This window comes from Hibiscus syriacus, unplaced genomic scaffold (genome assembly GCF_006381635.1).
Source record: "Hibiscus syriacus cultivar Baekdansim isolate YM2019G1 unplaced genomic scaffold, ASM638163v2 tig00110328_pilon, whole genome shotgun sequence".
NCBI classification, from domain to species: Eukaryota; Viridiplantae; Streptophyta; class Magnoliopsida; order Malvales; family Malvaceae; genus Hibiscus; species Hibiscus syriacus.
In genome coordinates, this window is record NW_024062685.1 from 2,918,289 (window position 1) to 2,990,377 (window position 72,089).

The window sequence follows — 72,089 nt, forward strand, 5'->3', positions numbered from 1 at the left end:
TGAATAATGTTCTCGAGAATCGATATTCTCTACTTCTGGCAGTTTAATTTCCTTAGGAAGTTTCACGTAAATGTTAGTATCCAGTGGGCCATACAAATAAGCTGTTACTTTATCCATTAGGAGTAAATCAATACCTTCTCTTATAGCCAGACTTATAAAAAATCTAAATGTAGTTGAATCCACCACAGGAGAATATGTCTCCTAATAATCAATTTTAGGACTTTGAGAAAATCTTATGCAACCAAACATGTTTTATATCTTATAATTTCTCTTTTTTTCATTTCTTTTACGCACAAAGACCCATTTGTATCCCACTGGTTTCACACCTGCAGGTGTACGAATGACTGGTCCAAACATTTCTCTTTTCACTAGTGATTTCAATTCAGTTTTTTCCATTTTTTCCAATCATCTCTTTGTCTACATTCCTCAAATGATTTTGGTTCATGATCCTCTTTTTAATTCATAACATTTAATGCTACATTTCATGCAAAAACATCATCGAAGTCGATTTGATTTCGGTTCCATTTAATACCACTCATGACACAATCAATAAGGATCTCTTCATTTTCAGGTATTTGAGTTTCTTCTGAAACTATTTTCCTAGTCATGTTTAAATTTTCTTCTGGAGATCTTAGTAAAACCATTGTTTCCTCGATTTGACCATCATTATTCTTTGCTCCTTTTCTTTTTCGAGGATTCTTATCTTTGGAACCAATTGGTCTACCACACTTCAAGTGTGCATTAGACCCATTAGTAACTAGAAGTTGTCCTTCTGGGACGTCATGTTTTATTAGAGCATTCACAGCTGGTATATGTGACTTAGTCACTCTCTTTGGGTCAATAAATGCGTCTGGAAATTTATTAGCTAAACTATGCAAAAGAATAATCTTTTGAACTTCTAATTCACATTACCTAGTACAAGGATCAAGATGAGACAATGATAGTTCTTTCCAACTTATTTCTTTTACCAGCTGTTTGATCTCTCCCCCTAATGCTGGAAAAACTGACTCATCAAAATGACAATCGGCAAAACGAGCAGTAAATAAATCCCCAATAGATGATCCTAGATATTTAATTATAGAATTAAATCCAACAAATATACCCAATCTTCTTTGAGAATCCATCTTAGTTCTGTATGGTGGAGCAACTGGAAAATATACGGCACATCCAAAAGATCTTAGATGGGATATATTTGATTCCTGACCATGAGCCATTTACAATGGTAAGATTTTATGATAACTTGTTGGTCTAATACGAATTAATAGCGTTGTATATAAAATTTCATGCCACAAGCAATGATTGAGAGTTTAGACTTCATGAGTAATGGTTTTGCTATCAATTGAAGTCGCTTAATTAAAGATTCTGCTATACCATTTTGTGTATGAACATTAAACACTTATTCCTATGGACATGCAATAGTCATTAAAAGATTGAGAAGTAAATTCTCCAGCATTGTCAATACACATTGTCTTAATAGGAAAATTTGGAAAATGGGCTAACAATAGATTCAATTGAGCATATCCTCGCATGCCAGATTGTGAGTTGATAACAAAGATACATGGGACAATCTAGTCGATGCATCGATTAAAACCACAAAGTACCTAAATAGTCCGCATAGGGGATGTATAGGTCTACATATATGCTTTTTGTAACACCCTAAACTAATACGACATATAATCACCCGATCCGGATGCCACACGAAACCACTGGAGTGGTTGACCAACTTTTTCTCTTCTACTTCTCTAACTTTAAGGAAACCATTTTAATAAAACCAACCATAAAATAATATAATAAAAACTTGTTACATCAGAGAGCTCTTAAAATAAATAAATAAATACTTTTCAAAAATATACAAACTCGCTCATAACTGACTTTACAACTTAATACATTACAACTGGGTTTATGAATATACATGCACTTTAAGAAACTAGATGATGTGCTTTGCTCTGCAATAGATCTGGACCTCAGTCACTCTAATTCTTCTCGAACTAGCTGATCTAATAAGCTGCCAACGAAAACATATGAAGGCTGGGCTAACTAGCTTATTGCCACACTAACAACTATATCATACTAATTGTACATCACTAAAATGCCCAAGCTATCAAGTTTGCTGCTATCTGGTCTACTGATCTGTTCTATTCTGCTTAGCTTTAGTGAGTATACTCGTATACTCACTCTCTGCTCTATGGTATACATCATGGTGTAGCTGAGAGTTCTTCATCTCGGAGCTCACATACCCCTCTAATCTACCAAGAATGTGGCCCCGAAATCTCTACATCAAACACCACACTCTCAACTAGCCCACTCCTTGAGTGTTGGACCTTGAGCCCAAACTAGTCAGCTTAAAGTGCCTTGCGCACTACCTAAGGATATTCGGACTGAATCTATACTTTCGACTCTGCTATTTTTTCTAAAGGAACTCAGGTGTCCTGGTCATTTCCCAAGCGTTTAAACAAGGCTTGTCTTATTTGATCCTACTTTATTTTCGTTTTTATGTTTGAATTAAACAATACTACTATTCTCACTTATAGTCTTATTTAAGAGTAATTATAAACTTTTGGGAAACCACATTTACTTCTATATTTTCTCTTAACTTAAAGCTCATTTCCTATCATTGGTATCGATACCGGCATTGCAATATTGATACATTCGCTTGCCTCTACACTTACTCATGCTTTAAAGCTCAAACCATACCCTTGGTATAGATACCGACCTTACATTATCAATGTAAAACCTAAAAACCTTGTAATTATACCTATACAGATTTTAGATGTCACCTGAATTTCATTAAATATTTTCCCATTCAAAATGATTTAAAGATTTATTTTCTTAAAATGGTAACTGATAATATAAAAATATTGTATCACATCAAACTATCACATACTATTTAAAACATATATTAGTATGGATTTATGCTATCCATACTGTAATAAAGTAAAACAGTTTAGTTTAGTCATTATAAACCAGTTCCAAAATAGTTCAACAGAGCAACTAGGACATTGATAAGTATATACCACTAACTGAATCAAAATCACATCATAGGATATCTTACAGATATGTAAATATATTCCTCGATGCTTGATGTTGCTCTGAACTCTTTACTCTACTATTGGCTTTACACCTACGCGTGAAAATCATCACACGCAAAGTATATACTTAGTGAGGCAATTAAAACAATAAATAGTGCAATACAACTCATGCATGAAATTTAATGTCATATTCAAAATGTCATAAGATCACATTACCTGCATGTCCAATATTTTACCGTAATCAAAACAATATGATATAAATATTAACAATTTTACCAATAGCTATAGCCCACAAGTAAACTTATGAAGACCCTAGGTATTCGAGTAAAATATATGCACCGTAGTGCTAAACCTGCACTAAGCTTACACTATAGTGCTAATCTGGATATGATACATAAGGTCGTACCCACCACCTACACTAGGTTTACACTCTAGTGCTAATCCGGATATAAACATGCACTTAGTGTCCTTACACACTAGTGCTAATATAAACCTGCAGCTACTATACTCTATGACATGCCAATTATACCTTGTCCTTCAACGACTTACTTGGGCATATAGTCTAATTCATTCATCCATGGTATCATATAACCATATATTTCATATTAGGGCATTTTATACCCAAAATAACATTCATGGTAAAATATTACATGATTCATGATCAATGCATCATAATTTCACACTGTGACATATCAATGTCATATCGAAGTTATAAAAATGACATAATATCATGTTGATATAAACAAGGTCGACTTATTGCGAGTATTCCATATGATGTATAAAACATCTATGTACAATGTCATGCATGTATTGCACTCACCTTGACACTTTATATACCCAAAAGATGTGCCTCACTACGATCTACAATAAACCCTTTTATATTTGACTTGCTTCGATCACAAATCAATCATAATCTGTAGAAATCACAAATTCATAACAATACATATATTAGTATTGTACTAACATAAACACATCCCCAAAACAAAATCCATAACATAATTAAAACTCATTTTCTACCAAAATACTTAACACTTAATAATTCCTTTTAACATTGGCACCAACTTTTCTAATTTATACAAAATGGTCCTTCACTATTTTATCATTTAGATTCTTAATACAAAATTTCAGAATAGAAATTATTACCATTCAAATGCTTTTACAAAGGCATAATTACATTTAAGCACCCCAACTATGCGAATGTTGAACTTAAATCACCAATCTTTTCAAACTTCCAAAATGGTCACATTTCACATCTAAACACTCATTTCAATTCCAAAATAGTAATTTCCAATCTTTTCAAACAACCCATGGCTGAATGCTTTAAACTTAGAAACTAAGTTTTCATGATTTTGCTCAATTTTGATTCGATTCAAGCATGAAATCAACTTCTAATCAACATTACAACATATCTATAATAAAATCCCTAATCAACTCTCATCAAAACACCAAGTTCTATAATTTCTTCATTTGACCGAAAATTATAGAATCATTTCTAAGAAGTTTGAACATGTTTTAATCATAATTCATGCTTGAAAATGAATCTAGAACCTCAAAAACATCAATATTCATCATCAATTTCATGAATCCTAGTATGAAAATAAACCCTAAAATTTGGGATCTTTAAAATTAAGCAAGTTGAGCAAGTATAATTGGTACCAAAAGATAGCGTTTCTCGACTAGATCACTTTCCTATTTCACGGTATAACTTGAATTTCATAGGAAATGGCTTAAAAATGGAAAACAAAAATTTTTCCTTACCTTAAGCAAACTCACGGCAATGGAGAAGATGATGAACAACTTTGGCATGAAATTTAGATATTTTCATGCTAAATTTACCTTTAATTTACCTTAAATTCATTAAATTAGGAAAATTCAAATTTACCCTTAATGAAACTTCATAATTACCATTAAACCAAGACACCTAACCTTATCATCTTCCAAACCAAAACAACTAAACCTTATCATCTTCCATAAGTCAAAGATGAACAAATAAGATCTTTGTTTACCGATTTGCCGTTGTTTTTTCCCAAAAAATACAATCTTGCCACTTTATTCCAACTGTCCAAAATAAACATAGAATTAAACCCTTAAATCTAAAGATTTATATTATTTTCCAACATTTAAAAATGTGAAAATAATATTTTTAGGTTTAATTTATCATCCTTCAAATTTTCCTGAATTTTCTATTCGATCCGATTTACCGAATTTTTCCTCAACTTCTTTGCTCTATAACTTTTATTACAAATATCATATTAAAATTATGATTCCCATAGAAACGATATTCTTAAAATAAACTATTTATTTGCAAGGCCAAAATGTCACTTTTTAAAATTACAATTATGGTCCCTAAACTTTTTTAAAGTTTATACTTTAGTCATTAAACTTTTAAAATTTTTATTTTGGTCAGTATCTAAATTTTGGGGTATTACAATCAATACCCTACCTAAGGTATCAATACCCCTACAACTATTTCATCCATTTTAACCCAACTTTAAACACCTTCTATAGTACTTATTCTAGTGTTTTATACATATACGATTCCATTTCTGGTCATACTATGGGTCTAGGGCCTCCCGGGTAACGTTTTGGCTAAAACATACGGAAAATATCGATACTAGCCCAAGAGTATGGATACTCGCATAAAAGTTTCAATACTTTATATAAGTACCTATACTTTTAAACATTATGTTCTGCCCAGTTTCAGAACTTCCTGGGAGTTTCGAAACTATGACTTAAAGTTTCGATACTTTTGCCTAAAAACTCATGAATTTTCCCAAAACAAAGAACAAGTATCGATACTATCTCTATAGTATCGATACTCTACCGGAAGAAGTCATAAAACACAAATGAAAATGTTATATTTCAATCCCAAATACCCTAGTGAGGTCCCCAAACATTCTTTAAAGTCTTATATGAGTACAAGGAGCATAAATAAGGCTTTATATCATGCTTATAACATAAATCATGTAATCTACCATTAAACTATACTCAACAAGCTTTAACCATAATTCTAAAGCTAAAATCTTAACTGTTTAGCTAAAGCTCATTTCTAATGATCTACAACTGATATGAGGAAGTTGTAAGTGTGTTATATGCCTTATTGGTTGCTAAACTCCTCTTGAATCAACTAGGATTCACCTTATCTTCATCATTTGCTTTAAAACTCTTTTTCACCTCTTTAACTAAACTAAGTAAGGAAATGTATTACTACTCAAACAGGGGTTAGATTAATCTTAAATACAGATCTTACAACTCAAATCGTCCCAAAAACAAGCTTAAAACACTAGATTTCTCTCAACTCCCAAAACCCCATTTTCTAAAATCTTACCCAAAACTAAATATTAAGGGCTTGAAATGAAGCTTAAGGGATGAGGAATATGATTCTTACCTTGGTTTCTTCAAACTATGTTTGGGATTCAATAAACTTCCATCTTTTTATTTTCTCTTGGAAATGAAAAAGAAAGGAGAAAAGAAGAGGAAAGATATGAGATATTTTTGGTGGAAAGTTCCCGTGAAATCTAGCTAAATAAGGGGTTTATAACCTTTAAACTCAACTATGGGTAAACTACATTTCTAGTCCCTCTCCTTTTTATCCCTACTTAAAACCATCACTTACCCTTAACTCTTGGGCCTTACTTAAGCCCAATACCTATATAAATTGGTCAAACTATCTTGGGAAGTCTAATTTACTTGACTTAAATGTATCGAGTTGACCCAAACTACTGAACCAAGTTTTGGGGCATTACACCCTTGAATTCATTCCAGAAAAGTAATTAATTCATAATTTATCTTAGTAGGTGATGACCTAATTATCAACTTGCCTAGGGAACATTGGGCACATGAGAAATTATTTTAAAGAATCTGTTGGCTCTTCAATGAATGTCCACATGAACTTTCGATTATTTTTTGCATCATAATTAAACTGGGATGGCCTAACTGGTCATGCCAAACAATAAAGTTATCAGTAAACTTCTGTTTTACTATAGGGTTTATGTTGAATTGATCTTTGAGTAGTACAAACCAATAGAGAATGTAGGCAACTTTTCAAGAACTAGTTTATTGCCTTGAGTAATTCTCTTAATTTGAAGAAATCCATGATTTCCTTCACTTATAGTCTAAATATGATAACCATTTTGGCAAATATCTTTAAAACTCAATAAATTTCTTTGAGACTTAGGGGAATATAATGCATCAATGATTTCAAACTTTGTTCCCCTTGGCAATATTATATTTGCTCTTCCAGAGCCTTCTACAATGTTTGTATTACCAGATATAGTGCTCACACTTCCTTCTTTTATTATTAAGTAAGAAAAATATCTCTTATCTTTGAGTATGGTGTGAGTAGTTACATAGTCTGCTAGGCATAAATCTTCCTCATTCAATGTTAATTGCCTTTGAGATGTATTCATAATTTTCTTAAAATAAATAAAAAAATAACCACAAAAACAATTATAATGTTCAAAACATATATCCAAATCCAAATAGTACAATAAAATGTATCATAAAAGTAATAACAAATTGTCTCTCGAAACATAAAACATAGTAATAAAGTCTATAAATTATAACCTAGATAATTAAAAATAAACATAAGCTAATAGAGTTTAGTGCTCATGTATTTGTGCTAATAACGTCTTTTAAAATAAAGGAGTGGTATGGGAGAGAAAATAGAGATAAATGTATTATACTTATTTCTATATTTGATGAATACATAAACCCTAAATATATAGGGGCAAGGAATGATCTCTAAAAATTATGATACATGTGAATAGTCAAGTCCTTTGACATTTCATCTTCTCAATTAATTGAAGAATGCTAAAAGCCACATTAACTAATAGGGGTAATAATGAGATCCATATAATATATTCATAACATAAAAATATTTATAATAAAATTTTATTTGTATATTTTTTTGTTACACAAATGACCTCTCGATTATAGGATGTTACTTTATTAAGTTCATCGACTATTAAAATTACAAAATGATCCCAACTATAAGATGTTGCTTTTTTGAGTTCTTCAACTATTAAAAGTTACAAAATGGTCACCCGACTATTTGTAACCCCTATACCAGGTCTAGACGTTAATGTCGAACCTTGAAAGTCACATTGATTACCAGAATGATCAAAATATCATTTCAAAAATTTTAATGAACATGAAATCTGATTTTCAAATAAATTATTTATTTATCAAGTCTTTATCAAAAAATAATTTAACAAAATGTAATTAAAAATCTGAGACTCTCTAACATCTTGAAATATATGAAATGGAGAAAGAAGTGGATGAACTATATAACTCAATGCGGTTAAAATGCGCTAATAAACATAATATTTAAAAAATCAAACAAGAAAACACATCCAATTCAGAAATATAAATAAACCAGAATGAAGAGACGAGTTAGTAAGCTCCTAACTACCCAATTATCCACTAAAGTTCATAGGTCGAGTTTCCCAAAACCCATATTCAATCGAACACCAAACATGATGTGATGAATCGCATAAAAAGGAATGGCGACCACTAAAATTTAGAAAAATAGTTTGTGAGAATCATGTCATAAATACACCACCGGGGGCATTAAATTGCTAAAATAGGATTGATGGACCACTAAGCTTCCTCCTTCACATCCCAACCCATGAAACTACAAATGTGACATATTACATGACTATGCACAAATACGAATAGTCACATTTCAAAAAACATTTACGGTTATTTTATAAACATATTGTTCAAACATCTCTCGGATTATTCAGAAATACATGGTTCGGACAACTCACAGGCAATTCAAAAACAAGTATAATAACAAAATTAATAAATTATGCAGTTTAGAACGTGCGGGGTTTCTAAAGGCTTTGCAATGTGGCAGAGGATATAATTTTTAGGGTAAACTATGCATTTATCATTTAAATTATCAGTTTTAGTCTGTTTTAATACTTAAAATTTTAATTTTTTAAAAACATATCTAACGTTTGATTTTTGTTTCATTTTAGTACCCCTCCGTTAAAAACTTAGCGTTTAGTACGTAAACTATCAGTTTCAGTCCGTTTTAGTACCTAAACCTTCAAAAAAAAAAACAAAACCTAACATTAAATTTTGAACGGTATACTAAAATGAAACAAAAACTAAACTTTATGTATGGTTTTGAAAAAATTAAAAGTATAGATACTAAAACATACAAAAATTGATAGTTTAAGTACTAGATGTATAATTAACCCTAATTTTTAAGATATCTAGGTTTCTATAAGTATTTTAAATATAAGTATAAATAAAACAATAAATTAAAACCCTATATGATAATAATGAAGAGATAAGAATTTTATTTCAAATCAAATTTTAAAACCGGTGCTATTGATGAAAAAAATTCATTTAAACTAAATTGGTGAAACTATAAAGCAAGTCACTCAACTTTCTATGGATTTAAAAAAATATTCTTAAACTTCACATTGCATCAATTTAATGCAAAATTTAAAATTAAAGAAAAGATTATTGAAATTGAAAATTTTAAAATTTTCACTCAAACAATTAACCCATAATTTGAGGTGTGACACTATTCATATGTTTCAAACTCATCTTTTTCTGTTAAAAATTGATGGCCGTGTGAGTTAGACGTTAATCTATTGTCTAGGATATGATAAAATATGATCCCATAATCATTTGAGTTGTATAGTAATTTGAGATTCCAATATCAGATTTTATCATATCCTAGTCAGCAAATTAATGTCCAGTTCATAATGTCATCAAGTTTTAACATAAGAGAATGAGTTTGGAATATATGAAGAGTCAAGTGACTATTTGTTACTTTTAATAGTTGAGAGACTTAACACAACAACGCCCTATAGTTAGGGACAATTTTATAACTTTTAATAGTCTGGACTTAATAAAGTAACACCATATAATTATATAATCATTTTGTAACTTTTAATAGTCGAGAGACTCAACGAATTATTACCTTATAATTGGGGGACCATTTGTATGCTTTACCCTTAATTTTTTTTATATATAAAATACCTTAAGTATTAAACTTTTTAGAATGTTCATAGTCTTTTACAATATAAATGTTTCTTGGGTCAAGCCTAGCGTAATATATGGTGAAACCATTCTCTTTACTTATAGGATTAAAATGGTTTGAGACTTTTTTTCGAATATATATTTATTTTATATTTATTCTAGATTAATACAATAAATCGCATAATTTGGTGGAAGTAAACAAATTGAGTTAATTGATTTTTCGAATATAGTAATATCCATATTGCATGTTTTTATAATTATTTATTTGTAATATCATTAATTTTATTTTATAATATTTTTAAACTCATAAAATTTCAATATCTTATTTTTAAAAAAATAATTATTTATCTAAATAAAATAATCACACATTTCAAAATGCCAGCATTTATAAAAGCTTGAAAATTTTAAAAATTTTCATCTAAACATACCATTAGACAAAAAAGTAAAGCAATTTGTAATGAACGAAGGAAAACCATTCGTTTTTTAATTATATTATAAAAATCGAATGACAATAAAAATGGGTGAACTACTCCAAATACCACTCACCTTTATGTGTTGACTCGAAAATACCATTGACGTTTCAATTTTGCCAATTTAATAACTGAAGTTTATGTTTTCCTCCAATGTAGCCACCTCGTCGTTAATCCGTTAACGGATTGCTGACAAGGCATGGATGGACCGTAACGATGATGACATGGACGACGTAGTTTTTATAATGATTGTTGGTATTCAAAAAACGTTGTAGTTTTAACTGTGACTTTTATACTTCCTAAAACCAAATAACCCATTCAATAATCAACCATTATTCCCTAAAAATTAAACTGTTCCCACCCAAACATTAAAAATCTTCAAACAAACGGACGAAAATCTCTTTGTGATTTTGATTTTTGATTTTTCACTGCAAATGGAGAAACGATTCTTGCGATCCAAAGGAAAGATGAGCATGAAATATGGTAAGGATGTTATTTTTTTCCTTTGATTTGAAATCATTTTAGGGTTTTATCTGAAATAAAATATTTCATTTTTTTGTTTTCATTGGGTTTTAAACACACAAAAATCAATTTTGTTTATATTAAATAAGGTTATACATGAAAAATGTAACTCTTTCATTTGTTATTTTCCTTGGTTAATACTCAACCCGAAATATGTTTTTTAGGAATATTTGTTGTTGCATGTTGTTGCATATGAAATAGGGTTTTCATTTGGTAATTTTTGTTGTTGCATGTTGTTGTATATGAAATAGGGTTTTTGTTTTGGGTAATACTCTTTTTATATGTATTGTGATTGTTGCTGCTAAAAAGGTAGTGGTCCAAGTTTTATTTTTTCGAGTTTTTTAATGTGAATGGTGGCCCATGAGTTGGAAAATGATGCTACAAGTTGGGTAAGGGGACCATTACTTTGTCTCGGAGAGAATAACTTATTTTTTTAATTTTTTTACAGGTACAAAATCTGAATAGTTTACCATTGTAAATTCATCTAGTGTGAAGTACACTGGCAAGAATGTAAGTTTTTTATATGTGCTATGTGGATAGTATGTCAATGTTTGAGAAGTATGATATTGTGAAAGAATTAGGTTATTATGGTTTGTGAAAATTGTTTTGGAAACAACCTGGGGGATATTAAGTGTTAAGCCTTTAAGAATTGATTGTGATATTATTAACATGTTAGAACATATGCCCAGGAATAGATAAATACATTTGTACTTGGAAGAATAAACTCCAAACTTTAGGGCATAAACCAATGAGACATTTGTAACTGAAACTCATGAAACTGTTGTAACTAAAACACATGAGACATTTAGGACTGAGATTAACTCTGAAGAAGATACAAAAATATAGCTAATGAAAGTAAATCTTCTAATAGTGGTTTTTAGTATAGTGAAGATGATGTCAGTAATGAAGAAAGGCAAGTACATGATGTACATGTGGGAGTAGCGTTTGAAAAATGGTTTAATAGGTTACACAATAGAGATTAGACAAACAAGATTGTACATGATGATAATGAGACTGATGGAGTAGAGTCATTACATAGTGAAACTCAAAGTGAATTTGAATATGAATAAAATGGTATATTTGGAAAATGTATATGTCCTAAGTTTAACATTGAAACTGATATGGAAAACCCACAGTTTAAAGTTAGGATGATTTTTTGTCATAAGTTGAAGTTGAAAGAGGCTGTCAGGTAGTATGGTATTAATAATAGGGCTGATCTCAAATTCAAAAGAAGTGACAATGTAAGAGTGCATGTTGTTTGCAAGGAAGGGTGTCCATGGTATATTTAGGCATCAAGGGTTGATCGAAGAGAAGATATAAACACCTCATGACAGATTAAGTCTTATGTAGGAGAGCACAATTGTCTGATGAGTTTTAAAAATAACAATGCGACCTATAAGTAGATGGTTATAACATATCTTGAAAAATTTAAGGTTGATCCTAATTACCTGATTGGAGCTTTAACACAAGATGTGTTAGAAGATCATGTGTATGAAGTGTCTTTGAGTAAATGTCTGAGAGCTATGCACTTAGCTCTTGATATGATCCTTCGAAGTTACAAGGCTCAAAGCTTTATAACTATGTTGGAGAAATTAGAGCTTCTAATCCTGGTAGCACAACCATTCTTAAATTGAACAATATGATATTCGAAAGAGTGTACATATGTTTATAAGCATACAAAGAAGGGTTTAAAGTTTGTAGCCCTATAATTAGTATTGATGGTTGTCACCTTAAGGGTTATTATGGAGGTACTCTTTTGGTTGATGTTGGTATTAATGGTAATGACAACATCTATCTAATTGTTTATGTTGTTGTTGAAAGTGATTCTTCATCATCTTGGTATTGGTTTATTTTACTGTTAGCAATTGATTTAGAGATTGCAGCCTCCCATAATATCACATTTATGTCAGACAAGTAAAAGGTAATTATAATTTGCCCCTTACATAATTTTCAAGTTTTTTTTATAGTTTGACTAATACTTTGCTTACTACTTTTTAAGGATTGGTTGAGGTAATGCAACATGTTTTACCATGTGATGAGCATAGGACTTGTGTGAGACATTTGTACTCTAATTTTAGGAATAATGCTCAATTCAAAGGGAAAAATTTAAAGGATACATTGTGGAGGTAGCTCGAGCAACACACAAAAAAAAGTTTGAGGATGCAATGGCTAAACTGAAAGCATTATCACAAGCAACCTTTGATTGGTTGAATGCAAAGGATCCTACCCAATGGTCGAAATCTCATTTCAACTAAAGAAGAAAATATGACATGCTGCTCAACGATTTTTCTGAGTCCTTTAACAAGGTAAAATGATAAAAATAGGAGTAGTTAAATAATTACTTTACTAGATACTAATTGTCAAATTTTGTTTCTATACAAGATGATTCTGGAAGCTTAAGATAAACCAATCATAACTTTACTAGAGATGATCAGGACCAAGATAATGGGGAAAATAGCCATTAAAAAGGAAGTTGCAGAAAATTACACTGGAGGTTTGTGTCCAATAATCAAAAAAAATTGAACTTGCAATTCAACAGTCCACTAGGTATTGTTTATTCATTTATTTCAAATTTATTGTTATTTGACCAATCATAACTTCATCATTTGTTGTGTGTAGGTATTGGCCTACCCATGCTGGATGAGAAAAGTACCAAGTGTCTTATGGACCAGCTAACCAACATACTGCTGATTTCGAAAATCATTCATGTTCATGTAGAAAGTGGGATCTTACTCTATATACCATTTGTAGTTTATGTTCTATTTTTATTCTCATTTGTCTTTGTTAATTTAACCACTTTTATTGCTTTCATTTATAGGAATCTCATGCATACATGTTGTTTTTGTAATGGTGTTTAATAATCAGAGGCCTGAAGCTTATGTGCATAATTGCTATTTAATAAACACACAACAAGATATTTATAGTCACTTCATTGAACCTATGAGAGGGCCTAATCAATGGTTAACTAACACAACTTGTGATCCAGTTATAGCACCAACAATTAGAAGACCACCGGGAATACCAAAGAAAAATATGAGAAACGAAGCAGATGAAACATCAAGGTCTCAAGCTACTATTACCAAGAAAGGTAAGATAATGTACTGCTCCAAGTGTGGTCAACCAGGACACAACCAAAGGATCTACAAAGGGATAGTTGGAGGAAACATGCCACCTAGGCGAACTCATTTCAACACATCAAGAAAATCAAACAAACAAGGGTTCAATCTAGCTAAAGTAGAACAAAACTACAAGTATAAGTTTCTAATTTTCTTTTGTTAATTTAACCGTATATCAGAATTATGTTTCTCATTTTTATACACATGTGAATATTGGTTAGGAGAAGAACTACTACGACCACAACATCATCAAGGGCTACAACACCATCAAATCCATTTGTCTTTGTCCCTACTCCAGGCCACTCATCATATCCAACCAACCATCAAGAAGATGTCACTACCAACCAGCATTTAAGCCAGTCAAGCACTATCACTCAGACTTCCCAAGAAGATTGTCCCAATGTTTTTTACAAAACGACAAAGGATGATGTAGGTTGTTATAGTTTAAGAACTTAGATATTTTGGTTCAATACTTAAGTTGATGAACTATGGTCATTTGAACAGATGTGTTTACTGACTTTGATATTTTGTTTCATATTTTGGTGGGTTTTATAGGTTGAAACTGTTTCAACTTTAGTACTTATGTGCACACCCAGTTTTTGTACACATGTGTTTATTATCAATCACAACTCTATTTAAGTGAATCATTTTGTATACCATTCATGGTGCCATTTTACATTCATTATCTGTTTTTCAAGTATATATATATATATATATATATATATATATATATATATATATATATTGTCAATTTCACATAAATCAAAGGGTGGTATTTTACATCCATTATCATTCACATACAAAATGTTACAAAGTCATCTGAACCCTAAGCCAAATCCAATGATTAATCCTCAAATTATCACCATCAATTTTTTATCCCAAACCCTAAACCAAAAGTACAATCCATAAATTCCAGCCACCAATTTCTTCACCATTATTGTAACATCAATGGTTTATGTACCATACCAATACAAACCATAATAAAAAAAATCTAAGCAATTCTCTCATTCTTCTAATTTCATTTGCTTTGATTTTTTTCAACAATCCTACAAGAACAACTTGTGCTCATGGAGTCATTGGAGGATCAAACTAGCAGAAAAATGACAAGCTGGTTGAATCAAACTCCCAGAATTTTATTAGCCAAAAAACCTCCTTCCTGGATTTTCATTAGACCATGATGTCCTCAGTTGAGTCGGATATCCACACCCACAAACCGGTTATGCAACAGTTACTCAATTCCACCGTCTTCTTATGCTTTTTCAACCGTTAAACTTCCTCTAGACGACCTAGGTTTTCTGCCCATGATGAGAAGAGAAAATAAGAGAACGTGAAGAGAAGAAAATGACACAACTGACTTTGGGAATTAGGGTTTTATATCATATAAATTATACTTAAATGTCAACAAGGATCCTACTTGGATTAAATCGTTTTAACTAAGTCGTCCATGTCATCACCATTACGGTCCGTCTGTGTCATGTCATCACCATTACGGTCCGTCTGTGTCATGTCAGTGATCCGTTAAAGGATTAACGGCGGGGTGGCTACATTTGAGAAAAACATAAACGTCAGTGCTTAAATTGGCAAAATTGAAATGTCAATGGCATTTTCGAGTCAGTGCCTAAAGGTGAGTGGTATTTGGAGTAGTTTACCCTAAAAATTTTAAATGAGGTAGACATAAATAACTTTAGGGTGGACATCATCAATAAAATATGTCACTAATAAAAGATAATTCAGATTTCAGAGACTAAATGGATCCACCACTGGACTCGTTGTTATCTCTTTAAGTTTCGGGATTGAACACTACATATACAAGGATATGAGTTTTAATTGTCAAATGGTTGAGAATCTTTGAACATATATTACCTTGTATTCAGTACAAATTTATATATAAAAAAGTAATTGATATTATATTTCTCATATTACCTTCTCAAATCAAATACATTATATATATCGAATAATAAATTTTATTTGCAGATAAAAAAAAAAGATAACGAGAAAAATATTATGTATGAAATCCATAGGAAGATTTGAGGGGGAAAATATTACGTTGAACAATGACCATCGAAGCTTTAATTGGTTAAATAATAGAAGCAACCAAATCCCAATACGGTGGACAGCTTTGAGTACTAAAAGAATGGTCCAGACAATTGTATTTAACAAAACCAGATTTGACCTTTGGTAATATGAAAACTACACCTTATATACGATGGGTTTGAGGAAAACGAATGTTAAAGTTCACAATAATCTATATTTTAACTAGAATAACATTATTTTGGTGAGATATACTGATACACAAAATAATAACGTTTTTGTATTATATCTTTAATTTCTGTATCGATTTTTCAATTAACTATTGAACGCTCTGATTTTAAGTATCAAACTTTTCAATAGTAGCTAGTGACAAATTGTTACATGTTACTAGTCGTTATTAATGATAAGATCAATATCAAAATGTTAACATTTCACCTATCCTTTTTTCTTAGATTGATTTACCACAAAAACCACTCAAAAAATGATAAAAATCATATAAAAATTTGACTTGTAAATACTTTGATCTCCTCCTATGACCATCCAATGGTGTTAATGTTGATGTATGGTTATTCTTCTTCCCAAAATAATGCTTTTTATCATTCAGATTTTCAAACAAATATCATAAACCTTTTAAATCTGAGAAAGCCTTTAAACCTATAAAGCAATGAACTTTTTAATTTGTTTTTGTAAATTTTAAAGTGATTTAAAAATTAAACTAATAAAGTGGTAGATGACGATGGGACGATTTCATCATTATGTAAGATGGCCAAAAGTGATTTTTTTATGATAATTTTAATGAAGATAAAATAAAATAAAATGTTATTGTTTTTATTTTTATTTTCACATCAACACGTGAACATCAAATTATCATATCATTCGATTATGAATGAAATAATGATATAATAATATAATTGATTGTAAAATTAAAATGTAGTTTGTTACCCAAAAAAAATTAAAATGTAGTCTAGGGCTGTAAATGAGACGAGACAGATCGTGAGCTACTCGAGATTGACTCGATCAAAGCTCGATAAATACTCGGATCGAATGGACTCGACCCGAGCTCGAGCTCGACTCGAGTTCTTAACGAGCCGAAACGAGCTACTCGATATTCGACTCGAAAAGCTCGTGAGCAGCTCGAAAATATAATATATTAAGATTTTATTTTTTAGAAATAAATTATTAATAATATTAATATTTATGTATTGATTTTTTTATAAAAAAAATACAGTAAGATTTCTTGTATTTAAGGTTCATGTTCGAGTTTGAGTTTGAGGCTTCAATCGAGTTAAGTTTAATAATTTTTTTTTCATTTCGAGCCTTTTCGAGCTGCTCACGAGCTTCAGTTTAGGATTTCGAGTTCGAGTCGAACTTGAAAATTTTAAGCTCGCGAGTTTTCGAGTCGAGTCGAGCTTCATTTCAAAGTTTTCGAGTCGAGCCGAGCTCAGCAATACTCGAGCTCGACTCGGCTCGTTTACACCCCTAATGTAGTCAATGATATTAATTCATAATTTAGTACTAGCAAATTTGATGTAAAAATTAAAGTAATAGTATATGATATAAAGCTTGCCTTTTTAGTACATCTCATACTCATCGGATCATTGCCAGCCGTTTGATACTTTATGATTTTGATTTACGATGAACCTGGCTACACCCTAGCTAGCACAGCATGTTTAAAACTTCAAATGATGATTAGATGAAGAGAAGATCGTTTACCCTTCCCGACTATCTCAACTATAAAAGTAAGAATCAGCAAGGGGTGTGTCTTGAGTTTCCAAAGCAAACTGATTTTGCCTTGACCAACCAAGCAAAATAAAATTGAAAAAAAAAAGGAAACAATGGGAGAGCAGGTGTCGATCAGAGATTTAAATTGCGGTCGCGATCGTGTATTTGATCACGCTGCGTTTATCGCGGTCGCAGACGTAACAGATGCTATCACGGTCATTGCGAATATCGCAGACGTGAATTTTTTTAAATTCACACAACTTATTATAAAATATAGTAATTATAATTTTAGAAAATCACTTTTAATAATTTTTAGAGTGTTTTGTAAACTTATGGACTTTTATTAATACATAAACACAATTTTTACTATCATTAATTATTTTTTTATTTATTTATAAATTTCTTAAGAATATTATATTAACTCATAACAACCAATTATACAAGAAAATTAACAGTTTATGTATTAAACATGTAATTTACTTATTATATTTTAAGGTATAAATCAAGTATTGATCTTAATTTTTTTAGTTTAATTTTCTTTTAAGGTCTTTCTATTTTAAATTTAATGAAATTAAAATCGAATTTCCTTAGTTATTAAAATTTAATTATTTTTAAGACTATATATTTTGTTCTTAAAAAAATTGATGGATTTTATTAGAAAAAGATTAAACTAAAATAAATAAAGTCCTCCAGCTGTAACCCATTACATCCTGCACTGGTCAACAAAATAAAATAAGAAATTAAAACTTATCCAGTCGTTTCACCTTCTTCTTCCTTTCAAAATGTGTCATTGAAAAACTTACAAGAAAGCTTTAAATTTTTTTGTTGAGCTTGAAGTGCTCTAAACCTCCATCTTATACATAAAGATTCTGTAACCGGCGTCTATCTTCCTCCGCTTGTTTCGTCGGTATATCTGGAATTTCCTCAACCCAAAACAAATCTTCTTCTTCATCATTTTTTCCTGATGCGAGCATAGTGATGTTTGGTGTTGTAACGGGAAAAACGGTCCATTATAACTACGATCGACCGTTACTCGTTAAATTACGGCCGTTATCGGCCGTTATGGGTGTGATTCCGTTTCACACCGTAATTTTGGTTGATATCGGTAACGGAAGCTGCCGATACCGCGATATAACGGCCGTTTTTTGAATCCCTAGCGTCGATGATGAGTATGGCAGAAAAGGGAACACCAGCGGACATGAAAAGAACACACTTCGTGTTGGTTCATGGTATTGGTGGAGGAGCATGGTGCTGGTACAAAATCAGGGGTCTTGTGGAGAACTGTAACACCCCCAACCCGTATCCGACCCGGATACGAGTCCGAAGTGTCACATTGACTTTTCAAACCTTGACTCTTAAGAAAAATCCCGGGAAATTTAAAACTTTATTTAAAACAAAATACAGACTTTATCAGAGTGCTCGTACTTAATGACTTATTACATGCCAACACTTTATACATAACCAAAAACATACTTTGTCAAATATTTCTGATCTGATCTTTTGGTAAGGAAAACTGACCTGTCTTGCTCCGCATCACTCCTTACTCTTCTCGAAACCTACGTGTGAAACAATCACACGCTAAGTCGAAGACTTAGTGAGGCATAACAACTTAATGCACTTTAAAACCTATATTGATACATGCATGTTCTGTTCTATCATGTTACAGCAACTTCATGCATTTTTCATATCGTATAAAATCATATCAGATTAATTGCAGTAAATACATGCATACACATAGTTCATCATTAACAGTTTATCATATAATCACATACTATTTCAATCAAACACTATACACACACAACATCATATCATTTCTATAGCATTTATCATACCACTAACTTATATTTGTTCATATTTCTGGATTAGCCCATGTATATATGTGAGAACTATCGATATGTGAGTCTATAGAGGTTGTGCACTATGCTGTCACCACAGCTCGTATAAATGCACCGAAGTGCCCCGTAGAATTGCACCGAAGTACCCGTAGAATTGCACCGAAGTGCCCGTAGAATTGCACCGTAGTGCCATATAATGATGTCCATAAGGACCACGTAGAATTCCTTAAGAATCATATACATATGCTAGGGATCAAGTATGTGTCTTTCGAGACTTCACACATGTTCCAAAGAATATACATATGTCCTAAAGAACCGAATAGACCCTCGACTCTTGGCATGCCAACTATACCCCTAGCTCTCATGACACATAACATGGGCGTTATCATTTATTTCATTTCAAATATTCACATAAACTTGTAATTCACTTTCACATATCACGTATCACATAGCTTCTTTTCATATGATCACATAGTCCCGTAGTTCACTTGCACGTAGATCATTTCCATATAACTCACATGTCACATATGTCATGTTTTCATATAATTTCTATCATTTCTCACCCAATCACCTTTATTCATATAAACATACTTATCATATCTTGTTCACATAAGATCATATACTTCATATAATATCGAAACACCTAGAACACTTTCACGTAGCTTATAGTCATAAGTCTTATCTCATAACCTATACTTGTTTTCACATATATATATTTCATAGCATTTCTTATACCATCACATAATTCCTTTAACATACATAACATATCATGTAACATTATAATAGCAATACTTATAAGTCATATTGCTTATATCTTAATCTTATGCCTTCTCTTAAACATATATATATATATATATATATATATATATATATATATATATATATTCACATGTTCAGGTAATTCACCATTTCATCACATAATTGTGTATTCATATAACTCATTTCATTTCATTTCATATCTATCTATATATATCTATATCCTCAAGATTATCCTAATATAAATCATATAGCACTCTTATATTTCGTATTCATCTAGGGCAGACTTATAAACATATCTCACTTATATTATTTCTATATATATAATCTAACCTGTTACTTAATTCAATTTCATATCACTCTTATAATCTTCTCATATAACTTCACAAATTTCTATCATTCAACCCCTGTGTTATAGTTTTATTTAAACCTATGAATCTTTCCCATCTAGCTTATCTTATACGTTCATCTTATCATTTATGTTCAAATCCCCTAGTTAGTGTACTATTTTCACTTCATCCTATAGATCAATATTATCCAGCTTATTTCACTTATCATATAATAATAAATTATATTTTACTATGATCACATAGTTTATATCTCATACTTTGCTTTCTCATGTTCACCTATATCATGTCATATGGCTCATATCTTTCTCATGCAGTCACATAGTTCAGTTTCACATATGTCTATATATATACATTATATAGCACATACTTCTCATAACATTACATTCAAAAGCATGTCAACACATATATTCATGCATACATACAATTCATGTCATTCATATACGTATAATCATATATTCATGCATTCTAACATAGGAAATAGACTTGTCACAAGTCTTGTTTCCATTTAGCACCATAAACTAACTAATATGCACTCACCTGGCCTCACTAGCCAATTCCAATCTCTTATCTTTCCCTTGATCGATCTTACTTGCCAAACGTTCCGGAATTGCTTTATGCGTAGAATCTACATAAATGTACATTTCGAGACCATCATTAGGTACCTACACCTTGTAATTGGATACTAGCAACTTAAACTAACTTATTAAACCCATATTCCCAATTTTCCTTTAGGGGGAATCGGTTCCCCCCTATGGGGGTATCGGTTCCCCCATGACATACTGGAAATTCTTGTTCGTTTGAAGGGGTATCGGTTCCCCTTGAATGGGTACCGATTCCCCTTGCCCAGAAATCATATTTTGAGCTCGAAAATCCTTCATTTTCAGCTCAACACATCATACTTCATTCCCTTTAATATTCCTAACTTTCATACACATACTTAAACTCATTTCTACTCCATAATCACTTCTTTAAACTCAAAATTCTATCTTCCATATAAGATTCAAAAATCATACCAAATTTTCAATGTGTTCTAATTCCCATTCTATCACTTCATATCTCTTAATTTAATCCTTGACAAGTCAAATTCAACTTCACAATCTATTAACTCCTTCCATATCAAAAATTCACTTAAAAACTCATTTTTCTTAATTTCTCATAACTTGTTAATCTTTGAGGTTTAAGCCACTTAAAGCTTTCCTTAATCTTTCTTAATATCCCAAGAATCAAAACAAGCTTTAAAACGAAAGAATTAACCAACTAAAGACCCACTTACCTTATACCAAGCTTCACGGTTGAGAGGAGGAAGAAGACTGAAGAATGCTCTGGACTCTTCTTCCTCCGTGCTTATTACCCTTTAAAAAAAAATTATAAAAAATCTTTCTGGTCAAATGACCATAATACCCTTAATTTCCTTTAATAAATACCAAATAACCTTCAATATATATATATATTCAAATAATCATTGAATTCTTTCATTCTTCTACTTTAGTCACCAAATTCTGAAACTTTACAATTTGGTCACTAACCCGGTATTGCGGATGTTACAAGAACTGTGGGTACAAGGTTTCATGCATCGATCTCAAAGGCGCCGGGATTGATCGAGCCGATACCAGTACTATTCTATCTTTTGATGATTATAACCAGCCTCTCGTGGACTTCATGTCTGCCTTGCCTGATACTGAAAAGGTTATTTATTCTTTTAAATAGTCTTCACTTCTTGTTGAGTTGTTTCCATGTTGTTCATATATGATAATCGGCCGAAATATTCATCTGAGCCCTCATCTTATAATTTGCAGGTGATATTGGTAGGTCATAGTGCTGGAGGGTTAAGTGTAACGCAAGCCACTCACAGACTCCCCAACAAAATCCGTCTGGCGGTTTATGTTGCGGCCACCATGCTGAAATCTGGTTTCTTCACTGATCAAGATGTCAAAGATGTAAAAACTTCTCTAACCTTTCCTTGTTGTCCCGTTAAATTGTTTTTCCTTTGCATGTTCTCTTTTGGTGTTTTGAATTATTAGTAGTAAATGGGAAGAGATGGTTCGTGGTGGCCAAAGGCCACCTGTTTTTTCATGAAGGCTTGGCTGTCAACCATTTCATTATTCCCACGTTTTTTTTAATTAATCACTGGTATCCGATCTATTGACCGACTAATACAGATCGGGTACTGCAGAGGCGATGACGACCCTCCTAACTCAGTTTACTCCATTCGCAAACACCAAGATTCGAATCACTGACCTTGCTTAAGGACCTAGTGCCTCATCCCACGTTTTAATCTATTATATTTTATATGGAATAGATATATATATATATATATATATATATATATATATATATATATATATATATGTATATGTATATGTATATAGGAATCCAAAACTTTACAAACGTTACTTATATTTTACTGTCCGTTACTTCTTTCGCTAGTAACCGAAGGAGGTTCACAGCTAGCAAGCCAAACATGACATACCAGTACAATGTATACATTATACATATACCTGTATGTGTAGCTGGTTGGTCGGTAAATAATCCCAAATTATCTATCTTTTCCTCTTTAGAGCCTCCTATTTTGACTCGCAAAAAGCAAGTGGCACAAGCAGGGAATTTCAAGGACAGAAGAAGCATCAATAGTACACAAACACATAGACTGATACCCTCGATTGTTCCAATGTTCTATTCCCTTCTTTTGGCATGCATGGGAACCAAAACGCCCTTGCCTACTACTGCCTATAATAAGGCCAAGGCCAAGTAAAAAAAATGCTTTCTGATCCTTTCCACAATATGATTCTATTATTTTTTCGGCTGACTACCTATAGAATCTATTCCCTATCAGTTCTCCAAAACTCAAGCTAGTTCTTCAATGGTTTATTATTGCATGAAATGAGTGTTGTTGTTAGCTGAAGCAGTAAATGTACTAGCTACATGCATTTACTTTACATTTTTTAACCTCCACTGGCCTAGTGTTGTTAAATCAATATGTGCTTTGGTGTTTAGTTAAATCTTGACCAGCTTGTTAGTTATTTAGTGAAAAGTTTGACGACTATCCTGGAGAAAAGGGAAGTGTAAAGCAATTATTAAATGTGAAACAGGGAGTACCAGATTTATCCCAATTTGGTGATGTGTACGAGCTAGGATTTGGATTGGGAGCGGAGCAGCCTCCGACTAGTGCCATTGTGAAAAAAGAATTCCAATGTAAAATCATCTATCAAATGAGCCCGCTGGTGGTCATTAAGTTTGACGCTACCTTTATTGCATTGGTCTATCATTTTATGTATGGTAATGAGCATTTTATATGAAACTGAATAATGCCGGCCGACACAGGATTCGACTCTAGCAGAGATGGTTTTACGGCTGGGGCCGGTCTTAGCACCGAGGAGTGCTCGATTCGAAGAAGAAGATGGTGAGTCGGTGGAGAAAGTGGGGCGGGTGTACATCAGGACAATGCATGATAACGTCGTCATTCCGGAGCAGCAGGAGGCGATGATAAAGAAATGGCCGCCATGTCAAGTGTACGCTTTGGCTAACTCCTTTTTCTCTGCACCCTTTTCACTCTTTGGCTTACTCCTTAAATTTGCAGCAACTTCAGGTGGATGCAACTAAGCTCATTCATGTGTTGGTTGCTATTTCTTAGTGTGAACCCTTACCCAATGAGCAGATCACAGAGCCATATAAATAAAAGCTCATTCATGTATGAATTTTAGGATGAAAACAAATGGATCACAGTTTCCTCCAATTGTGCTAATCATATGGTTCATATGGTCCTTAACGATTGTTGTGATGAAGCATCATCCACACATCATATGTTGCATTCCCTGCCAATCAAAACTCGGTAATATTCTTTTGGTCTTAATCAACAGTAGTGATTATGTTTGTGTATATATAGGAAAATAGGATTATTATTTGGTGTCCGATGACACGACCGAGATGACTAACCCTAGGCGCGATGCAAGCCTCCATCTTGCTATTTGTTACATCAACCAATTAAAAATGGCCACGTATATACGCATGAATCCTTCAATCGGTTTTTAGTGGTTTTTTCCACTGTAAACGTGCCCGTGAGTTTCTCCCACGCTGGTCTTCCTTTCAAGACCGAATTGCCTCTGCAATCCCCTGAAGGTTTCTCCTTTTCCCTTTTTTAATCATGTGGTTCCTCCTACAGTTGTTGTTTTGAGGATGATTTCAATTTTTCTAATGCTTGGAGAATCAAATTTTGAGCTTTAAATTCCTTTTCTGATTTGCTCTTCTACTTCTCCTTCTTAGTTTTTGTTCTGTAAACGAAAAGTTCGGGCCTGAATTCGCAAGACCTAATTATATTTTCATTGTGCTTTTTTTTTTTCATTCTGAATCATATGGGACTTTATTTGTTTTTACCAAAATGTTACTGAATTATGTAATCTGGGTCAGGCAGGGTATGAATTAGGGCTTTGTGTTGATTTGAGTTATTTCTAGCTATAAATCAAATAGGAAAAATGTGCCGTAATTTGTACGATCATTGTTGGATAAAAAAGGTATCTTATGAATCAGGTTATATTAGTATTATAAGTGATGGAGATGAATCTACGTATGAGGATCCGTTTCATGTATTCTCAATTATCCAAGTGTAGTTACACTATTCACTCATCTTCTGAAATTGTTGTAAGACATACAATTAAGCTATCTTTTTTTCTTAAAAAGAATATTTCTATGTTAACACTATAGGGTGATTATACGATGGACTTTCATTTTCAGCTGGAACTGACTTTAACTTACATTGGTCTACACTCTACAGCTTTGCAAACCTCATCTTCATGAATTCAAACAGCACTGTTGCATCCACAGTTTCCTGCAAATCGGGAAATAGGAACGATTCTCTTGTCTGGATTTTGGCTTGTTTGCTCCGAAGTTTTCTTGGAACTCCTGTTGTATACCTTAACTTCCACCTGTTTAAGGCCATTGTACGGCTCCCTTCTTCATCTAATTGCATATTTGAATCAATTGGATGTTTCCATCCATAGCCTCCAGGCCTTTTCAAAGTTATCTGCATCATTTCATAACCACCATGGTTTCCTCCGAGTTATCTAGTGTAAATGAGTCTCCCATTCACAAAGACTTCCAAAATCAGTTACTTTTCCCCATGAGGCAACCTGAAACTCATACCTCTGATAATCTTGAGTTTGATTTCTCTGATGTGTTTGGCCCTGCTTCAGTTCAACCCTCAATGGAAATCAACACCCAGAATCCTAAAAATCTGTTTGTTGCTACTGAATCCAGTGAAATGCTTTCTGACAATCAAGCTGTCATCTGTAGCCGCTCAAACTCCTTGGTTGGCCCCTCAACATATGTTAGCCAGTCATTGAAGCTTAGCAAGCTTACATTACGTGAAACGGGGGATTCCATGGAACTTGTGGAGAAACCATCAATTGATGATGTTATTCTGGAGGACCCTGATGACAATATACAGAGTTGTCCTTTGGGACAACAACCTTTAGGACTAGATTTTGAAGTTTTAAAGGTTGTTGGCCAAGGAGCTTTTGGAAAGGTTTATCAAGTAAGGAGGAATGGTACCTCAGACATATTTGCAATGAAGGTTATGCGCAAGGATAAGATTATGGAGAAAATCATGCTGAATACATGAAATCTGAGAGGGATATATTAGGAAAAGTGGACCACCCCTTCATTGTTCCGCTCAGATACTCATTTCAAGTAATGATGTGCTAGTAGAGTGATGCTTTACATTTCTGGTTGCTTTGCTTTATTCTCTTATAGTTTTCACTTGTTTCAATTTTGCTCTGTCAAATTTAGTATAGTTTTGTATTTATCCATTTGCCAATTCATGCAGACCAAATATAGGTTTTATCTTGTGCTTGATTTTGTTGACGGGGGGGCATCTGTTCTTCCAACTCTATCGCCAAGGCTGGTTCAGGTATGGCATTATAATGTAAGCTGTAACTGCTGATTATTGTGATGATGATGATGTAAGCTTCTTGGAGCTTTGTCCAACAGTTTGCATTTCCATCTTCAGGGAAGATCTGGCTCGCATATATACTGCAGAGATAGTATCAGCCGTTTCTCATCTCCATGCAAATGGCATAATGCACAGGGATCTCAAACCTGAAAATATTCTTCTAGATGCTGCTGGACATGTAAGGGTGTGCAGAATGCTGTGAACTATCGTTTAATGCAAATGCTGTTTTTCAGCTACTAGAGATTGTATTTAGGGTGCGTTTGGTTCACGGAATGTAAGATTACCAGTGGGAATAAAAGATTACTAGGGAATATGATTATTGGGAATGTTGTATTTTGTGTTTGGTTGGTTTAGCAGGAATGTAAGATTACCGTGTTTGGTTAAAGGAATAAAAGATTATTGGAATGTATATTTGACCAAATTGTCCTTATTATATATTTGTATAATATTACAAATTGTAAAATATTTATATATTTTATTTAAAAAATTAAATTCATAATATTTATATAAATATTTTTACAAAATTAAAAATATAAAAAAAGGTTTAATGAAATAGTAAATTTTTTTTAATCCTTGAACTTTATATAAAATTTTAATTATAGAATTTTTTTTGTAAATCTAAAATAATTTAAGGATAAATTTTTAATTTAACATTCGTAGAATTTTTATTATTCAATGATAGAAGAAGGATATTTTTGAAAAAAAATAAAAATTTAAAGGCGTTTTAGTCCAAAATACCGGTAATGTTACAATACCTAAGGGAAGGGAGGTAATGATATTCCCGATAATATACCCAAAAAAATCTACTATTGATAATAAAACATTACCGGGAATGAGATTCCCGGCCAACCAAACATGGGAATATAGGATTCCCATCTCATGGGAATCCCACAATCCTTGAACCAAAAGCACCCCCTTAATGTTTGTATGTCCATGGTATAGAAAAATTCAAGGTTTTCAAACCTAATTATTGTCATTATATGTGCGACCTGGTCGTTGGCACGTGTGGTGGTAAAAATTTATGTGATTGCATGAGTGGGATACTGTGTGCTACACTTAACATTGATTGCACTTCACCAACTGCATTCTACATTACCGTCATGGTGGTTGTTGCTACCCTTGTGTTACCAGGTAAAGCTGACAGATTTTGGCCTAGCAAAGGAATTTGACGAAACTACGAGATCCAATTCCATGTGTGGAAATTTAGAATATATGTCACCAGAAATTGTTATTGGCAAAGGCCATGACAAGGCTGCTGATTGGTGGAGTGTTGGAATTCTACTGTATGAAATGCTTACTGGGAAGGTTGGTGTATATCCATTAATTCTAACAATTTTATTCGTTTTATGATCTTCAGATCATGATTTTTATTTTGTTACGTTTGGGAAAGTGCATGTCTAGCATCTAATGATCTTCTCACTCTTTGCACTTTGCTATGCATACTGAGCCTCGCCTTTTTTTATTGTTTTAACTGTTTTACAGCCACCCTTTACTGGCGGAAACAGACAGAAGGTCCAGGAGAAAATAATAAAGGGAAAGATCAAGCTGCCAAAATTTTTATCAAGTGAAGCACACTCAATCCTCAAGGGGGTAAATTCCAGCCTCCTTTATTTATGATTTTGCCATTATTGTTCCGGAAAATGTCCAAGACTTGCATAGCTGTGAACTTAAATGTTCTACTTAGATGTGTAAAAAACTAGATTGTGGTGTCTTTGGGTTGTTAAATTAGGTTGTTTGTTCTGTCTTCAGCTTTTGCAGAAAGAGGCAAGTAAGCGTCTTGGTAGTGAGGAGGTCAAACGCCATAAGTGGTTCAAGTCCATTAACTGGAGGAAATTAGAGGGTCGGGAGATAAGGCCAAGTTTTCTCCCTAAAGTTGCAGGGAACCACTGTGTAGCTAATTTTGAGGAGTGCTGGACTAGCATGCCCGTTACTGATTCTCCTGTCGCTAGCCCTACATTCGGTGAGAATCCCTTCAAAGGGTACACATATGTTAGGCCTGCCGCCACATTTCTATAGAGAAATGCTTGATATTTCCGACAGAATGAAACATGGCTATGCTGGCAGGCTTTTCAACTTGGATTAATTTTTTTTTCATTTTAGGGCTTAAAGAATACAATAACGTCTAATAATATACATGAATTTCACGAGAGACAAAAAAACATCTTTATGCTTCCTAATTCTTTCCTAATCATTAGATGGTCAAGCGATTTTTACGTGTAAATATCATATGAAAACTAAAATCCATTGAAATAGAAAATATTCACTCCAAAATCCAAATCACTCGCTTTAATTATCAAGTTTTTCTAACTTCTTTTCTTACATTAAACTTTTTCAAGCAGTCTAGATCTGGAGAGTCTCACTACTCAGCCTCCTGCCTTCTAAGTGCTAAATCAATTATTGAATTAAAGCCTAAATAATTTCACTTCACAAAGCAATTGGAAGAAAATTACGATGATCAACTGTGGTTCCATAATCATAATGTGAATTACTCAGAACTCCAAATAATTTAAACACGAATCAGTCCAACTAAGGGAAAGATTCTAAACACAACCATAATAATAAACCAGAAATGAGTTCAACAGAAGCTTTTGGAGAGCAAAAAAATTTGTTTCATGGTCAAGAGTCTATGCTGCTCCAGAGAGAAAAGCTCTTCCAGGTTGACGATTAGCCAAAGGCTCATGGCATCCAAGAAGCTGCACGTTATAAATTCTCCACTTAGACATGATATGACAGGAAACTTGCAATTACATCATTCAGCATCATTTGAAATTGCAGTATTTAAAACTTCCTTAATGTGCAGTGCAAACAACAGTACCCAGAGAGTAAAAAAAACCATGCACAATTTCATATAATTAGAATCCTTCTTAAGAGACAAAGAGCTATGTGTCGTAACCGGTTTTCGTCCGGGCACGAAATTTTACTCGACGGGAAAAGTGATGTGGATAAATAAATGGTTTTTTTAAGGAAATGTTTGAAGTCGCCATCGGCCTTTTGGGTTAGGTAGGTCGAATACCTAAAAATAATCTTTTAAAATAGTTTTTAAGAAAATATCATTTTAAAAGAGAAACTAGTCTACGTTTAACCAAAAATTTATTCTTTTTAATAATAAAAAGGGTTTGTGGTCGGTTATGTTTGGGGAAGGATTATCACTCTCACAACGCCCAAAATTGGTACCTGTTGTTTATAAATTGTCTTTATTATTGAAAATTTAAAAATTCAAAAATATATTTAATTCATAATCATGTTATTTATTAATATAATTTTAAGAAAAATATATTAATATATATATATATATATATATATATATATATATATATATATATATATTTTTATTTTTATAAATAAGATATTTATTTACTTAGAAATATCAGAAAATGACTTTTAGGTGCTTTAAGACAGCTCATTTCTTAATATTAAAAAAAACATTAATAAAACAATTTTCTAAAATTAATTAAAATAAATTAATATATATAATTTATAAAAATATGATATTTATTTATTTAAGAATATCATAAAAGGACTTCTAGGTGCTTTAAGACATCTCATTTCTTAATATTAAAAATAAATAAATATTAATATTTAAACAAATATATATATATTTATATGACTAATACGAAAATAAACATAAAATAAAGCGAAATAGTTAAAGAACTAGAATTAAAGTATTAAAAAATGTAAAGCAAAAATAGAAAATTAAAGTAATGAAATTAAATAAATAAAAATAAATCGCATAAATTAAAATATAAAGTAAAGAACTAAAATAAAAGATATTGAATATAATGCCCAAAAATAAAATAGCTCATAAGATTAAAAGATATAATTAAAATGATTAAAATATAATAAAATAAATCGTAGATATCAAAATGAAAGAAAATAAAAAATATAACAGCTAATTTCGAAATAAAAAAATCAAGAACTAAAGTGTAAATATATACCTAAATTATAGGGATTATTTAGGAATTTTTCCTATTTTAAGTGACTATAATATAAAGATAAGGTAAAAGTTTAGTGGGCTATATGTAATTTGACCCTGGGTTAGTGACCAGGATGTAAATAGATGCTTAAATTTTGAGGGCCTAAAGATACTTAACCCCTAAATTAGTGACTAAAATGAAAAAAATGCGCTGAAATTACGGGTACCATTTGGTGATTAATCCATAAAATATGTGAACAAAGCCAGAAGCTGGTGACATGACGCGTGATTTACCCAAAACAATTAAAATGAAAACCACTCCCTTTTTATCTCTTCTAGAGACGTGAAAACTAAAGAACATCTTTCCCTCTTTATCATCTTCTTCTCTCACACTCTCCCTCTCTGACTCAATATGCGGCCGAGAGCTTCAAAGCTCCTCAGCAACGTCGCCGACTATGACGCCGGTCATGATAAATATGGCCAAATAGGCCATTAAACTGAGACCAAACAACCTCTAAGAGGCTTTCTTCCTTCTCTCTCTTTTGCTCGACCGAGAGCTCCACACAAAAACAAGGACCACGTCGGCTCGAGATTCCGACGAGGAGCTCGAGGAAAGGTAAACTCACTCCCCTCTTCCTATATTTCTACTCGTAAAAACAAGAAAATAAAGAAGAAAACGGGTAATAAAAAAAATGAACCTTTGGAAATGTTGTTGTATTGATTTCGAATAGGTTCAAAAAAAATCCTTCCTTACATTGTAATTTTATAGGTTATATATATTAACCTATTTACATGATTAAAAAATAAATAATGATTGTTTTTTTTTGTGGTGAGCTGTAACTGGGAAGCTGCTGGATAGGGGACATACTGTTGTTGTTGGAACGTGGACGGTGTTCGAGAGGCCACGGGTAAAGCTACCGAAAGCTTATGAAACATGGAGGGACAGCTGGTGTTCCTCTGAAATCTACTGAATGGAGCAGGGAATAGCTAGTGTTGCTGGAAGGAACTGGAACACTATTGTGGTGGAGCTACAGACGTGGAGGGACAGCTGGTGTTCATCTAGAAACTGCTGGAACCGTCGAGTGAAGCTGCAACGTGGACGGGCTGTTGTTATTTTAAAAATGGTGATTACAGCTGCCCCTCTTTGCTCGTTGTTGTGGAACAAGAATGGAACAAAGACATAAAGCACCATTTTTAGCTTGAATTGTTCAAACTTTTGAGCTATAAGTTCTTCTCATTATGAACATTTTGCTCACTTCGGACGAGTTCTTCTTATTATGAACTCTTCCACTGGAAATGATGATCATCCTCCTTCTGCAATGGATTTAATTAAGAATGACAGTGTCAATGTTGATATCTCTTCCTCTGTGATAGAATCAAGCAAAAGGTCGAACAAGTTCTTCTCATTATGAACTTCTCCCCCTCATCGGATGAGTTCTTCTCATTATGAACTCTCCACTGGAAATGTTGATCCGTCGAGTGAGGTGTTGTTGATTCAACTCCATATGTGATGAATTGAACTAAGGTTGAACAAGTTCTTTTGGGATTAGTTCTTCTCATTATGAACTTTTCTACTGGGGATGACAATTTATTTCCTTCTGTGATGTAATCTAGCAAAAAGTTGAACAAATTCTTCTCATTATGAACTTTTTCTTTTTCTTCAGATGAGTTCTTCTCATCATGAACTCCTTCTGGAAATGCTGGTTTTGAAAAGAGGGGTTGTTAATTTGGCTTCATATGTGATGAATTAAGGCAAGGTTGAACAAGTTCTTCTCATTATGAACTTCTTCTCCTTCTTCAGATGAGTTCTTCTCGTTATGAACACTTCTGAAAATGTTGATGATGATCTATCTCCTTCTGTGATAGAATCAAGCAAAAGGTTGAACAAGTTCTTCTCATTATGAACTTCTTCTTCCTCTTCAGATAAGTTCTTCTCATTATGAACTTTCTCTGGAAAAGTTGATGCATCGAGTGATGAATTCGAGCAAAAGGTTGAACAAGTTCTTCTCATTATGAACTTCTTCTTCCTTCTTCAGATGAGTTCTTCTCATTATGAACTTTATCTGGAAATGTTGATGCTGATCTATCTCCTTCTGTGATAGAATCGAGCACAAATTTGAACAAGTTCTTCTCATTATGAAATTCTTCTTCCTTCTTCAGATGAGTTCTTCTTATTATGAAATTTATCTGGGAATGTTGATCCATCTAGTGATGAATTCGAGATAAAGGTTGAACAAATTCTTCTCATTATGAATTTCTTCTTCCTTCTTCAGATGAGTTCTTCTCATTGTGAACTTTATCTGGAAATGTTGATCCATTGAGTGATGGATTCAAATCTTTGCTAAAATCTTTGAAATTCCTGTTAAATATTCAAATTGATAAAATGAATGAAAATGCCCCTATTTTTGCAAATGCCTAAATATGATGCATGAATGTTGAATGTATTTTTTACTTCAAAGTGACAAACTTGGTATTCCTTCACTTGGTCAAAATGTCATTTCAAGCTGGTATTTCTGATTTGGAAGAGCAATCTTTGTGTCTTCTTTGTTTCATGAAAGTCTCAGAAAAAATGTTTCATTTGTGGAACTCTTATCGTAGTCAGAACTATGACCTTGATGCCCCATTTTGTCTTTGATAAAATCGGCTTTACTCATCTGAACTTGTGTAAAAATCCAATAAAGCTTTCATCTTTGAAAAGAGAATTTATCATCTTTGAAGAGAGAATCTATCATCTTTGAGGAATGTAGATGTAGATATACTAAACTCAAAAGAGATTAATTAGGAGATCAGCGTCTGTTCTGATTTGACTTTTGAAACACATCACAAGGAAGATTTAAACTAATTCCTTTCATGTCTCCACATCTAATCAGATCTCGAACAAGGCAACTTGGACCATATCATGTCAAGATACTTAACAAAAACCTGTCGTTCAACATTAGTCGGCTCCACTAGTTTCTTATTGTTAAAATTTATGCTTCCCTTCTGTGGAAAGAAATATTCATCATATCTCACTTCAAAGCTTGGTGTTGAAGAAGACAGACTTCATCTTGGATCTATAAATGGAAATGCCATATGATTGCAACATTGGTTCAGCACCATAATTACTGGTTCGTAAAACACTTGACAACACATTCATCATTTCTTGTGGCTCGTAAAACATTTGACAACACATTCATCCAGCTGTGACTTCTACACAGATCTTTTTGGTCAGTGAAGCTCTTTCATAGTGTTCAAAATTTTTGTATGATGTCACAAGACCGTTTGAGAACAAAACTCAATGGGAATATAAGTAAAATGTTGGCATGTTTCATGACCAAAAAGTTGGTCAAATTCACAAAATATGTTAATGTTGAATTGAATAAGAGATACCAATTGATCTTGATATCATCTTGAGCAAGGGCAAGTGTGATACTAATCACGTTTTCTTCCGTAATGAACATTGTAGGAAATAGAAACACATCAACTGTAGGATCTATGTACAGAAAGAGGTTCATGGAATTCTTGTTACTGTAGATGAAACGCACATGATAAACCAAATAGATGAAAATTCAGTTTACCCTGGCTGGCAATGATAACCCAGTAACAGCGAGAATAAGAATAACATAAGCTGAGCCACTTTATTCAATGTCATCAAGTAAGTGAAAATTATTGTGAAAAACATCTTCGTAGCCCCAACAGTATGATTGAAACTAACTTCCAGGAATCTCAAAGAAATATTTTCAATCATCACCGACACACAGAATACAAAATTCAAAGTCGAGATTTTGAGGAACTAAACCCTAGATCGAATGGTCTATATGGGAACCATATTTATTCATGCAACTTTGATGTATCTTAACAAAGATCACGTTGTCATGTAACACATGGTTAAGAAGATTGGGTATTTGAAACCATACTTGTTGAGTAAATATTTGTTCAACACCAGGACCCTAATGCAACTACCTGATGAACGAAGCAATTATGTATAGTCAGCTCCATTGTCACTGTTTCTCCATTTTCATTCTTCATACCTTTTTATCTCATTGGAAATATTTTCTCAAGTCAATGATCTTTCCATAAGATGATATGGATCTTTCAGCATGTCCCAACATTGGCTAATACAAACATTCAAAATGCGTCAACATTCCTCATTCTGATTGAAATGGGCTTTCAATATGCCTCAGCATTTGCTTCTTGTTGATGTGAGCTTTCAAAATACCCCAAATATTCATGCTGACGTGGGCCTTCAGAATGCCCCACATGAATCATTTATGTCTGAAATGGGCTTTCAAGATGTCCTGCATGGATCTGTCTGAATTGGGCCTTCAAAATGCCCTCAACCTTCAACCTTCAACCTTCTAAACTGTAAGGCTTACTTTCAATGTTTATTTGATTTTAATATCATGATCCCTACGAGGCCCAATTTTGACTATGTACTGTTGTGGGTACTTGCGGCTTTATCCGTGCCTCAAATCTATTTATCTTGAATACTCTCATTCTGGTGTCACTAAACAGTAGTTGTCAAGTAACTTGAGGAATTCTCTTCATGTTGTCACAAACTTAAGAAGTAATCAATCATTTTGACATAAATGTCTGAGGTATGTGCCTATTCTGAATGAGGTGCCCATTTTTTGGATCTAGTCGGACAGAGTGGTATAAATTGCTTGGTAATTCATTTCAGGCCGACACAATGAACTTTGTTTTCAGTGAAGGCTATTTCTGGAATATAATTTTCTTTGATTATGAAGCGATCTTTCAGGATGATTTCACAGATATTGATAGTTCTTATGATACCAAGAAAATCCTGAATTCTGATTCTGATAAGGAGAATAAACTGTTATACTTGACGAAAATAGAGTATTCGGAGGTTGAGGCTTCAATACCCATGGAGAGATGTGGTATGGATTCATCAATTGCAGAGTTGATAGATTTTATATGTGCTACTCAAATGGCTAAGGTTGCTGACGCACTTCTTCTTGTAGAAGATATGAAGTCATTATGTAATGACCCCAATTACAAGAAAAGGCGAAACTCGGGCTATGATTTTTTTGAAAAGAAATAAGCAGAGGAAGCCTGAAAAGAGGCCTCTTAATGAAGACGATCATGCAGTTCATCTTCTAAATCTAATGATTGGTTTTGGGGTTCCTACCGAACCAGATCGGATAACTCAAAGAACACTTCCAAAAGATGTTATTGGTCATCCTTATTTCTACTATGAGAACGTGACACTTGCTCCAGTTGGTGTTTGGACTGAAATGTCACGGTACTTATACGATGTAGAGCTAGAATTTGTAGATTCAAAGTATTTTTGTGTTGCTTTACGAAAAAGGGGCTATATTTATAATCTGCCAATTGATAACAAATTTTTTTCTTATTCCGCTTCCTCCACGCACCATACATGATGTTTTTTCATTGACAAAGAAATGGTGGCCTTCTTGGGATCCAATAACAAAGTTGAACTGTTTACAAACATGTACAGGAACTGTTTACAAACATGTACAGGAAGTGCCAAATTGACAGAAATGATCCAAGAACAAAGTTGAACTGTTTACAAACATGTATTTTTAATTGATTTTAAAAGCTTGACCAGAGTCCCCAGCGGAGTCGCCAAGCTGTCGTAACCGGTTTTCGTCCGGGCACGAAATTTTACTCGACGGGAAAAGTGATGTGGATAAATAAATGGTTTTTTAAGGAAATGTTTGAAGTCACCATCAGCCTTTTGGGTTAGGTAATACTTAAAAATCATCTTTTAAAATAGTTTTTAAGAAAATGTCATTTTAAAAGAGAAACTATTCTGCGTTTACCCAAAAATTTGTTCTTTTAATAATAAAAAGGGTGTGTTGTCGATTACGTTTGGGGAAAGATTAACACCCCCATAATGCCCAAAATTGGTACATGTCGATTATAAATTATCTCTATTATTGGAAATTTAAAAATTAAAAAATACATTTAATTCATAATCCTTTTATTTATTAATATAATTTTAAGAAAATATATTAATATATATATTTTTATTTTTATAAATAAGATATTTATTTACTTAGAAATATCAAAAAATGACTTCTAGGTGCTTTAAGACAGCCTACTTCTTAATATTAAAAAATAAATAAATATTAATAAAACATTTTTCTAAAAATAATTAAAATAAATTAATATATATAATTTATAAAAATAGGATATTTATTTATTTAAGAATATCATAAAAAACTTCTAGGTGCTTTAAGACAACCCATTTCTTAATATTAAAAATAAATAAATATTAATATTTAAACAAATATATATATTTATATGACTAATAAGAAAATAAACATAAAATAAAGCGAAATAGTTAAAGAACTAGAATTAAAGTATTAAAAAATGTAAAACAAAAATAGAAAATTAAAGTAATGAAATTAAATAAATAAAAATAAATCGCATAAATTAAAATATAAAGTAAAAAACTAAAATAAAAGATATTGAATATAATGCCCAAAAATAAAATAGCTCAGAAGATTAAAAGATAGAATTAAAATAATTAAAATATAATAAAATAAATCATAGATATCAAAATGAAAGAAAATAAAAATATAGCAACTAATTTTGAAATAAAAAAATCAAGAACTAAAGTGTAAATATGTACCTAAATTATAGGGATTATTTAGGGATTTTTCTTATTTTAAGTGACTATAATATAAAGATAAGGTAAAAGTTTAGTGGGTTATATATAATTCGACCCTGAGTTAGTGACCATGATTAAATAGATGCTTAAATTTTGAGGGCCTAAGGATAATTAACTCCTAAATTAGTGACTAAAACGAAAAAAAAAGTACTGAAATTACGGGTACCATTTGGTGATTAATCCATAAAATATGTGAACAAAGCCAGAAGCTCCCAGAAACTGGTGACCTGACGCATGATTTACCCAAAACAATTAAAATGAAACCACTCCCTTTTTATCTCTTCCAGAGACGTGAAAACTAAAGAAAATCCTTCCCTCTTTTATCATCTTCTTCTCTCACACTCTCCCTCTCTAACTCAATATGCGGTTGAGAGCTTCAAAGCTCCTCAGCAACGTCGTCAGCTATGACGCCGGTCACGATAAATATAGCCAAATAGGCCATTAAACCGAGACCAAACAGCCTCTAAGAGGCTTTCTTCCTCCTCTCTCTTTTGCTCGACTGAGAGCTCCACACAAAATCAAGGACCACACCGGCTCGAGATTCCGACGAGGAGCTCGAGGAAAGGTAAACTCACTCCCCTCTTCCTATATTTCTACTCGAAAAAACAAGAAAATAAAGAAGAAAACGAGTAATGAAAAAAATGAACTTTTGTTGTATTGATTTCGAATAGGTTCAAAAAAAAATCCTTCCTTACACTGTAATTTTATAGGTTATATATATTAACCCATTTACATGATAAAAAATAAATAATGATTGTTTTTTTTTTTTGGTGAGCTGTAACTAGGAAGCTGCTGGATAGGGGACCAACTGTTGTTGTTGGAACGTGGACGGTGTTCGAGAGGCCACGGGTGGAGCTACCGGAAGCTTCTGAAACATGGAGGGACAGCTGGTGTTCCTCTGAAATCTACTGGATGGAGCGGGGAATAGCTGGTGTTGCTGGAAGGAACTGGAACACTACTGTGGTGGAGCTACCGACGTGGAGGGACAGCTGGTGTTCCTCTGGAAACTGCTGGAACCGTCGAGTGGAGCTGCAACGTAGACGGGCTGCTGTTATTTTAAAAATGGTGATTACATAATGTATTATATACACAAATCCGATAAAATATATAAATGATGAAAACACTGTTTGAAATATACAGTATTTTCCCATACCTTTGCATTGACACCATCTGGAACAATCCTGTTCTCAGACTTCCACCTCAGATAGTCGGCACGGTTGTATTTGGTAAATCCCCTGACAATTGACAATTATAATAAAACCATAAATATATGCTTCAATTAAAGCAAAGCAAAGAGCAAACATCAGGAGTTTAAGAATAAAACGTCTAAGAAATAAAAAAGCATACCACTTCCTGCTAACAATAATCTTTTGAAGACCAGGAAACTTGAACTTTGCACGACGGAGGGCCTCTTGTGCATGATGGCTGTTGCTGTGCTTGCAACGAACAGAAAGGAGGACCTTGCCAATGTCAACTCTTGCGCATGTTCCTTGAGGTTTCCCAAAAGCACCCCTCATTCCAGTCTGAAGCCTATCAGCACCAGCACATGAAAGCATCTTGTTGATACGCAGAACATGGAAGGGATGAACCCTTACTCTCAAAAGGAAAGCATCCTTCCCAGCAAACTTGGCCATGTACTTGTTGCAGGCAATTCGGGCGGCTTCCAGAGCCTCACTCGAGACATTCTCCTTCTCCCAACTGACCAGATGGACACAGAACGGAAATTCATCAACACCCTTTTTCTTCATCCCAACATCATAAATTCTGATCTTAGGATCAGGGACACCACGGCAGTATCGAGATTTAGGGTATGGTTTGTTCTTGATTTGACGATAACACCTTGCAGGTCCTATATAAGGGGAAAAATTAAAAAATAATGAGCATGACACTCAAATGTTAGCTAATACAACAATAGATTCTAAGGGAAAGCATGATAGAACCCATGAAATAATACAAATCCTTTCTAAATGAGATTCGCAAGCATTTTTGACATGATATAATTAGTAGATGATTCAAAGAGCACCGCAGTATAAGCTTCTTGCATGATATGAACAAACTTAAAACAATAGAAAATTATAAAGCCAACTGAATCTCAACCGCTAGAGCTCAAAGATTGATGACAAAATTTCCCTTCTCAAGAAAGTAGCATTTTTGTAGAGATTAGCAGGTCCGTTTTTGACATGGCAATCAAGAAATGAGTATTACTAAACATATTAAACGCATATCAAAGGAGTTCGAGATACCAACGACACATAAGAAGCTAAAAGAACTTACAGTAATGGAGGTAAAGCAAAAACAAAATGACGAAAATTGAAAGAAAGACAGCACCTAACGATAATCCAAAACACAAAATGACGTGAGATCAATTACAGCAGAAAAGATTTTAAATAAGAATCGTAATAGAGAGCAAAAGGGGGAGGTTAGGAAGGAACTCACTCCTCCCCATGTCGACAGCTGGTCCAGACGAGATTTGAAACTTAGGAATAACAAAGCCAAAATGCCGAAGAGCCTAGCTTCGCCCTTTACATTAGCGTAAATATATAATTAAAAATGTTTATGTTTTGGGCTCATACAACTTCAGTCGATGCCCATTTCCCCTAAGTCAAGCCCAGCAAGACCTACTATTCTAAAATATTAAGTGAAATTTCTACAGTGAAATTACAACATCTCAAATTTAAATAAAATATTACTTAGATTTTTTATGATGCAAAAAAGACTGATATGAATTGATCACAAAGTTGAAGTCCTTATTTAGCTATTAGAACAAAATATCTAATAGTGGAAACTTTGGTGGCATCTGGCATGTTTCCCACCATTGAGTTCCAACAGTAAGATGTAGCCATTGATTCCACATTTAAGGAATTGGTGCCCCTTATACAAGGGATCATTCCACGGGAAAAGTCTACGAAATAAGTTCCATTGTTCCTTTTCATCTCCTTCCATCGTTCCACCGTGACCAAAAGTTCAAAGTGTCTACAAAATTGAGAAATGGATATTGGGAAGTACAAGCATAATAGATATACTTAGGGATGGCAATGAGTAGGATTGAGATAGGTTTTTGATTAACCAAACTCGACCTAAAAAATATGTATCATCCACCTAAATTTGATCCGACCTGAAAATATCCTTTATCCGGTCGGACACAAAAAATATATAATTTCCATTCAATTCTGACCTGATTTGTTAGGGTATAAATCCTATCACTAAGCCAACTTAATGATTTGTTACGTTCTTAAATATCATTTTGAATCGGACAATCAATTATTAGCTTGAACTCTTTATAGATTAAGAGTCTGTTCATTTATATTACAAAATTTGTGAAAATAATTTTTAAAATCATGATAACATATACTATGTAAATATTGTTATTCGAACTCAAAACCTTTAAGGAAATAAGATGTTCCTTTTATTGATGGTTCATATATTAGTATTCCTAAAGCATAACAAGTTATTTAGTTGCCTTGTTGATTGGATGTATGGTTTTCCATCTTAATGACCTAAGTTTAAGTCTCTCGATAGACAAATGATTTTTTGATGTCTACGTCAACAACTACCAATCACATTTTTCCATTAACGAGTTATCCACTCAGTGATATAATTAAAATATAAATCAAAGTTTAATGATAAAAAATATATCCAGCTCAAAATATAGTAGTATCTGGCAGGGTTTCAAATAGCACCCCATTACCGTGATAGCGTCCGCGATTTCGCGGTAGCGCTGCCTTCCGCTATACTCGTAATAGCGTCTGTTATGGTCGTAATAGCGCCCACTATGGCCGCAATCGCAGTAAAAACGAAATTATCGAAAACGCGACCGCGACTTAAAACTCTAATATCTGGTGTAAACCTTAACACTTAATTGAATATCTGAATGTAACATTCTCTTGTCCAACTAAACGTCTGTCGTCTGGTGAGGTTGTTACAACTTACAAAAATGTTTTCTCAATTCAATTTGTGAGTGAGTTGGGTTTTGGAACAACATATACTCGACTTGCACACCTCATTTTTCATCCTTTGACCATTGTTTGTTGGTTACTTTATATTTAGAGGTTTGAGGCTGCAGAGTCGTGGTTGATTTAAAGCTGCAGAGCTGCAATCATTCGAGTTGCATGCCCAATAACCTAACTTCAGGTGCAGTTATATTCTGCTTTGTTGTGTGTTAACCAAGTATAGAAATGCTCTTCTGGTGAAAGAAAGAAAGAAAGAAAGAAGAAGATATGAATCGTTATGAGGAATTCAGATTGGATCTGATCATTGTGTTGCAATGATCTTTTGTGGCGGACCCATAAAAATTCCAAGTGTTCCCCTATTGGGGTGATGCCAGTTGTTGGCACTTATCAACTGATGATAATATTTCTTTTCACTTCACATAGAATCGAAATAAAGGTTCATAGTTTTATAAGTATATGCCCGGAATTCTTGTACTCCGGCTCATGGATGGATTGAGGAAGTGATTGATGTAGTCGTCTTTTGAAAATTTTATATTATTATATATTTTAGATTTTTATTTGTATTTTATATTAATAATATGTATTCATATCTCTTAAATTTTATAATTTAATCCTATTTCGGCTGACAACTCAGTGTTGGCACACTGCTTACAAACTGGAACGAAATGATAGTTTTGGGGGCACAGTTGGAGCTAGCTTACCTGATTAATTGCCTCATCTAAGGCCTCAACAAAATGGAAAATATGGCCATATAAGTTCGAGTTTTTTGTTGTTCCAAGGACCCAATAAATAGCAGGGTTTTGCGTATAAAAATTGAAAAGTTAACTTTTAGCAGAAGAAGGGGCGGGGTGATTTTGAAGAGTGATGATGATGGGAAATAACAAATAAGGCTAAGCTACAGTGGTCTCCTCAAGGTCACTCTCTCTCTATCCATGATACAGACGGGAGAAAAGGACCTTCTTTATGGCATTTGGAAAAAGAAAAGAAATGGCAATTTACAGTCTAAAAGCAACATACTACTACGTGCTATGGGGTGTCGTGAGTTTCGGTCACTCCACCCCACAGCATAAGCTCCAATTGTACGTCTCTCACATCAAATCATCAATGTCTACTTTTATTTACATCTACACATGTATATTCTTCGGTTAATCTCTATAAATATTTATACATAAAGCTTTGCCTCCATGACACAGGACAGAAGTGCCAGAAAGTACCTGCATCTGAATTAACACTATCAACTAGCAAATTCCAATTCTCCATTCTCTCCGTCTCTCTATTTTCTTTTGAATCCTTCATTTTTTATGTTTAATTACATTTAAAGAGATTGTGTTGTATACGTAATTCGGTCATTAATTTTATGCATGAAGGAATTGAAAATTCATTGAATGCATAGATGATGGAAGAGAGTGCGTGGAGATAATGTAAAGAAATTTGTACGATATTCGTTTCAAATTAATAGATTTTTTTTTTGGAAAAAGAGTGATAGAGAGAGAGCCTAATCCTCGAATACTGTACTTTGCTTTTACACCCTTTGATTTCTTTTTTATCTTTTTCCCATTCCATACTATTCCCACTCGGATCCTCGTTGAATATGGTCAGATGTTAGGTCGCTTTCTTGTATCTGACTCTCATGACAACGATGACCCACCTTTTTCCTTTAATGAATAATACATACATACATATAAGCATCCATACATTATACATACATACTATAACTCATTCATCTCTTGCTGGCCATGCACAGTCCATTATTTCTGCAGCTATCTCCTTTTTCTTTTCCTTCCTTTTTCTATACTATTATTCTCCACCTTCTCTCTTACTTCCTTTCATTGTTTTGCTACCTGCAGTTGCAGTCCATGCCAGGGCCTCCCCGTTAATTCTCTTTCCTCTTGTTTGTCCTTTCTATTTTTTCCCATTCCCCCCCCCCAAGATTAGGGTTTTAAGCTGCCTTTGCATCACTTAAAAATTTAGGGTTTTACTTCACTAACACAACATGATTACTCTCTCCATGAGTATGAATGTTTATAGTAGTGCGGCATATGTATGTTTTTTAGTGGTTAGGTTAAGATAATGAATTAGATCCAGACTTTCTCCATGAGTATGAATGTCTATAGTAGTGCGGCATATGTATGTTTTTTAGTGGTTAGGTTAAGATAATGAATTAGATCCAGACTCACACTTTCCTTTTACTTGTATTGGTTTCGTTTTTTTCCTTTTATGTTAACAAAGTAATTGATCCCATGTCTAGATATTTAATATGACTACTTAATTCACTTCTATTAGTATATCATATCCACAAGGGAAAATGGTTTCTGTGATATGATGCATGTCCCTCAGTTTCCAGGGTTAATTCCCTTGCTTTGTAGCCTATAATAACTCATCAGTTTACACTTATGCACATGCCTTGCTGCTTGCAACAGTAAGTTCTATCTCATCTGTTAAATTGTGTCCTTGAAGCCGACGATTGCTGGGAAATGTTTCTTTTTTTCCCTTCATTTGCAACTCATCCTTACCTCACCACCGGAGTTTATAGTCTACTCACACTTTTCCTTTCTGTGATATGTTAGCTTATTATATGCATAGTTGGTTGTTAGTTTCCTTTGGATGTTTCAAATTCGATCAGGTTTCATGTCAAGGGTTTACAGTTGGTGTTGAGTTTCTGAATGTGGCGGTTTGGGTACTCAAGGATTGATCTTCTTCATTCAATGCGTTCAATTTAATATGTGTTTCGATATCAGTTCCTTCACCATTCATTTATCACTCATTTCATTTGAGTTGTTAATTTACTTTCTCGTTCATCCTCTTGGACATTATGTTGGTTCCTCAACCTATAATCACTAAGCTTGGATCGCATATTTGGGTTGTGGTGTTATTCATAATGCTGCAATTAGATTCGCTGAAAATAGAACTAATGCAGTTGATTGTTTCGTCAGTAATAATGAAATTTTAGACTTATTTGCTAGTTTTGGGCAGCAGTTGTGTAGGAAATTAAGAATTAAAGGAGAGGTTAGGAAGATGGGAAGAGAGAGCTTCCTTTAGCCCACTCACGGATGGGAACAAGGGGGTTGAACTAGCTGCCGACTCATTCGTTCAAGCACACGGTAGAAAATGGGATGGAGATTTTTACTACTGTGATTGTGTGAATGAAGCGGGAGATAATTTTGCATCCCTCTTTCTCCATGCTTGGACTGAAGGGAGCTCCTCCTTTCCTGTTCCCCTCTTTTATGTGTCTGTCTAGTGTACTACCAAATACCTTCTACTTTTACTACCCATCTGTATGTAGCTTTCACCTCATTATCACACGTATCACCTATCTACCAACATGGCTAACTCACATCGTCATCCACCTTCTTCTTTGTAAGTAAAGTAGTACACACCGAGTTGGATTATTAATTGCCACTTCTCTGACATTCATAAGTATGCTTGTCAAATGGAAATGGTTATTGGTTATTTGGCTTAAAGGGTCCATTATTGACGAGCTCTCTTCTCTTGAGTACCAATTCCTTCTATTCTCTAACCCGTACATGTATTACTCCATGCTCTAGCATTCGTAGTGTTGGATTTATTTTAGTCAAAGTGGAGTCAGTTCCATCTGAGGTAACCATCAATGATCTACCACTGGTGTCTGTTCACCATGTGTCTTTGTTCCTAAAATATACAATGCATTTTGAGTCAGACGGTGTACAGTTCGGTGAACGTGTTGGCATGTGTTTGTTTCTGGGTGGGTCTGTTTCAGTGCTTTGTAAAGTGTGGGGCATGCGGCTGACTGCTCGCACCTCCAAATTTGACTATAGCCACCCAGCAAATAAGTGTGTTTTCATTTCGAAAGTTACAAGTATGCATGAAATTTATAGCCGACCAAATTTAGTATTAGGGGATTATTTTCTCATTTCGAGTAAATGTTACGGTACTTTACGAAAGACATTTAAAAAGTATAGTGATTTTTGGAAGTCATAACACTTCCTGCGTCTTCTGAAAAAATAATTTTATAAGTATGCATGAAATAGAAGATGTGTCTTTCGGACGTTTTCCAGAAATTGTTACGCCTTTAGACGTCCTTTATGAAACATTATAGCATCCGTCTTAGATGAGAAAATAATGATCGCAACATCTTATATGAGAAAATTATTTTTTCTTTCAAAACATTTTTTGATTAATTTTACTATTTTTGTTGTTTGTGTCACGCCCTTAGAAACTTCAAGTCCAAACCATCGCAATATCAGAGTTATGGTTTGATAGGACGTGCGGCCTTAGACGCTTTATGATACTTTTGGGTCTTCTCCGCAATTAAGCAAGTCTTACCCAAGTAAAGTGAGCAAGCAAACTCACCAAGGTTGAAACCAAGCCCTCAAGGCTTGTTGGATACTGAAGTTTTAACACCATTGTGGCTACTCCAAGCAACCAAGGTTGGACTATGGTGTGGAAGCGCAAACACAAGTCACCAAGAGAGTTAACAAGCACAAAGAGAATAAAAAACACAACTAGAACAAATGCCTCACGGTTTTATTACTCTCTCCCAAGAGAATGAATGAATGAAAATAAATGAGGAGTAGAGACTCTCTATTTATAGTTGAACTTCATCTCAATCAATGGCTTAGATCGATTTACATTAACGGCTAAGATCTGCCCAATCAATACAAGATCCCCTAAATCAAAGAAAGTCAACCCAATCCTATCTAATTACATCAATTAATAGGATTCTTTCCTTGGATATGTGTTTACACTAGATTTGGTAAAATTCTCCCATAATATCTTCCTGATTTGTTGTCTCTTGTCATATTTACCGAGCTCCTATGATCATCTTCGAATATGATGTCACTTTCATTTTCTAAACGGTCAATGTGAATGAGCTCCACAACATTCTTCAAGTGATGACCTAAGTCTGGTGGCCTTGACAAGCTCATACTCTACATAGATCATCTTTAGCAGACAATTGAGCCAATGTCTCGGACCCAAATATCACGTCTCGTGACATTTGCGACTAGTGACTATTGATGTGTGTTTCAACTACATATATAATATATTGGTTAAGTAAATTTAGGATATGTTGTTCACTGCATCTCAAGTTGGTCAATTTATAATTATAACTATTAGCGGATTAAGAAATATTTTTCAGGGTAGACACACATATGTTAACAATATAAAAATTTTAAATGAGATGTGTACAAAAAAAAATTCAGCGTGGGCACAATCTGTAAAATAAATAATTAATTGAAGAAAACTCAGATTTTAGGGTGGACACGAAAAATTTGAGGGTGATCACTATTAATAAAATAAGTAATTAATAAAAAAAATTTTAAATTTTAGGGTGGGGATGTGCCCACCCTGACCAAGCCGTGGCTCTGCCACTGATTATAACATGTGAAACGTTATAATGTCTTAAATTTTGAAGGTCTACATTTAAAAAACATATCATGATTTTATTTTTAAAAATATTCGAAGGATGTTATTTTTAAAATAAAACGCCACCATTATAAAGTTAATTATGATATTCTTTTACGTTTATATGTTTAATTTTTTTTAATTTTGTAATAAACAATTATAGGATGATAAATTTTAGTATTTTATAGTTTTATTTTATTATAAAATATTTTAAGGGGTCTTATTTACAAAGTAGTATAAGACTTGTACATCTTTTGAGACGGGTTTACTGCATCTGAAAGTGTGCATCGAAACATAATGACATTTTTAGTTATAAAATAAGTGTCCAAACAATAGTGTTTTTTATGAATATGTGACTATATTAATTTTTGAAAGATCCATGTGTCTAACGTTACAAATGTTATCATTTTTAAGTACCTAGATCGTAAATGCTGTTAATTTCCTCCGTTAAGTGACACACGTCACATTATGGTAATTTAAAAAATTATTTAAAATTTAAAAATTAAAATTATATGTAACAAATTACAAAATTTTTGAAATATCCCCAAAACTTTGAAAACATTTATTTCAACCCATAAACCCACGTCGGCCATCGCCCTTTACCGTCAACGAAGCTCCACCCAATCTCACCTCCCCAGGCTATCAATAACCCTATGAAATTGTAACCGATCGACGACCGATCGACGCTTTGTACTCTGCTAATCCTAGGATGAAAATTACGATCCCACGTGATTCTTACGGTCAATCGGTGACAACTACAACCACGTATGACTAAGAGAATGGTAGGGACTACGTTGACAATAGTGATCGTGGCATGAAAGGGTAACGAGGGGTTAGGGTTAGGTATTTAGATTTATAGGGATTTAGATTTTTTATAATTTAAGAGAATAGATTTTTTTATAAATATAATAATATTTTTAATTTTTAAAAAATAAATTTCAAAATTACCAGAATATAACACGATTCATTTAACAGAGAAAACTAACAACAATTACGACCCGAGCACCTAAAGTGATAATTTTTATAACGTTAGACAATTGAAATTACCTATTAGTGAAAAACGCTATAATTTTATCAATTATTTTATAATTAAGCTTTTGCTTAAAACTTTAGGGCATCTTGTTAGTTTTATAGCATGCCTGGGGCCTGTGATGATGATGTCTTGGAACTTACTGCAGGAATGAATAGTTATGGAGGATTAAACTTGCATAATATATGTTATATATATATGTATGTATATATGAAATGTGGTACCTAAATAGTTGGTCATTTACAGCCACCATTCTCACCTGATATGCAGAGTGGATTGTTAATTGGTGTTGTAGTTCACTAGATTTTGCTTGTTACTTTAAACATGTTCTGTTTTCAAGTTTGGTCCCCACATCCGCTGGTCCTCTAGTCATACAAAATCTCATTTCTCACTAATTGTACGTCTCTTCTCTGTTTATGCACCAAGTTGGACATCGTGCACCGCCAAATGTATTATCCACAACGGATTTAAATAGTGGTCGGGTGATAGAATGCGGTATCTCTTAAATTGTTATTATTAAAAAGAGAAAATAACCTCAGTGACCGAAAATTTCTTATAATATACGATTTTGAACAATTTTTTTTCGATTTGTCAAAATGACCAATAAAATCGCAATATGATCTCTAAATCGCAACGCGATCTCCATTATCGCAAATCAGTTTCCAGATTCGCAACACGATTTTGACTATTGCATTGCGATTTTCCAAATTCGCGTTGCGATTTTAGAAAATCGCAATGCGATTCTGACTATCGCAATGCAATAATACATAATCGCAACGCGATTCTGACTATCGCAACGCGATAATATGTAATCGCAACGCGATTCTGACTATCGCAACGCGAGTCTGACTTTTGCAACATTGAATTTCAAATTCGCAACAGGTTTTAGTTTCGCAACACAAATGTTTTGGGTATATAACTACGCAGCAACAGCAACTCATAACCTAAATCCCTAAATCGCAACTCATTTCATCTCCATCTATCACTCTCTCCGGCGACATCCGTTCTTATATCCAACGACATCCTTCCCTATCCGGCAATAGGTTTTAGTTTCGCAGCTCATTTGTTTAGTAAATTAATTTACAATAATGAAATCATCTAATGTTGATCATGTTTGGATAGATTTGTGTTTTGGAGGGTCATGGGAGAATGTTCATGGTGCTTTACAATATATGCCTTTACCCATGAATCTTCAACTAAAACTGTCATTAAAAAAGTTAACTTATGAAACTCTAATGTTACGTGTTGCAAATAAATTGAATTTAGAGCCCCTAAGTGGATTTAGGCTATCTTATCAGAGAAAAGGTAAAGTTTATTTGTTAACCGACAATGAAGATGTTGAACAATTCATTGCTTGCATTAGTGTTTCTCAAGATGATGTTACATTGTATGTTGTTGAACCTAGAAGTAGTGAAGTTGGGTCAGTAGCGGGTAGTAATCAATTAAGTTTTTCAACCCCAATTTATGGTGCTCAAAATTTAATGGTTCCACCACAATTTCATCACCAAGCAAATTTTGTTTCACCACATTTCCAATACCAAACACAATCTCAAAACCCACAACCTTTCCCTAATCCAAATCCCAATCAACTTTCAGCACCAAATTCCGGTTTTCGTATTGACCAGTTAAACGATGATGAGCCAATAGAAAAAATTGTGAGTACTAGTCAGTATTCAAAATTTGATCTTGGTCAATACCCGGACTTTGATCTTGGTCAATACTCGGATTTTGATGATGTTTCAGAAGAAGAAACAGACCCTGCGTGTAATGATTTTGATATTGGTCAATACCCAAATTTTGATGATGAAACAACCGTTGCCGAGGAAGATGTTGTTGATGATAATGAGGAGGAAGTTACGAATGTGAATGAACATGTTGAACATCTATTCTGTAATTCATATAACCCTGAAGAAGAAAAAGAAGAAGAAGAAATCCCCGAAGAAAAATCCCCGAAGTAAATACCACTGGAGTATAACTGGAATATGTCAGAATTACTTCAGATACCGGAAGAAGAGTTGGTAAAGATAGCAGTTGATTGTTACACAAAAATTATTCGTATCAAGAAAGATGATTGTTTTGATACAAAGGAAGACTTGAAGATAGCATTGTATACGAAATGTGTGGAAGATGGCTATCAACTAAAAGTTAACAAATCAAGCAAAGATCATTTTGAAACAAGATGTATGATTGACAAAAACTGTACGTGGCGTATGATTACAAAGAGGATAAAAGATTGTGAAATGTTTCAAGTTAGGACTTTTATTGATAAGCATACATGTTCAAGAACCCAAGTTTTTCCTCACCATAGACAGGCAAACAAAAAGGTGTTGGGTGGTTTTCTGGCTGAGTTAATGTTTTTGAATGGCAGGGTATATCGGGGACATGAAATTATGACTGACATGAATGCTCGGTTCAAGATTAGTATCTCATATTCTTAAGCTTGGAGAGCCAAATGTTATGCCTTGGAATTGTTGAGGGGGTTGCCAGAAGCATCGTTTTCCCAACTGTCGACTTATTGTCACAATTTAAAGCTGAAAAATCTTGGGTCGGTAACTCATATCAAAACAAATAGAGATGGATGCTTTGAGTTGCTGTTTATCGCCATTGGTGCTGCGGTTAGTAAATCAATATAATTTTGTTGACTAATTTTTGTTAGTTACATGCATTTCACATTTAAATAATTATATTTCTTGTGTATATTATTTTGTAGATTCGTTCGTTTATTACTTGCATGCGCCCAGTTATTATAGTTGACGGAGCACATTTGAAAGGTCGATACCTTGGAGTAAACTTATTAGCAGTAGTTATGGATGCTAACAATGGGATATTGCCAATAGCTTACGGGGTTGGCAAATCTGAAACCTCTTATTCATGGACATGGTTTATGGGGCATCTTAGGGATTGCATAGGTCCTATTAGCAATCTGACAATCATATCCGATAGGGCAAACTCAATTGACAACGCTGTTAGAAGGTGTTTCCCAGATGCTTTTCATGGACTTTGTGGTGTTCATTTGTATAGAAATCTAAAATCAAGGTCTGCTGGTATAAAAAATCACAAATGGACATACTGGATGCTGTAAAAGCTTATCGGAAAGTGGATTTTAATAAGCATATAAATTGTTTAAGACGTGTTTTGCCTCAGTGTGCTCAAACACTAGAAGATGTCGGGTTTGAAAGATGGTCAAGAGTACATCAACTTGGAGAAAGATATGGTTTCATGACGTCTAATAGTGCAGAATCAATCAACGCTCTAAGTCGTCATTCCCGGAAATTACCCATTACTATGTTAATGGAGTTTTTTCGAGCCTCTATTCAACAGTGGTACTACAAGAAAAGAAACCATGCAGGTATTATTTATTTAAATTCGTAACTTATCATATATTTTACTAAGTATTATTTATTTATTTAAATTTACAGGAACATTGGAACATCGTGTTACGCCATGGACTGAAAAAAAGATAACGAAACATGTTGTGAAGTCAACGTCATGGAGAGTTGAACCATGTTCAAACACTTTGTTTGAAGTACTGGATAATAACTTAAATGGGCTTGTCGATCTAAATACAAAGACGTGTAGTTGTATGAAATGACAAACATCTGGTTATCCATGTGGCCATGTTATAAAAGTTGCTCTTCATCTAAACCAAGATGATTCAAGCACATACGCTATGGATTGCTACACTACAGAAGTATATCGACAGACTTATGCCGAGATTATCTACCCTATTCCACATCCTTCTGAGTGGGAGATACCAGATGACTTACAAACAGTTTTGCCATCAGCCATGGACAGAAGGCTACCTGGCCGACCAAAAAGTCACGATCATATACCGTCTAAGGGTGAAGATAAGAAGAGATTGACATGTAGTCGATGCAAGAAAAATGGTCATACAAGGTTGGCATATGGATCACCAGTGCCATCACAATAATCTTTTCCTCTACCAAAATATGGATCCTCATCAAAATCCAAAGCTCATATTGTGTCAAGCAAAAGGCAATCAAAATCCCAATCACAACCGGCTTCACCTTTTAGGACTATTAACTTAGGTGATTTTTAAATGCAAACGTTTTATTATGTGTATTTTATGTGTAAACTTTTAACATTTTCAGTTAGGCATTTATTAGTAACTTGATTTTGAACATTGCTATGATATGTTCAGTTGTTATCACTTGTTACACATTCATTTGAATATCGCAACGCGAATTTGACTATTATGTGTATTTTATGTGTAAACTTTTAACATTTTCAGTTAGGCATGTATTAGTAACTTGATTTTGAACATTGCTATGATATGTTCAGTTGTTATCACTTGTTACATATTCATTTGAATATCGCAACGCGAATTTGACTATTATGTGTATTTTATGTATAAACTTTTAACATTTTCAGTTAGGCATGTATTAGTAACTTGAGTTTGAACATTGCTATGATATGTTCAGTTGTTATCACTTATTACACATTCATTTGAATATCGCAGCGCGAATTTGACTATCGCAACGCGAATTTGACTATCGCAACGCGAATTTAACTATCGCAATAGCCTTTGTATTCAACCCCTAATAACACACCCCACCAAGACCGATCAATCAACAAATGCATATCATCGTTGAGTTTGTATATGTCAGTGTAACACCCCTGGCTCCGCTCATGTAGATAAAAATCAACTGCGGTCTTAGCCCAAAGGGTATTATCCAGAATTGTTTTCAGTAGTTGTTTCCTCTCCTCTTCATCTGCCGGATTGGTACTAGCTGGTAACTCATACGAAAGCCAACAGTCATCTATCATGTTCGACACGTGAGGGGGTTTCTCAATAATTCGACATATTACGCCGTGTGAATCGGGCTCTAAAATGGTGGGAGGGACCTCTTCAACGATGACAGGGGCCTCTTGAACGGTGGGAAGAGACTCTTGAGGGATGATAGGGGCCTCTTGAACGATAGGAGAGACCTCTTGAACGATGATAGGTGAGTCGGGCTTCTTCTTACGGAGTCTTCGCACTATTGGGGTGAACGGAGACGTAATGGCACGTGCACGTCGTCTGATGCGTGAACCCCGTCATAAATTAGTAAATAAACATATATGATATTAAACAGTATTCACCCAAGTCATTATTCTATCATAGTTCACAAAATGCATCAGACAACATTCCGGAAGTAAGCACTTATATAAACATTTAAAAGGACAACATATAGGTTTAGTGCATGTTCAAGAACAACATAAAGAGTAGTAGTTTATTCTTGAAACTTAAATTTGCAACACTGTGAAGTTAGTATTTGCCTTTGTCTTTTGGTTGAAGTAATGTAATCCATTCAAGTTTCAATTTGCAGAAGAAGAATAGTTTTTTGAAACTTAAAATCGCAACACGGAAATGACTATCGCAATGCGAAAATGACTATCCCAACACGGAAATGACTATCGCAACGCGAATTTGACTATCGCAACGGGATAATCACAATGCGAAATAAAATCGCAATGAGAAAATCGCAACGCGAAACCAAAATCGCAACGCGAAACTAAATTCGCGTTGCAATTTTTATTTTCGCATTGCGATTATCCTGTTGCGATAGTCAAATTCGCGTTGTGATAGTCATTTCCGCGTTGCGATAGTCATTTCCGCATTGCGATTTTAAGTTTCATGTTGCGACTATTCTTCTTCTGCAAGTTGAAACTTGAATGGATTGCATTACTTCAACCAAAAGACAAAACAAAGACAAATACCAACTTCACAGGGTTATTTTAGAACTGTTTAGCAGTATTGGCAGCAACCAAATGAATTTACTAAGCAATCCAAGTGAAATGGTTAATCTAAGTGAAATTACGAGTAAATCAAGTTAAATATGAAAAATCTTAAACTTACCTCGTTGCGTAGAGTATGAACCTCATTCTACAACGATGCTACCATCTCACGTAGAGTCACTACCTCACCACGTAAAGTAGATACCTCATCACGCCATGCACCATTGTCATCGCGTAAAGTACCGACCTCCTCACGCAAGGCATTGACCTCATCACGTAACTCCCCTAACTCATCCCGTGGAGGTGGAGAACAGGGAGATAATCGTCGAGGCATCTTTGTCGGTCGCCTATCATGAGGTGATGGTGGAGAAGAGGCTCGATGATATGACGGAATAGGTGATAGCTCTCGTTGTAGAGGTATATAGTGTGGTCGATCAGGTGATGGCTCTCGAAGTGGAGGTTGCTCATCATCCGTGCCATCAAAAAAACGCTTACTAGCTTACCACCAATCAGTGGCAAGCTCAGCCTCCGTGGGTGTCAGCCTCTGTAATGGAGTGTTGGCCTCCTAACAATATAAAAGCTCAAACAAAGTTAAACGTGTACTAGTAATAACTTGTTTATATATGGTAGTATTTGTGTTAACTTACATCATTTATTGTCGTATACCGTAGTAACTCTTCCCAAATCAACAGTCGTCGTTTCCTCTTCCAGGAAATAGCCCTAGGAATATCATTTGAAGTTTTTAATGCATATGTCTGCATGTCGGGAAAAGCCTCAAATATCCAAATCTACAAACAATATAATACACAAACATTAGTAATTGTTAAATAATTAATTATAATTTTGGAAACATTATAATATAGAAATTCTTACCTTACAGGCCCAAATAAAGTCTGACAAAGTGTATTTGGAACCATCGCCACGCAAACTTTTACGGTCATCAAAGGCAGACGACAACTTATTCCAGGTAGCTTTCCATAGATACGAACCCCACGGAAATAGGTTCCATGCATTTAGGTCCTCTACCAATAATATTAGGTCCTTAGGAATAGGTTGTCTGGCCTCTCTGCCTAAAAAGCCGGCATGCAAAAGTACTAAAAGGCATACTAGGACAACATCGACGTCATCCATCCGAGTAAAACCATCTTTCTTATTAAATAATCTCGTCAAGTCTTCGACGTGTAAATTTGGCTTCTCCATTGACAGCTCAGGAAAAACCCAGGATAACCATGATGGGCGGGTAATATGACTAGTGTATCGACCTACATCATCGTGTCCGAAGCGTATATCAGTGATTAAGCAAAACTCCTCCCGCCCAAAACACATATATGCCGGTGGAAAATGAAACCATATCTCTTCATTACCACGTTCTATACTCTCGGGTAGATCGCGTGTCATGGTCTGAAGCCACAAATGAGTCTACATAGCATCTCCACCCAGATGTTGTACTTTCAGCCATGGCCCGAAGCAAGTATCCTCAAATAATTGTCTTTGTACAGGTGAAAGCTTCGACGCAATTGTAGTGACTATGCTTATTTTATTCCTTAATGTCAATTGAGCCGAAAAAAAGTTCTACAAAAACAATAAACATACCAAGTTAGATATACCAAAACTACACTGTGAAGATATACCAAAAACAATAATAAACATAAAGAGTAGTAGTTTATTCTTAAAACTTAAATTTGCAACACTGTGAATTTCGTATTTGTCTTTGTCTTTTGGTTGAAGTAATGCAATTCATTCAAGTTTCAATTTGCAGAAGAAGAATAGTTTCTGAAACTTAAAATCGCAACACGAAAATGAAAATCGTAACACAAAAAAGACCATCGCAACGAGATAATCGCAACGCGAAACTAAAATCGCGTTGCGATTTTCATTTCGCGTTGCGATTCTCGGTTTCAAATAGTCATTGTCTAAAATTGAAACTTGAATGAATTGCATTACTTCAACCAAAAGATAAAACAAAGACAAATACTAACTTCACAGGGTTAAAGACTAAACAGTTTAGCAGTATTGACAGTAATCGAATGAATTTAATAAGCAATCTAAGTGAAATGGTTAATCTATTATTGAAATTACCAGTAAACTTATCATCAATTTCAATATGAAAAACCTAATAATAATGCAAAAATTTCAACATAAAAGTAATTAAAAAAACTAACCCTCGGTGGTTGATTTTCCATTTCTGATCGCGAATGATTGTGAGGGTGGCTCTGAGAGATGGAGATAGACGGATTTCGCAGGAGATAGGGACGGATTGCGTCGGAGATGGGGACGGATTTCGTCGGAGAGAGTGAGAGATGGAAATGGGACTGAGTTGTGATTTAGGGTTTTAGGTTAAGAGTTGCGATTACGAGATATATTAATATTCGTGTTTGGAATTTGAAAATAAAATACGCGTTGCGATACTAATGGCACTTTGAAAATCGCATTGCGATTTTGTATTATCGCAACGCGATAGTCAGAATCGCATTGCGATTATCGCGTTGCGATAGTCAGAATCGCGTTGCGATTTACATATTCGCATTGCGATAGTCAGAATCGCGTTGCGATTTACATATTCGCATTGCGATTTTCTAAAATCGCAACGCGAATTTGGAAAATCGCAATGCGATAGTCAAAATCGCGTTGCGAATCTGGAAACTGATTTGCGATAATGGAGATCGCGTTGCGATTTAGAGATCGCATTACGATTTTATTGGTCATTTTGGCAAATCGAAAAAAAGTTGGTGAAAATCGTATATTATAAGGAATTTTCGGTCACTGAGATTATTTTCTCTATTAAAAATTATAGTGTGAAGCCATGTATGGATGCCAGATTCTATTGTAGGGGACGGACTAAAATTTAGAGGGGAATTAAAATTTCAAGAAAGAAATAGATTTTTAATAGAAAATATAAAAAAAAAATTAAAATATATAATAATTTTAAATTTTCAGAGGGGACGACTGCCCCTACCCGCCCTCGATCCATCCCTGTGTGAACCAAAATCACACCAATAGTAATGAATCATGATTGTAATTCTATTGGTAATCAATTACGATAATAATATGTTGTTATTCTCGTTAATATTCTATTACGATAATTTTAAAAAAAATCTAACTATATTATTATCTCTCAATTATTATGTTTTACGATAAAAATATCACGACAGGATGCTCATAATAACCATAATAATATTTATTATTATATCCATAACCATAGTAAATATATCACGACCAAAATCACAACCAAAACCTTTATAAATCATTTAATATGAGTATATTTTGGTTTATATTTCCTTTTCAATCAAACAAAATAAACTCGTACGAAATGTGGATTCCGTAGTAAATGAATTGTTGTTATTCTTTGAGGACTCGGGTTCGAGCACCATAGATGTCAGAGGTGTGAGTGTTCAATTTCAAAAGGTTGAGAGTTATAGTTGAACAAATAATACATTATACTTACCCCGGATTAATAAAACAAAATGATGAGCCTACCATACTCGACGAGCACCAATGAACACCATTAATTTAATTTATAAAAATTTAAACTTCTAAAGTTTTCTACGTATAAGTATAAATTAGTTAAAAATTTAAAGGTAAATTATTTAAAATAAAAGGTAAACTATACCAGTGACCACCTAACTATTGCCCATTTTCTTTTTGACCACCATTTTTGAAATTTTGTCAATCAAGTTACTCAATTATTTAAAAGCATTCAATAAAGCTACTTGTCGTTAATGGAGAAGCTAATATGACAATTAAAATATTTGGTATAATTACACATTTGGTCACTGTTACTTAAATATTACATCAAATTGGTCCTTAATAAATTAAAATAAACTTAACTCTCAAATCAAATGATACTATGTGTCACTGCTGCCAAGTGTAATGACACGTGTCACCACCCAATTGGATAATTAAATTTATTTTATTTTATTTTTAATTAAATATATTTTTCTCATCAATCAGAGGGTGATTAATTAATACTCAGGAGAATCAATCACATAAGGTTCATGGGTTAAAGAAGCAAGGTTCAACCATTGAGCCAGTGTAGTTAATTGGTTCAAATTTGACTACATATGTTATTTATAATGTATATTAATGAAAACTTAAATTCTTAATATTTTATATATATATTAACTTAAATTCACATATTAACATTAAAAATGTAATTTATTTTTATATTAACTTATTAAATATATTTTATTATTTTTTTAATCTAAAAATATAGTTTATTCTTATTTTAACTTAAAAATATATTTTAGTCTTTATATTAAGTTAAAAATATATTTAATTCTTATCTTAACTTATTACATAAATTATATTCTTAACTTAAATTATTAAATATATTTTATTCTTACCTTAAATTATTAAATATAATTAATTCTTATTTTAACTTAAAACGTATCTTTTATTCTTATCTTAACTTAAAAATATATTTTTATTTTAACTACAAAAATATATTTTATTTTTTATCTAAACTAAAAATATATATATTATATTTTTATCTTAAATTTAAAATATTATCAAAATAAAATATAAATATTTAAGTTAAGATAAGAATAAATTATATTTTTAATTTAAGATAAGATTAAAATATATTTTTAAATTAAAATAAGAAGGTTCCATGTAATACCCAAAAATTTGATTAGTGACTAAAATGTAATTTATGAAAGTTTAGTAACAAAAATAAAAACTCAAAAAGTTTAGGGACTAAAAGTGTAATTTTAAGAAAGTCATATATTTTGACTCCTTAAATGAATAGTTCATCCTTGAGAATGAACCCTATATGAAATTCAGAGTTTGATTCAGAATTTGTGTAAAAAAGGTATGAAGAGATAAAGACCGATAAAATATTGAAATAACTTGATCGAATCAGAAAAATTTAAGGACAATGGAAAAGGTTAAAAATATTATTTCCATATTTTAAAATGTCAAAATTGTAAATTTTGGTGATTAAATAGTAATTTTCAAAAATTACAAAGGGCAAAGGTGGAATGTGAATTATATTTATTCATCTTTGACTTTTTGATTATTAAAATGGAAGATATTATGGTGGCAAGTGGTAATTTTCATGACTTTTAAAGGATAAAATAGTAATTATGTATTCAAAGAATTGTATATTCATTTAATTAATATTTTAACAAGTGTACAAGAATATTTCTCATGAAAAATATAAAAAAAGTGTATTCTTCCCCTTTTATTTATATATTGCTGTGAGGTTGGAGAAGAGAAAGGCCAAGGTAATTTTTTTCTTATTTTCTTCATTTATTCTTTTTTTTTTCTTTGATTTTTGGATTAAGTTAAGAAATAGAAAAATGATCCATATTAAATTCTCTATCATTTGGTTATAATATTTCATTGTTTACATGCTTGAATAAATGATTTGATTGTTAGAGTGGATGATGAACAAGTATGATTTTAATGATTTTAGGATGGATTTTTATGTTGCTGTTATTGTAGAGTTTGTTTTTCCTGAAAATTTGTTGTGTGGAGCTGTTTTCAAGCTTCTATTATGTTAAAATCAATTAGAAATGCATAGAAAAGGATTTTCCCATGACCTAGGGTTTATGGAAAAATTGATTTTGGATTGAGTTGATATGAAATTAATTTGAATTGCTTGAAAATGATGTTGAGAAATTGAAATCAAGCTTGAATCAAGTTGGAACTTAATGAATTCCTAATATATATGTATTTGGCAAAGGGGATAAAAATAGAGAAAATTGTAGAAAATTATACAAGGTTTAGAATTGATATTAGAATGATTCCACATGCTTTAAATATGATTTGGACGAAGTTGAAAAATTGTAAAAGTATAGGTACCTATTCGCATAATTTTAAACATATAGGTATTGATGTGCAATTGTTTAATAGTTGATGTATTATGTTGAAATTGAATGTTGAAATGATGAATTTGATGTTAGAATGTTGACTTAGTTATAAATTGGAAATTTATAGTATAGGAGTAATTCACATATTTTGAGAAATAGGAGGATTAAAGTGTAAATGTTTAATAGTTGAAGTACTATGCTGAATTTAGATGTTAGAATATTGAATTTCATATTAGAATGTGAAATTTGTACTAATTTGGAAATTTGGTAAAGTTTGGGTGTTAAATTGTAAATTATGGAAAAGTTAGGGACTTAAGTGAAATTTTTATAATTATTGGGATATTATGTTTTAATTAAATGATGGATATTTTGGTTATGTTATTTGAAGCCTGAATTGGACTTAAATTGTGAGATTGTTAAGATTGGGGACTAAAATTACAACTTTGTAAAAGTTATGAGTTTGAAATGAAAATTGGTATAAGTGGATGACTAGAAATTGAACATGTTGTTGGAATGTTTGAATATGTTTTATGATGCTTGAACTTGGGATTAAATAGTAAAAATGACCATATCGAATAAAATGAAAAAAATTAAGTCGAAATTCTAAAAGAATTTATCTCATAATTAAAATTATGGATTTAGAATTGAATTTGGAAGGTTGTAAAAGTATAAGGGCTAAACTAAAAAATAGAAAAATTGAGGACTTAAATGATACTTATGCAGTTATTTGAAAATTTTAAGTACTTTATTGGAATCGAATATTAAATTATTGATTTAATAATGGAATGTTAATTCCAGGCTAGTTTGTAAATTTTTGTTTGGAAACCAAAAATGTAAAGTTTAAAAGTTATTAAATACATACAAGTATTAAAGTATTTGAGTAGTACATAATAGAATGGTGGTTCTGAAGTTAAAATATTAAATTGGGACTAATTTCAAAACATGTATAAGATAAAAAAACTAAACTGTAAACATGGAGAAATTATGGGTTAAAATAGAAATTGAGTATAAGATGATGTGTGGAAATTAAAGCGAATATCAAGGGACTATTTAAAATATTTTCATAATAATAGGTTATATTTGAAAGAAAAAATTATTAACGGTTAAATATGAAATATTGTAAAATCAAATGAATAGTGGTAGGAAATAATTATTTAAGGGACTAATAAGGTTAATTTGATAGAGTTAAAATTAATTATCAATTTAGTGAAAGAAATTAATATCAAATATACATTAGTGATATTTTTAGAATATCTATACCAAGAAGAATTTATTATATTAGTTATAGTTTTAATACAAAAATAAAATAGTATATGAAATTTGACAACTATTTTATAAATGTTTTATATTAAAATTAATATAAGATTTAAATAAAGCCTAATGTATAAGACATGAGAGTCAACTACACACGAAGTGGAGTGATAATTGAATACTATACAGAACACTCAATGAGACTCGTGTACTTTTGTGGTACATGAGGTGGAGTGACTATATGATACATGTTTATATAGCACCTATGGTGCAATTCTACGAGACACTTACAAGTGCAATACAACGAGGCACTTTCAAGTGCAATATCAATTCTACGAGGAACTTTTAAGTGCATACAAACGTACACTCGATGAAACCCGCGTACCTTAATGGTACATGAGGTGGAGTGTATATGGTACCTTCAGTTACATCTGTATTGGGCATTAATCTGCCATACTGTTACATGTTGCTAGCAGTTTATATTGCATATTACTCGTGACTGACTCAAGTATCATATATTTTCATGATTATGCATTGGGCTATAAAATACAATTAAAGATATAGTATGGGAAATGAAACAATACAGTAAAAGATATGATACAGTACAAAAAAAGGAAAGGTACAATGAGAGTAAAAATATAAGAAAAAGGAACAATATAGAAAATAGAAATATTATAAGAAAAGAAAAAGTACTGAAAGAAAATATAATACTGACTTGATTATAATGTTTTTAAATAAAGATCTATATAATGTTTAATGTAATATTGGACGGTTATAGTTGAAAAGTTGAATTATAAGTTAATCATATATAAATGATTTGAACAAATCTTATTTTATTAATCAAACGGTCTTTTATTATATTTTCATACGATGTTATGTATTAAAGTGCATATGTTATATAATATTGTTATGCGATTTGAAAGATATGCTTTAAATAAGTTAAACAAGAAAGTAGATTTAGTGATTATCAGTAGTTTCTTTAAATAAATGTACTATGAGATGAGGATAGTGAGACTGATAACTGTACGATACCTTGTCAAGGAAAAAATGGTAACCGTCACAGTAAGAAAAATTTTAATTGATATTTCATAGTTACATAATGGTTGTTTAATCTAAATTGTGGATTAAATTGAGGGCAAACCATACGTACTTAATATAGAACTATAATAGTTATTGTTAGTGGGTGGTTGCGTGGCGGTAGACAGCGACTACAACAAATGTGTATTAAATAAATTTAATTATATACGTTATAGAGATTATTTACATGATATTATAAAAAGGATATTACAAGAGTTATAATAAAATATGCAATAACTTAGTATGATAAAATGTTCTAAAGAGAGATGAGAATATGATCAGTTGCTAATAGTTATATATAAATATAGAATAAATCATGCTATAAAGATTAATCGGTTGATTTTTAATTTAGGCAATTTTAATTGTGATGTGAAATAGGTCTAAACTATATAGTTACTGCCTTAAAAACATATGTGAATTGGAAAATAAAACAGTGCATTATGATTTTGTGTGATTAAATAGTCTGATAATAAATGTTAAATTTGAAGATTTTAAAAGAAACAAAATTTTATTGTCCTTCGAACAACAAATGTTATACAAGAACAATGTAACATCTTTAATTTGTATTCGAGTATGAATGTGGGTTAATGGTGTTACATTACGAAAAGAAAAATATATTTAATAAGTTAAGATAATTTTTTAACGTTAAGATGTAGAATTAATTTAAAAAGTGAATTTAAGTTAAGATATATAAAATATTAAGAATTTAAGTTTACACTAATATAGATCATACATAATATGTGTAGTCAAGTTTGAACCAAATAACTACTTTGGCCTAATGGTTGAGCCTTGCATCTTCAACCTAAGAACCCTATGTTTGATTTGGAATCATTTACGCGCCAAAAATTTTCTTTTCTCTAGAGGGTGACACGTAGCACCATCTGATTGGTTAAAAAATATATTAAATCAAAATAAATTTAATCATCCAATCGGATAGAGATACATGTCATTACACATGACACCAGTGACACATGGCATCATTTGTTTCGAGGGTTAAGTTTATTTTAATTTATTAAAATTTTTACCAAATTGATATAATATGCAAGTAACAATGACCAAATCTATAATTATACCACATATTTTAACTACCACATCAGCTTCTTCGTTAAATATTAACAACAAGTGGCTTAATTGAATGAATTTAAATAGTTAAGTGACATGATTGATAAAATTTTAAAAATGGTGGTCAAAATGAAAAGGGACAATAGTTAGGTGCATGATTTTCAGAACTGGATCGGTTAGAGAAACCGACCATGCTACTGGTTCAACCGGTCGGAAGAACCGGACAACGTCATAATTATTTAAAAAATTAAATAAAAATACAAAAAATATTTAATAAAAAATAATTTTTTATATCACAATTCATATTCAAAGCAAATCATAATATATATAAGTTAAAAACCATAAAATCAAGTAAAACAAAATGATTCAAATTAACTATAACATAATATTTAAGGTAAAACATATTAAATAATAAATATAATTATATAACTATAATTAAAAAATAAATTTGGGGCTAAAAAATCATAACAAAATGATATTGTTTGGTTTAATTTTTTTTTAAAAACAATATCGCATTGCTAAGAAACATAGAATAACATCCCAACTAACTTCTATAAATAATAGAGGTAATTTGACATTCAAAATCATGGAGCCTTTTGGTGAGCATTGAGTGAACTATTCTTTCACTTCAATCAAGCTTGAATTTTAGGCTTCAATCGAGCTTCTAATTTTTTTTTTGAGTTCAAGCCTTTTCGAGTTCAAGTTTCAATATTATATTTCGAGTTCGAGTTAAACTTCATAATTTTAGCTCGTGAGTTTGAGTCGAGTTGAGCTTACTTTTAAATTTTTCAAGTTCGAGTCGAGCTCAGCAATACTCGAGTTCGACTTGGCTCGTTTAACAAACGACGTCGTTTGGTTTAATTTAAAAAAAAAACAAAATTGGCGGTTTTTTCTGGTTTTTCTCGGTTTTCAGCCGGCCCGGTTTGAATGGTTCAGCGGTTCCGGTCGGTTCTCTAGTAGCGGTTCAACCGGTCTAGATTGTACCGGACTAGGCAACGATTCCTGGTTGAACCGGTCGGTCCGGTCCGGTCCGATTTTCAAAACACTGGTTAGGTGGTCACTAGTAAGTTTACCCTTTATTTTAAATGAATTATTTTAAATATTTAACTAATTTATAATTATATGTTGAACCCTTTAGAATTTTAAATTTTTATAAATTAAATTAATATTGTTCATTGTTAGTGATACTCATCGATGCTTGTTGAGCATTGCAGAATTTTTCAAAACAAAATAAACTCTAAAATCTTAAAAAAAAATCACTAAGAACAAGATTAAATAACCATGAAACCCTTACACCCTACTTTTTAATAGATCAGAGGAACATGATTTGTATATGGGAGGAAAAAAAAGAACCTGTGATTCATAAAAGGACCTATAAAATTAAAATGAGTAAACTATGTATTTTGTCACTCAACTATATCCGCCGTTTTGTTTTGGTCAGTAAATTATTATGTTTTGGGTAAATTATGTGTTTAGTACGTAAACTATTAGTTATGGTCTATTTTAGTACATAATCTTTCGTTGTTTTCAAAATCATATCTAAAGTCTAATTTTTATTTTATTTTAGTACACCGTCGTTAAAAACTTTGGTTTTTGTTTCATTTTAGTATCCCGTTCAAAATTTAAAGTTAAGTTTTGAAAAAAATTAAAAGTTTATGAACTAAAACGAACCAAAATTGATAGTTTAGGTATTAAACGGATTAAGTTTTTAACGGAGGGTACTAAAATGAAACAAAAATTAAATTTTAGGGATGGTTTTGAAAAACTACAAATATGGACCAAAACGGATACTTTAGGTACTAAATGCGTAGTTTACCCCATTTTTTAAAATACACAGAACATTATGTTTTGGTTCCATTTTAGTTACCCACCGTTAAAAAATATTAATGGTGAGAATGACGTGTCACAATAAAGTAATGTTATGTTATTATTGAAAAAAGTAAAAAAATATTACGTCAACAATTCTTTTAGTTATTTAACGACGAGTGACCAAAACATAACGTCAAACATGATTTTGAAGAAAAAATTATGTGATAAAATGGAATCGTAAGAATATTTGGGTGACTAACACGTAGTTTACCGAATTAAACTAACAAGAACTCAAAACGCCTGTCTTTGGGTCTGACCTAATTTAATTATCTTATTATTAATTTTGCCTTTTCTTAATTGTGAAGAGAAATCTAAATGTGGGCTTTGAGCTGCGCACTGCATGGCCCAATGTTGATATTTTCTAATAAGAAAAAAAGAGAGCAGAAAACCGACGTTTACAATTTTATTATAGTTCTCTCTATATAATAATATTAACAGAAAAGAAAATGGAAGATACATACAGAAGAGAAAGGCGGAGGAAGGCGAAGACATAATTGTTGTTTGTGATCTCAGATCAGATCTATTAGCTAACCTCGGATTCCGTTTTTCTTGCAGATTTCGTTGCCCTTTCCTTCGTTTCGCATTAGTCGGTTTCTCAATTCCCTCTTCTATCTTTTATTCGCTTCTTGTTACTCAACTTTGCATTGAATTTCAATTCCCCTTTTTTTGGTATGTATTTTCAATCTTGTTGGATTCTTGTTGCTCATATTTGCAATCATGAATTGGAATTAAGTTTCTTGGTTTTCCTTAATTACTGAATCACCCTCATAATTTATCTCGTACCTATTGCTCCGTTTTCGGATTAATGCTGCTTTACTATTCAAAATTATTATGCAATCATTAGGTTTTGGATAGTTGCTTGACAAAAGAATTGTAAATAGTAGTTTTTAATTTCTGCATTCTTGATTTTATTTTTACAGCTAGCTCAGTTCTTAAGCGTTAATTCACGTTGACGTACATGGTTATTGGTGGCGTTACGATTTTGTAAGATTCCCTTTTGGACCTTTCTGTCTCTGCGTGTGCTGCTAGACTAATGTAACCAATCCCAAAGTTGGAGGCACCTTTTTTAATCATTATCTTTCACTTATACATGACTTCAACCACACTGTCCACCTCTCCACCACTCTTTGCTAGGACATCCGGAGAACCTACTCAACCTCACATTCCCGATGATCCGTCATCCTTTATGCAGTCCCAGGATGCCCCTGATATTGACCAAATAGAGTTACTCTCTGTGTCCTGGAACCAGGATTATGGCTGCTTTGCTGCTGGCACATCCCAAGGTTTCCGTATTTATAATTGTCAACCCTTTAAGGAAACCTTCAGACGTGATCTCAAAACTGGGGGTTTCAAAATTGTTGAAATGCTCTTCCGCTGCAACATTTTGGCACTTGTCGGTGGGGACCCCAATTCCCAGTACCCTCCAAACAAAGTTATAATCTGGGACGATCATCAAAGTCGCTGCATTGGTGAATTTGCATTTAGGTCTGAGGTTCGAGGTGTCAAATTAAGGCGTGATCGCATTGTTGTGATTCTGGAGCACAAGATATATGTCTACAGTTTTATGGATCTCAAGCTTCTTCATCAAATCGAGACTTTGGCCAATCCTAGGGGCCTCTGTTGCCTTTCTCATCATTCTAATACATCTGTATTGGCTTGTCCTGGTCTTCATCGAGGACAAGTTAGAATCGGACACTTTGGCCTCAATAGGATGAAACTAATTAATGCTCATGATTCTCATATTGCTTGCTTGACCTTGACATTTGATGGTCTACTTCTTGTAACTGCTAGTACCAAGGGCACCTTGATAAGAATATTCAACACAATGGAAGGAACTCGCTTACAAGAGGTACACTGCTGGACTATGGTTTTGTTTTCTCCTAAACTTATTGCTTAAGTAAATGTTGATTTTCCCCTGCCCGACCTGTGAAGTAGTGATCTAAATGTTAATAGTAGGTTTAGTGTTATTTATATTGTCAATTAGCATGCTGGACTCTTCAGCATTATGCTCATCTCCACTCAATCCTCTGCAATTTAGGTGCTCATAGTCATAGTTACTGTCCATGTAGGTACGAAGAGGAGTTGACAGAGCAGATATCTATAGCCTTGCCCTCTCACCAAATGCCCAATGGTTGGCTGTGTCGAGTGATAAGGGAACTGTTCATATATTTCACCTTCGAGTTAGAGTTTTTGGGGAGGATTCATCTTCTCTACAATATTCTGTCCAAGGTCCAGCATTATTTCATCAGAATTCTTCGACATCACTTGATGCTCTTATCACTCCAAGCACTGGTGCCAATCCTGGTTCATCATTGTCTTTTATGAGAGGTAATAAATGTGCTAAGCCTTTGTAGTATTTATACAGGTATTTTGTTACTTCTGTTATAACAGAATTGCATGCAACACATTTCATGAAATTTCCAATAAAAGTTAATTTTGTATGTTACAAAAAATTTAGGCCAGTGAATCGCTTGGTGTGGAAAATTTTATAGAAGATCGGATGTATATCAATGAGGATGGGTGAGAAACTGAGAATCAGTTGGTTGGGTTATATTAATTAAAATCTGAGTAATTCTGACATTTTCCAGGGGTTTTACCGAAATATTTTAGCTCAGAATGGTCATTTGCTCGGTTTCACTTAACTGAAGATACCCACCAATTCATTGCAGCGTTTGGATCTCAAAACAGTGTTATTATTGTTGGCACGAATGGGAGGTATTTGCTTCTCCTTAATTTTTTTGAACGCAATTCAAATGTTATTTTGTCATTGAAGAGGAATTGTGATTGATGTCCTCTTGAAATTAAGGAACTATGAAACAACAAGTTTTTAGCTGGTTTAATTAATTGTTTGAAGGTACGAAAATGCCTTGGATATGTTTACCCACCTCTTATTATATCGTTTTTATACCTTATTCAAGTCTATATATTTGCATAATTGTGCTCCTACCTGAATTTAAACTTTGAGAATTAGTTCTTCCATAAAACTATTCTGCTTCTTCTCTGACCTGATAATCAGAAGATATGTAACGATCCATTTCAATGGGGACATATAATTTCTTGTTAGTTATGGAGACGCTGTATATTTCATACTTAGCTCGGGTACTGAATTTAAAGAAACATAGCAAACTGTATAGCATACAAGTACTTCTAGAAACTTGGGGATTTGTGTTTTCTTGAGAAACAATCTGAACTTCACGACCAGAAGAGTATTTCCTACTCTCCTCTGCCTTCTTCCTTCAGTCAATTTTAAAAATCTCCTACTCTGTCTTACACCTTTTCTTATTGTCAGTTTCTACAGGTGCAGTTTTGATCCCGCTAATGGTGGAGAGCTGTTGCAGCAGGAATATGTAAAGTTTTTGGAAACTGATAGCCGGCATGCCTAGGTAGAACTGAATCCAGACAGTTGCTTCTGATCTTGTACAAATGGTCCCTATATATTTCACATGTACATATCTTAAAATCTTCCATGAAATGATGCGTGTTTCTTATTGTATAATGTCCACTAAATTGCTGTTCCAAGTACTTTGTATATGGGTAATAAATTGGTGATTAACGACAATATTCCACAGGACTAAAATTGACTCTATATCAGAGATATATTTCCTGGTACTTAAATTATTCTTGTCAGCCTGACAATTCCAAAGCGTCCTGGTTGCAAAAAATCATAGGGTTTTCTATTCCTTGCTTATATTACAACAAAGTTTGATGAGGGTCCCTGTATTCAGAATGCTCTTCACTGGATGCTTTCAAATTCGATATATCACGGCGATATTCCATTTGCAGCACTTGGCAAATGATGGTAGCAAAATCAAGCTTCAAAAGGGTAAGCATTATTTCAAGGAGAAACCTAGTTTATTATTCATTAGTAGTTGGAGCATTGGAGCATATTTTGTAAACCGAGGATTGTTGCAGGCAATAAGTCCAATAGTCTTAATTTGGGAAACAACGAGCGTACAAACGGTTCTCTTGGAATTACTCACCCATTTCTCTTCAAAGTAGAAGCAACTCCAAAGAGTTGACCAATCTATAACAAATACCAATAGCGCAAGTACAGAACTGAAAAAGAAGGGCCAATCATCGACACCCTTATTATTTCCATTTTTCATATTATTTTTAACATCTTGTTTGAGAGACAAATTTACTTGCGAATTGCGATTCAAGATAGGGTAAATCTTAATCACTTAAAGCTTAGACCTTCGCTTATCATCAAATGCAATCACCACTTTCCCTATTGCTTTTCTATCTTTAATTGCAGAGAATGCAAGGTTGGCCTGTCAAAGACGAACAACCAAATAAGCTGAAATGACCCAAGTAAGAAGTAGAAGGTATAAACTACACCTGCAAGCCTACAACAGTACAATCTTTTCACATCATCTCCTACAAGGGAAGGAAAAGATCAAGCCAATCAATGAATTTCTCATAAGCATTTATCGCGGGATCATGCATGATAGGACAGACTACAGACTTCCATCCTGAAATGGGTATAAGAACTGGCGTTTTTCCTCCTAAAGACAATAACATCATTACTAGTATAGAAATGGACTCGCTAGCAAAAACAGGCTTCATCATTTCGGTGAGTCCTATAAAGAAGTATGCACCAAAAGTAAATCATGCAAGTCTAGGTCTTCAAATCTCACCGTGCATCATCAATTTGCCTATTATCTGCATCAGGTTGTTAGATTTATGAGTCTTGGGAAATTGGGACCGGAAACAACATAATTCACAAATTCCAAAATGAGGAATGGATATGAGAATACCGTAAGTAATGCAAATAGTGGAGACTAATTATGGGGAGTTGATTATCTATATCTAGTAAGTTGTTAGAGAGGGTAATTGTCGTTTGACAATTTTACCCCTCTACCACTCCTATAAAAAGGATAGTTCATTCCATAATGAAATACACAATTTTAAGGTTTTCTGGTTTTACTTTTCGAAAAAGTATTATGTTGAAGAGAGCAACACAAGTGAGTTCCACTCCCTCACTTTGGGTGTACGAGGTTTGGAAGGTTGCATTAACCTTAGGGGGTAACGTCTACTTTCGGGATTACACCAATCCAGACAAAATTGCTTATAAGGAAGTGGCTTTTATCACAACACAATAAATTATTCTAATTGTCTTTATTATTTCATTATTATTTGTTAGTAAATGCTAATGGTTTTATCTTGCAGCAGTACTATTTTCTTAAAAATACTACTTCTCTTTGGTATAATTGCAAATCTAATGAGATTGATCAGATTTGGCTCGCTACAATTCCATGTATGGGCTAGCCTAGCTTTCAACAGAGCCACTCTGCTTCTGTCAAGAGATTTGAGGTTTAAGACATCAATTTTCATATACTTCTATATCTTTCACTTATAGTTTTCCTTCATAAACTAGAGCTTCACATGATAAAAGAACAAGGGTAAATGGAAGACCTGTAGGAGCTCCATACCTCTGATAGGATGTACATATAAGAATGTGGATCGTAATCAAGCTTTTTTTCATTCAGGAGATCATCTCCCGGATGAAATCCTCAAACAAAGTCGGTCAGTGTATTATGTAGCTACTCCAGTGCAGTCCATGCACAATTCAGTTCTGTATAAGTTATACAAGTGAGAAGGATATTCAAGATAAATAACAAACAATGAGAAACTATGACTATACTAAATACTAACTAGTTTAACATGACATAAACTAATCTTCATTAGAGTAGGTTTAGAACCAATCCCTGCTACATTAAATTTATAGTTAGTTATTTGACATACAAATCTTTTTTTTGTCTATCATAAGTATTTTCAGAAATTTTCATTTATGCCCAAGAATTCATGCACATTCCAGTTCTACACAAGAGTGAAGTACCTTAACAAGATTGATATTAGATGGGATCACAGGGAATTCACCACTGGCAAATCCAATGACAAGAATTTTTGCACCCCAATTCAAGAGCTTCATAGTTTCTTTAGTAAGATTGCCACCAACAGGATCATAGAGAACATGTAGGCCATGAGTCCAACTCTCTCGAGAACCTCATAAGGTCCTATGAAGCACAGAGTTAAATTTTCCTTATGACCCAAACAAAGTACTTTCTTTCATGGGGAAACCTTGAAGAACACCTTGTCCCCAACTACGAACTCAGTGTCTTTACGCTTAAGTCCGCGTAAGACCTTTGTTCGTCTAAAACCTCTTTAAACCGACTATGAATCAATCAAACTTTCTCATATGTCTCTCGGATCAAGTATGGGCCTACAATCTTACCCTCATTGTGCTTTGTCCAATAATGTTGAGTCCTAGACTTACGCCCATACAAAGCCTCATACGGAGCCATCTGAATGCTCGATTGGAAGCTATTGATGTAGGCAAACTCCACTAACGACAAATGATCCTTCTAAATACCCTTTAAATAGATAATGGTACACCTGAGCATATTCTCTAGAATCTGGATAACTCGCTCAGACTGACCATCTGTCTGAGGATGAAAAGCTTTGCTGAAGTGCAGTTTGGTGCCTAAGGATTCATGAAGGGCTTCCTAGAAATAAAAAGTGAATCGAAGGTATCTATTTGATATGTTGGAATTCAGTACACTGTACAACCTCACTATCTCATGAATGTATAATTGAGCCAACCTTTATAAGGTATAATCCATCATAACTGGGAGGAAGTGAGCTGATTTGGTTAGGCGGTCCACTATAACCCAAACGATGTCATGTCTGTCTGGTTATTGGTAACTTGGTCACAAAGTTCATGGTTACCCTATCTCATTTCCACTAAGGAATCTGAATGGGCTGGATCAAACCTGAGGGAACCTGGTGTTCCACCTTAACCTGCTGACACACTAGGCATTTAGTGACAATCTCTGACACTTCTCTTTTTATACAAGACCCATAGAACAATCGAGGAAGCTTATTTTACATCTTGTTGCTGCCTGGGTGTACTGAGAGTGAACTATAATACACCTCGTGGTTACCACGCAATTGAACATCTACAAGTATGCACAACCGACCCTTGAAGTATAACACATCTCCATCACGTAACTCAAAACTTGGGGCCTCACCCTGACGAACCTGCTCAACTTGCACCTTCAGTCAATTATCTAAACTCTGTAGTCACTTGACTTCACTTACCAACTCTGGCTCGACTTGCAGCTCGGCTAACAACCCACCATCACTGGATAAACTCAACCGTGCCAGCAGGGCTTCACAACTCTGGTATGGACTTCCTACTCAAGGCGTCTGCTACAACATTAGCCTTTCCTAGGTGGTAATCTATCACACAACCATAGTCCTTAAGTAATTCGACCCACATACGTTGTCTGAGGTTCAACTCTTTATGAACGAGAATGTATTTAAGGCTCTTTTGATCGCTGAAGATGATACACTTCTCACTGAAAAGCTAGTGTCGCTAAATCTTCAAAGCGATCACCACTACTGCTAGCTCAAGGTTATGAGTAGGGTAATTACGCTCATGAGGCTTAAGCTGACGGGACGCGTAAGCAAAAACCCTCTTGCATCAGAACGTATCTCAATCCTTTCAATGAAGCATAACTGTACACTGTGAAGTCCTTACCCAACTCTAGTTGGGTCAACACTAGGGCTTGGGTCAAAATCAGGGC

The 72,089-nt window shown here is 33.2% G+C and overlaps 2 protein-coding genes and 1 pseudogene across 4 annotated transcripts; 2 read left to right on the plus strand and 1 right to left on the minus strand.

Annotated features, from left to right (window-relative positions):
* Positions 1-15,024: 15,024 nt before the first annotated feature.
* On the plus strand, positions 15,025-28,805 carry LOC120118477 (annotated as a pseudogene).
* Positions 28,806-29,299: 494 nt separating this feature from the next.
* LOC120118687 (60S ribosomal protein L10-like) lies at positions 29,300-39,835 on the minus strand. The gene is made up of 4 exons (XM_039138697.1): positions 39,764-39,835; positions 38,675-39,176; positions 38,481-38,562; positions 29,300-29,470 (listed from the first exon to the last, which is right to left on the minus strand). Exons 1-4 carry the CDS (start codon positions 39,771-39,773, stop codon positions 29,402-29,404), a joined length of 663 nt encoding a protein of 220 aa, XP_038994628.1. The 5' UTR covers positions 39,774-39,835; the 3' UTR covers positions 29,300-29,401.
* Positions 39,836-64,954: 25,119 nt separating this feature from the next.
* LOC120118478 (autophagy-related protein 18c-like) lies at positions 64,955-68,043 on the plus strand. 3 transcript variants are annotated; one of them, XM_039138511.1, is made up of 6 exons: positions 64,955-65,169; positions 65,421-65,484; positions 65,635-66,349; positions 66,570-66,828; positions 67,089-67,215; positions 67,790-68,043. In XM_039138511.1, exons 2-6 carry the CDS (start codon positions 65,459-65,461, stop codon positions 67,881-67,883), a joined length of 1,221 nt encoding a protein of 406 aa, XP_038994442.1. In that variant the 5' UTR covers positions 64,955-65,169; positions 65,421-65,458; the 3' UTR covers positions 67,884-68,043. The 3 variants fall into 3 exon arrangements, with proteins under 3 accessions (XP_038994442.1, XP_038994441.1, XP_038994440.1); XM_039138510.1 differs by having other exon boundaries at positions 64,955-65,086; XM_039138509.1 differs by having other exon boundaries at positions 64,955-65,086; positions 65,421-66,349.
* Positions 68,044-72,089: the final 4,046 nt, after the last annotated feature.

Excerpts from the sequence above, each read along its gene's own strand:
- LOC120118478 (XM_039138509.1), top strand. The coding sequence starts at position 65,591 with ATGACTTCAACCACACTGTCCACCTCTCCACCACTCTTTGCTAGGACA. Across the intron at positions 66,350-66,569 it reads AAGGAACTCGCTTACAAGAG|GTACGAAGAGGAGTTGACAG; the intron begins GTACACTGCTGG and ends CTGTCCATGTAG. Across the intron at positions 66,829-67,088 it reads ATCATTGTCTTTTATGAGAG|GGGTTTTACCGAAATATTTT; the intron begins GTAATAAATGTG and ends GACATTTTCCAG.
- LOC120118687 (XM_039138697.1), bottom strand. Across the intron at positions 38,563-38,674 it reads ATTATTGTTAGCAGGAAGTG|GGGATTTACCAAATACAACC; the intron begins GTATGCTTTTTT and ends GTCAATTGTCAG. Across the intron at positions 29,471-38,480 it reads CAGATGGTGTCAATGCAAAG|CTTCTTGGATGCCATGAGCC; the intron begins GTATGGGAAAAT and ends TATAACGTGCAG.